At 47.9% G+C, this 71600-nt stretch overlaps 1 protein-coding gene across 1 annotated transcript; it reads right to left on the bottom strand.

Moving 5' to 3' along the window:
- Positions 1-11407: 11407 nt before the first annotated feature.
- Positions 11408-38198, bottom strand: ATP1A1 (ATPase Na+/K+ transporting subunit alpha 1; the record flags this gene model as incomplete). Its single annotated transcript, XM_084241819.1, has 23 exons — positions 11408-11690; positions 11959-12050; positions 13541-13642; positions 13858-13988; positions 14075-14220; positions 15185-15308; positions 15519-15673; positions 15781-15949; positions 16393-16543; positions 17381-17517; positions 18401-18576; positions 19859-20051; positions 20574-20708; positions 22562-22671; positions 22934-23132; positions 23544-23812; positions 24247-24364; positions 24448-24582; positions 24973-25086; positions 25643-25846; positions 27778-27837; positions 28553-28657; positions 38187-38198. 23 exons carry the CDS (start codon positions 38196-38198, stop codon positions 11662-11664), a joined length of 3066 nt encoding a protein of 1021 aa, XP_084097945.1. The 3' UTR covers positions 11408-11661.
- Positions 38199-71600: the final 33402 nt, after the last annotated feature.

Genomic DNA, 71600 nt, shown 5'->3' with positions numbered 1-71600 from the left:
CCTGCTGTAGGGTAAGGAAAAATGTCAGGCTGTTCTGCCCTCCCGCCATCAGGATAGATGATGGATCCTTGCGGTCCTGAATGCATGCCTGAGGGCGGGCATCTGGAGTAGGGTGTGGGCATAGGTAGATGGGATTCACCTGGGCTGAGACTGGGCTTTTTAAGGGCGGCGTCACTGGGACGCCAGCAGAAGCCAAGAGAGAAGCAAGAGCAGCAGAAGCCGAGAGAAGGCCGGAGAGCCCAGAGTGAAGACCTGCTGGGGGCTGGGAGGCCTGCCAGCCTACCGGCCCCCCAGCGCCCCTGCCTGCCGTGTACCTGGTAATCCCAATAAAAACCTGCAAAACCACTGAGGACTCTGACTCCTCCTTTACCCAGTCCGCTGGATCCTAGAAAACCTGCACCATGTCCATTCCTGCCTTTACACCTGCCTAAGCCAGTCCTCACCTTTTCTTCCATAAAGCAGACCGCACAGAATACTAGAGAAAAGGAAATGGACCTATGTCTTTACTCCAGCATCCAAATGATAGGAGTTTGATTTGCAGTTCAAGTGAATTGTAATCCCAGCTACATGCAAGAGCCCTTCCTTGGCACAGTCATTGTACTAAACAATCTAATCTCATTGACTCCTCCCAGCCCCCCCTCACAACGTCCTGTCCATTTTTGCTATTGGAAAAATCAGAGATTGAGAGACTTGTGGAGGGTCACAGCTCATAAACCACAAAGCCAGAATGTGAGTCTGGGGTGCTCTTGATGCTAAACAGTGTGCTCTTAACCACACTGTTCTGGAAAGATATAACCATATTTTCTGCTGGAAGCAGCATCCTCTACCTTAATGTTCAGGGCTTCTAATTAAACATTTCATAGACATGTTTTCTAGGTTCTCCATCACCCTACCCCCATCCAGGCCTCCTACCTAATATTTTATTCATTGCAAACACATAATCAATGCTGGCTGTTGTGAGCACAGCACCAGGCTTGATACGTTGGGGAATTCTGCCGAAAGCCACCTGCCTGCCAGCCAAAGTCAGGGTGCCAGGGCCCTCGGCTCTGCAGTTGTGGGGGTCCTATGGAGTGAGTGCCTTGGGGCCTGTCTTCCCACCCACTTGCTTTCATAACTGCTCTTTCCCCTTCTCCATGAGTTATTGGGACAAAATAGCTTAAGCTTTCACCTTTATGTGGCCAGATGTTGGATTTAATGGGAAAAAAACCCAACAGCTCTGCACTAGAAATGTGGTTATGAGTCAGTGACGTGTACGAGTGTGCTTGTCTGTGTGTGAAGCCAGTCTCTCGGCACCAGAGAGACTGTGAAGCAGCCAGGCAAAGCCAGGAATTGAGGGCACCATATGCTTGCATTTCTAGGTCTTCCTAAGAGTTATATAACTGCCCTCAAAGCCAGGGGGCAGGAGCAAGGCCAGCCGTGGGAGATGTTTCCAAAAAGGAATGCTGAGGAAGGACTGACCTTGAGGAGACAGGGAGTTTGCCAGCCCATGGAATGTTCCCAGCCTTGGGGCTTAAACAAAACCCGTATTCAGTGGGTGAGTACTCTGTTGAGAACAAACCCTGTCTGTCTTCCTGCTTTGTCTTGGGGGCTTATCAAGGTGAACCTTAACCTGTGGGGCGCTGGGTATTGAATTCAGAGCTGGGCGAAGCTGCCAGCCCAGAACCGGCCATCTCTAATTAGCAGGCTGTATGGCCCACAGCATCTTGAGGGCCAGGCGGATGTGAGATAACTCTAGCTTCATCTGTTCACGGAATAAGGCTGCAGAAAGGCATTGCTGGGGAGGGGAGCTTGGGAGAGGACATAGCCAACAGGCTCACTCTGTGGTCATCCTTGGGGCAGGATATATCTGATTGGCTCCTTCCCACTCCTTCCCACTGAGGGAAAACTTCTCCTCACCACCCTCTCTGTCCCCTGTCTTACTTGATTAAAGCTTATTTTTCTTTCAGACCTTGGATCAGAGGTTTGAGGCCTACTGCAGCCTTTTTCAAAATATGGGTCATGACCCCTTAGTAGCTTGTATAATCAGTTTTGTGGGTCACACCTAGCATTTTTTAAAAAAGAAAGAAATAGAATAGACTATCCAAGCACATCAGACATAATAGGGCACATGTTGCTTGTGTTATGTGTATGAAATTAATTCTCACTGGTGATTACAGTAAAAACAAACAAAAAACTGAAAGCCTCTGGCTTAGAAGATTTATCTGTTCATATCCAATATCAGAAACTCTGGCTCAACCTATTTTAGACAAGAAGAGCAGTTATTATTTCACTTAAAAAAAGTCAGAGTTGAGGTAGGCCGTGGGGTCCCCCAAAGATGCCAGGCCTTCATGGTGGGTTTTATTCCTCAGCTATTACCCAGCTGGCTGCAGAAGCTTTCTGTCTGTCATGTCCAGAGAACATCCACTGAAAGGAGATGCTGGCTCTTCTCGTGTCTGAACAGTTAGGCGATCTTTCCCAGAAGCCCTCTGGGTGACTCCTCTGTCTCATGGAGAACTGGCCAACTGCTGTGTCCCTAAGTCCATCCCTGGCAAGGGGTGAATGACTTGTGAGACAGGGCAGGACATCCCCCTGGAGCTGGAGAGGGGAAGTGGGGGTGAGCATCTGATCCAAAGTCAGATTCTGACCTCAGGCCAGTTGGGAGAAGAGGCTGTCAATGTCCAAAATCGATAAGGGGCTAATATCTGGAATTCATAAGGAATGCCTACAAATCAGGCAAAGGAGAGCTACCCCATTAGAAAAATGGGTGAAAGATACGAACATGCAGTTTGTTGACATTCATCCTAAAAACTAACAAGCATGACAGAACACTCAAAATCATTGTTAATCACCAAAGAAACGTGGATTTGAAGGAGACTTGACACCCATTAGACAGACAGCAGTTAGAGTGCTGGGCCACTCCAGTCGGCAGGCTGTGGGGACACACGACCCCACGCTCTCTGTGGGGAGCAAGAGCCAGCACTGCCATCCTGCAGGGCCACTTGATGGCAGCCAGATTGTGTAAATGCATGAGGCCAGCGCGTGACCGTGATTAACTTCCAGAACATCTTCCCTCAGTTTTCGTGGGGCTGAGCTGTAGGCTGAGGCTCAGCCCTCCCCACGGTATGTGTCTTCCCTTCTAGGGAGTTTTTGAACAGTGGGCCTCAGTTGGGTGGTTTTGCCCTTGAGGGAATATTTAGCAGGAGCTGGGGGCAGAGAGGGAGTCACTCATGGCATCACGGCTGCTAAACTTACCCCGTGCCCATGACAGCCCCAACAACGGAGCACAACGGGACCCCAAAGTCAGCGTGCACAGTCTGTTGAACACAGACTGTGCACAGTCTGAACACAGTCTCAGCAGGGCTGAGAAACCCTGCTCTCAGCCTTAGTCGTGCTATCAGAGCTGGTGCTAACCCCTACGGTCTTCCTCTCAGCTTCTAGAAGCTCTAGATACAAGGACTTGGCAAAAACAGGGTCTTGTTAAGAGGAACCTGATTGCTGCCTGGCCGTGGAGGCCCCCACCTGAATGAGATTTCCGTTGATGGCTCATCACCCTGGGCTTTTGCGTCGCTCTCTTCCCACGCTCATACTTGCTTCCAAAGGTGGACAACTGGTTCTCTGGGAAAGTCAGCCCTGGTTTGCAGTGTTTGCTAATTTCCATGGTGTAAATATTTCAGCCGCAGCCAATTTCAAGCTACCAGTGTGAAGTCAGCTGCTTGCAAAATTCCTGAAAATGTAACAAAGGAGCGGCTGCAAGGCAGCACTTATGCCCTACTGCTTCGCCCTCCACATGGATGGCCGGAGGACTCCAAATGGTGAGTTTATTTCCCTCTGGGACTCTAATGTGTATGCAGTGCGAGTCCGGCGTGTGTTAGTTCCCTTCCCTTAGAACGTTGTCTGGTAGGTGCCAGAGACAGTGGGTGCGATGGGGGACCCACAAGAGCTCTGGGCTTCTCTCCTGACCCACACATGCGGGTGAGGAGCTGCAGTTTTGGAGAGAATCCAGTGCCCTGGAGCAGCTCAGGCCCCAGGCTTCTTGTTTACCTGAAACTTCAGTAGGTGGGTTCAGCTGCAGCTGATTTCCCTGGGGTTCTGACTTAGCAGGTTTAGGATGGGGCGTGAGAATATTTGTTTTCTAACAAGTCCCTAGATGGTGCTGATGCTGGGGGCAGGGGTGGGGGGACACAGATTAAAAACCTCTGCTCTAGAGCAATGGTTCTTAACCTGGCTGCACAGTGGAATCTTCTGGTTAGCCCTGAAGGTGGGTTCCATTTCCCGAGTTTTAGCTGGTCGAGGAGGCCTCTCGGTGTGGAGAGCGCTGAAGCCGCCCAGGTGATTTCAATGAGCAGCAAGGCTGCGAACCACAGCTTTGGGGCCTTCCTGACTCTCATCCAGCGGATGGGTGTAGAAAGAGAATGAGGCCGTCACGTGGAAGGCTCACAGGCCAGGCCCGGAAGTGACCTGATCTTGGGTCTGCTCATGCTGTAGTGCCTGGAAAGGTCACGTGACACCCCATGGGGAGGCTGGGAATGGGGCCCACCGGGTGCTCAGCAGGAAGGGGTGCACGGTTTGCTGAACACCCGGTGAGTTGCGCAACACTTACCTGCCAACCCCTGCTTTGGAGCTCGCCCCCCTGTGTGGACCTACAGTGTCTGTGAGCTACATAAGTGTGGGGTGTTTCTGGTGCTGGGGTTCAAACTTGGAGAGAAACACTACCGTGGGCCACTGGGGTACTTTTGCGTTTATAGAGGGAGGCGGCTTGATGCGGTGGAAAGACTCAAGGCTGGCAGATTTGTGCTCAGACCCTTCCCCAACCACCTTTGTCCATGGCTAACTGCTCTCAGCCTCAGTTTCGCCTCTGTGAAGTGGGGGTGTTGTCTCCCTGTATCTCTATGACACAAGTACAAAGCCTCAGAGGCAGGGCTGGTGGTGCACTGTTGGGCGTGTTCATTCCTTTGCCCAAAATGGTGCCCAGTATAGGTGCCAGAGACAGGGACGGGGAATAGAGGACCCCCAAGAGCTCTGGGTGTCTCTCCCAGCCCACGCACGGCGGAGGAGCTGATTTGAGTGTTTTGCAGTCTGTTCTTTGGGGGAGAACCCCCACACTGACAATTACCATTGTAGTGAAGGGGGAAGCTATGTTTCTGGGACGGTATTTACTTGGCAATCATGTCTTCACATGTCTTTTAGGAAAAAGTTAAAATCTCACAGCCAGCTTTAAATGGAGCGATTGTGTAGACTACAAAAAGATTCTTCATGAAGTTGAACCACCTCTTTAAGTAGTTCTGCTTTTCTATGCACAGATCGCCCTAAGGCGCTCCTGAGTTTGGGAAGGTGTGGGAATCCTGGCTTCCTGTAGAGGCAGGGCAGAAAGGACTTGTGAGAGCCGCAGGCCACCAAAGAGCAGTTATTAACCCAGAGCCTGCAGGAGGGCAGGACCCTCCGCCCTCAGCTCTGCCAGGGCCTGGGAGGTGCTGCCCGCTAACAGGAGAGGCAGGGCAGGCTGGGGTGAGAGCCACCTGCCTTCCCCAATCCCAATTATGCAAATTATAGCTTGGTCACTCAGCAGCTCCTGGGGACAAATCCATTTGAGTAACAGTTCAACAGTTTGTGCTTAATTCCTAAGAAACTTTCCATGATCATCTGTGTGAACACCACCTCTAACCTTCCCTGTTCTTTGTGTTTTATGCAAACACTCTCCTCAATTCTTGGCCCCCCACATACTTTCTACCACGTCTTCCCTAGTTCTTGCTTATGTGCCAGAGTTTAGGAGCCTGGACTCAGAACTCAACTGTCTGTCTGGGTTTGAGGCCGACTCCCCCACCTCTGCCACTAACTAGCTGTGTGACTGCAGGCAAGTTGCTGTACTTCTCTGAGCCTTGGTTTTCTCATTTGTTAAATGGTTGTATTTTATTTAGGACATTGCCTGCCATAAGAGCTGTTTCTATTATGTGAGAACAAGTATGGTCTCCTGGATTTATCTTCAGGGGCACTTGGAGCACAGCTTGGTGGAAGGAGCAGTGCATGTCGTGGGGGAGTGACTTAGCCTTTAATAAACCTTTATGAAGAACCAGGTGCTGTGCCACACTTTTCCACGTTCTCATTTAATCTTCACTCTCAGAAGGTAGTTGGCCTCCATTTTGCAAACAGAAAGACATGTCTTACCCAGGTGGCCCACCTGATAAGCTCAGGAAGCAACCACCTCTCCTGCTCCCCCCAAACCATTGTTGAGGCTGCTCTCTGGGCACACAGGGCGGGGGTGGGGTGGTGAGGAGTGAAGAGGAACCCAAAGGCCATGCAGCCCCATGCGCAAGCCTGAGTCCAGTCAGGAGCTCTTCACCCCCAGAGCAGCTGAAGGCTTATGGGTCTGCCTCTGGGTGGGGGCAGACTGGGGCTGGGGGTTCCTGGAGGGGGTGGAGACCCGCTAACTAGAGCCTTGCCTTTTCAGACCCTCGAGATTGCGACAAGTCCCTTTCCTTTGGCCCAGTGTCTTGGCTATTGTAAATAAAGCTGCAGTGAACATGGAAGTGCAGATATCTTTTCAAGGAAGGTGTTCTCGTTTTGTTGAATAGCTCCCAGAAATGGAATTGCTGCATCATAGGGTAGCTCTATTTTTTTTTTTTTTTTGTGGGCCCCTCGCCAGTGGCCGGGGATCGAACTGGCGCTGCAGAGGCTGCAGGCAGCTTCGCAGCCCAGCGCTCAACCACTGTGCCACCAGGGAGGCCCTGGCTGTGTATAATTGATGCTTCAACCATGCAGGAGTTAGGCATACCAACCCCCACACAGAACATTTGTGTATAACTTAGTCTCCCACATAAGCAGATTCCACATCAGCAGATTAAACCATCTGACTTCTGCATTTGGTTGAATCCTTAATGTAAACCCCGTGGACAGGAAAAATCCAAGTCTAAGTGAGTCCAAACCTGTGTTATTCAATTGTCAACTGTGTTCTGAAATCAGGGAATGAGATGCCTCCAACTTTATCTTTCTCAAGATTGCTTTGACTTTTCAGAATCTTCAGTGATTCCATGCAAATTTTAGCATTGTTTGTTGCATTTATGTGGAAAATGTTATTGGAATTTTGATAGGGATTGAATTGACTTTGTAGATTGCTTAGGTTAGTATAGACATTTTTAACAATATCAATTCTTTCTATCTATGAGTATGAAATAGCTTTCCTTTTGTGTCATGTTCAGTTTCTTTCACTAAATCTTTAGTTTTCCATGTACAGGTCTGCTACCTCCTGGGTTAAAATTATCCCTAGGTATTTTATTCTTTTTGATGCAATTGTATATGAGGTTATTTTCTTTTCTTTGATATTTTTGAGTGGATAGAAGTAAAGCAGATTTTCGTATATTGGTTTTGTATCTTGCAATTTTACTTGTTTATATTTCTTTAGGATTTTCCATATATAATATGTCATTTGTAAATAGTGACAAATTTACTTCTCTCTTTAAAATTTAACTGCCTTTTATTTCTTTCTCTTGCCTAATTGCTCTGGCTAGAACTTTCAATACTATGTTGAATAAAAGTGGTGATCCTTTGCATTTCTGTGGTGTCAATTGTAGCTTTTTTTTTTTTTTCCATATCTGATTTTTTGTGTGTCTTCCGGCTTTCTAGCTAAAGGTTTGGCTCTTTTTAAAAAATTCTTTTGAAAGAACCAACTCTTAGTTTCACAATCTTTTCCACTGTCTCTTGCATTTATTCCTGTTCTACTTTTTATTTCCTTCCTTCTACTAAGTTTGGGCTTGATTTTCTATCCTTCTGGTTCCATGGGGTGTGAAATTGTGTTGTTTGAGATTCTGCTTATTTCTTGAGGTAGGAATTAATTACCACGAACTTCCCTCTTAGAATTGCTTTTGCTACATCCTATAACTTTGGTATTTTGGATTTTCATTTATCTCAAGGTATTTTTATTTCTTCTTTGACTCTTGCTATTTAGTAGCTTGTTCAATCTTCACATATCTATGAGTTTTCTGGTTTCTTTTTGTAATTGATTTTTATTTTCATTGTGGCCAGAAAAGATACTTGATATGATTTCTATCATCTTAAACATATTAAGACTTGTTTTGTGGCCTAACATATGACCTATCCTGAAAAAGAAGAGTTCTTTGTTCTTTTTGAGAAGGATGTGTATTCTGCTGCCTTTGGATGGAAGTCTTTATATATTTGTTAAGTCCATCTGGCCTAATGAGTTGTTTAAGGCCAGTATTTTCTTACTTTCCATCTGAATGATCTATTGTATTGCTGTCTATTTCTTCCTTCAGGTAGGGTGTGTGTGTGTGTGTATGTGTGTGTTATACACATGTTTTTTTCTCTGGTACAATCCTGTGGGACTCTCAAGTATAAACCCTACAAGCTACCAGAGCCAGGCAAGCTAGAGGTGCCCCTGGGCAGAAGCTGTGAAAACTGGGATGCCAGAGGAGCACAAGGTCCTTTCCAGATCACAGCAAGCTGGAAAGGAATAGGGAGCGTGCACAATCTGTTTCTACTGGCCTTCCTCCTGGAAAAGCTTCCCAGCAGGCCCCTCGATAGGTGTAACTTACATGGCTACCCCACAGGCCAGGCTTTAAGAGAAGCAAATACACTTCTTTCATATGACGTCAAGGTGCCTCCCAAGGTCTCTGCTCAGGGCCCAGAATGAGTGGGTCAGAGCCATGAGCCCTTTAAGAGCCATTTTTCAGCTAACTATATGGCCTGATGAGAGCTGTAGATGTGAACCCTCTTAGTTTCTAAAGCTAGGTGTTTTGGGGGGCTTGTCTCTCAGGTGCAGATCTTAAAAGTGGCATCCTGATGGGAGGGCGGGCGCAGACCTTCAAGGAGCTCTGGGTTTTGCATTACCTTCTGATTATGGGTTGACTTGCTGAAGTTCGGATTTGTGGCAAGATCGTGTCTCAGCCTCTCCTACCAACTCCAATGTGGGTTTTTTCTCATTTGCCTTAATTGTTGCCTTCACTCAGCTAGTTGTTCCCCGCTTCTCCCCAGGAAATTGTTTCATATGTAATTGTAGATTCAGTGTGTCCATGGGGAAAGTTGAGTTAAAATCTTCCTACATCACCATCCTGAATTGGAACCTGCCCTTTAAATAGGGAATAGTGGTCATTGCACAAAAGTGCCTCATTTGTTAAGGCACTGGGCTGAGCAGCAGGGATAAATGGAAAAGAACAGACTCCTGGACCTCAGTTTTCAGGTTAGCAGGGGAAAATGGGTATTAATAATTACATAATTGAGTAATAAAGAACTAGAATTATGAGTTCTGTAAAGGAGTCCTAATCAATGATCTAATAGGAGATGCCAATCTAGTTGGGGGCTGGAGAGGGTTTCTTGTGAGGTCGCTTGAGGCCTAGGGCAGGAATTCAATTCTAGAGTCAGCTGTGTTGACGCACCTGTGTCCTGTCCTCCATGTCTCTGTAGATCTTAACTCCTTTACTGCCAATTGCTTTGGTCTCCCACCCAACTCCTGATACCCTAATTCTGTGCATGACTCATTATACTCTGATGTCCAACTTCAATGTCTTAAGAGGAAGAGGCCTCTGTTGGCCAGTCTATGCATGGAGTTCCTTGAGATAAGCAACAAACTCAAGGTGAGAGCAAAATGTTAAAAATAAGACTGTTTGGGCAGAAGAAAAAAGGTCTGGTAATGACTGCTTATCACCAGAGCATGCATTCATTCAGCACACACAGATTGAAGCAGAAGTTGGAGAGGATACAGCCTGGCCCATGTGTTTAGGATTGTAATCTGCTGGGAAGCACACAGAGAACCAGGCATGAGTGTGATAGCAACATGAGCAAACACAAACCTTCCCCAAGGAGGAAGGGCCTGAATGGGACCCAGAAAGGTGAGAGCATTGCCTGGAGAATTCAGGTTGGGCCAGGGTGGGTGGGTTGGAAGAACACCAGGGGAACTTGTGGGGTGTAGGGGATGCAGTGTGTAGCACATTAACTGCTCAGGAAAGTCACTGGCTGTGCAGAGGTGGGCTTATGGGCCAGGGTCAGTGGTGGAAGGTCAGCCAAGTGTGGCTTGCAAACAGGGGAGTGCATGGTTCTCAGCTCTTGCCACCATCAGAATCATCTGGAATGTGTTATGGAGGGTGGTCAGAACTCTCTAGGAGTGGACCATCGCTGGGCTCCGTGCTCGGGAGCTGCTTGTTGTTCTAGAGTGGTTTTTAGCTACTATTGGCAGGGCTACAGTGAGAGATTGAGTGTGAGGAGGTAGAAACGAGAGCTTGGTGTGCTCCGGCTGACTTTAGAAGGCTTGGGACCACGTGGTCTGTTAAGAGGCCTGGTTTTGGCACCAGCTCTCCAGTCTCTGTGGTGGTTAAGTTTTTCATTCAGAGGGTTGTCATACGAGGAAAAAATGTTCTGATGGGAAGGGATGGGCTGTTCAGAGGCTTCCTGGGCCTGCCCCCCACCCCCCGGCTCCCGTGTCCCCAGAGGGCTGCTTGGAAGCCACCTGAGGTCACCTCCAGAGCCTGTGGTCTGTCAGGGATACCCGTGACCTTCACCACTGCAGTGTGCTTCGCAGGCCACCTCTCCAGGGGTGATAGAAAGCAGACATCCAGGGAGAAGGGGTGGGAACAGCGAGCCTAGGCAGCGAGGCCAGTCTGGATCCTCTGGCAGATTGCGATGACTGCTGGCTGTGTGGTAAGGGCTCGTATCTGCTCGAAGCAAGGACACCCTGGAGGAGTTAGCGCGCTCGGGATGGATTGCTGACGAGATTGTTGGAGAGGTGTGGAGAGCTTTGCACTGATTTGAAAGCAGGTGGTGTTCTCAGGCTTGACCCCAAAGTAAACAGAGCTCTCTCACCTCTTAAGAGCCTTCTGGCACATAACGGTGTTCTGAGATGGAGCCATTTGATGCTAAATTAGGAACAAGTTTTGTGGAGGGAAGCACTTGGTGCTGTGCACGCAGGCCCTGCAGACTGCACTGAGGCTTCCGCTTCCCAGAAAGCCTGGAGACACTTGAGGCTGAGATCCTGGGGTTGTGAGAGACAGCAGGAGGGGCAGGGGCAGCAGCAGCCCTCGGCTGACTAGACTGCAGCCTGTCACGTGACTGTTTCTGCTCAGCAGCAGGTGTGAAGGCAGGTGGGCTTGCGGTCACACTCACTGAGGTAGCGCCCAGCAAAATGGGCGGGGCCAGCCACCCGTCTGCTCAGCAGAGCGGGCAGAAGTCCCTCTCTATCGGCGGGAATCAGGCTTGACTGTGTTTCAGGACCTCCTGGGGGCCTATGACCAGGCAGCCGCTGGCTCTGGTTCGGTGGGCCCGGGTCTCCCAGGTGATGCTGAAGTTAAGCCCCGGCCCAGGAATTCTCACGCTAGAAACCAAAGCCAGAGCACCCACATGCACCCCTGAACCCCACAAGTGACAAGGGCACAAGACCAAGTCAGAGAGCCATCTTTATTGTAAAAATCCAGATATAAAATGTAGCCTGTCCTTTCTTCCTCTTCTTTTTTACAAAAACAAAAAGGCACGTAAAAACCATCCACTTCATTCCTAGAGACGATGTTTCAGGCAGCCCTTCCCCCCACCCCCCGTAGCCACATGCTTCATTCCAGGATGTCTCACTTCCCCACATGCTTGGCGCTTTCCTACCAGGGTAGAGTTCTGAGTTTCATGACTGACGTACACAAAGGGGGGCGGGGAACAGGTGCAGAGTGCGAGGGTCCTCCCGGCGTGCACGGAGGTCTAGTAGTAGGTTTCCTTCTCCACCCAGCCTGCGGGCAGCAAGGGACAAAGGCTTACTACGGGAGTCTGCACAGAGCAAGCTCTGTCAGATCTGAGGGCACAGAGCCATGGGGGGCGGGGAGGGAGGGATTCAGACCCCAATTCATTTACATGTCTTTAGGATGTGCTAGCTGGAGAGAGGGTTCATATTTAAGGCTGCGACTGTGTTGTGTTTGGGTTGCACGGCAGAACCAAAAATTCGATCAGTCCCAGCCCTAACTGAGGTCTGTATTCTAGGTGCCCAGGGCCTGTGCTTACCTCCAGGGCGCCGCCTAATGATGAGCTTTCTGACTTCATCATACACGAAGATGAGGAGAGAGTAGGGGAAGGCACAGAACCACCAGGTAGGCCTGGAAACAAAATTGGGTACCAATTGAGAACGTGAACACGCCTCACAGGAGGAAACCTCCCAGCACCCCGGGGATGGTGAAAGGACCCGGCTCTGCCCCGAGCCTAGAGGGGCAGGAGGAACCAGACTGCAGATTTGATAAAGGGATCCCCTAACCACCTGCAGTTTGGTTTTCCTGAGAGTTGGCTTATAGGGAAGTTTTCCTCAAGTGTCTAAGCTAGTGTGGGCCAAAACCTGTCACTCCATCCCCAAAACTGGATTCAGGCAATGGAATTTGGGAGTCTGTGGTGTGCTTGGAGTCCCCAACCTGGTAGTGAAGAAAACAGATCGGAGGCCTCTGGGCACCCAGGGGCAGTGCCCCGGTCCCCAGCCAGGAGACAGTGCCTGGAGACAGGCTGTGCCTTGACTACCGGCTTCCCAGGGAAGGACTCCAGCAATCTCCTCTTCCTGCCCTGTGTTCCTCCTCTGACTGCTGAGAGATTTCCTCCTTTGACTCAGTCACTAGCGAAACTAAGCCACCTTCCAAACTGGGTAGAACCTGCCAGCCAGGAGTTCTCTAGTCACGGCAAAAGGTGTCCGAGGCCCTACCCTGGTGTCACTTTCTATTTCTGCCTTTTGAAGGCTCTGAGACTCCTCCTGGCTCCTTCTGCTGAGCCATGGCTTGTCCCTTTTGTCTGCCAGCTCTGGGCAGGGAGCTGGGGGTATGAAGCCAACATAGCCCTGCGGCCCTACCTTAAAGGTTAGAATCTAGTGGGCAGCAGACATGGTAAGTCTTGCCAAAGATGGGGTGTGACCACATATGCCAGCAGGGCAAGATCACCCAGCTCTAAATACCAGGGAAATCAGGGTTGATGCTCAGGAGCGAAAGTGCTTTGGTTCAGCACATCTTACTCAAGTTGCAGGTATTTAACCTCAACCAGCTAGCAGGTCCCCAAATGCATGGCTTGAAAAAACAGCTGGAGTCTGTGGTACCCCTGGCGTGTGCTAGTTCACAGCCACCAGCACTGGGAGCCTCCTGCAGCCGTGCTCAAGGCCAGTCTGGCCTAAGACAGGCGGCACGCACTTTGATCCCCTTTCGCCTGCCAGCAACTGTGAAACGGGACAAGAAATCTGCCTGTTCCTCGAACCTTCTTCCTTGGACAGCAGAGGACGTGGATGCCCAGAAGCTAGGGGTCATGTCACTATACACAGCAAGTAGGCAAACAAGATCTGAACCTGGGTCCCCACACTCCAGCACACCCCAGTTGACCCAGGAAAACAACTGGACTGGGTTATAAGGACCAGAGTGCGCCACGCAGCAGCCCCATGGCACCCAGCGTGCCCACCTGTCCCGAGCCATGCCCTGGGTGCACTGGCCTGTCCTACATTGCAATCCAGAGGAATTCTTATACACATCACCCAGGAGTTCTGGCAATAACAGGTACCAAGCATGTCACGAGGAGAGCCATGCTTTCGTACTTTCCGGCACTGGCAGAGAAAGGGAGGACTTACTTGAGGGGGTACATCCTCAGGGCAACGCCCATACCAGGGCAGTAGGAGAGAAAAGCAGCCAGGGCCGTCTCCTCGAAGAGGCCGAAAATTAAGATCTTGTTCCTGAAATCAAGGAGGGAGGAAGCTTAAAGACCACAAACACAAGTTCATCCTCTGCCGCTATGGATAAAACAGATCACGTTCTCTATGTACTAACTGATCTTAGGAATTCAAGGTCAGGTGAGAAAAGCCTAAAAAATTACACTCTGCTTCCTGGGAAGCAGAAACTGCCGTGTGATGCGGGCCAAGGGTTTCTGCAGAGCGTAGGAACGACTCACTTCATCCCCTGCTGGAAGACGGAGTTCCTCCTGGTCTTACAGATGACCAAGTCGGCCCACTGCACCACCACGATGCTGACAAAGAAGGCTGTGTGGCAGGTAAACTCCACGATCTTCCTCTGCTCGTAGGTCTGAAAGGCAAAGGCAGACAGATGAGCCTGGCTCTTCGTTGACAGGTGGCCGTGTGGAGCTCTGGACCGGTCAGGCCCTCACTCACCCACTGCTGCCCGTAGCTGTCCTCCACGTCGTTGATCCAGCGGTCATCCCAGTCGACACGGATGCCCAGCAGGCCTGTCGGCAGGAAGCCGTTCTCGGCCAGAATCACAAAGTAAGTGAAGAAGCCCCCCAGGGCCTGGATCATACCTAAGGGGTGGGAAATACAAGTTTAACGCTGGAACATGGCACAAGGGTCTCGGTGCAAACTCCTGATTCCTGCCGGGCCCAGAGGCTCCATGAGAGGGTCCTTCAAACCCCCGGAAGGTAGAGACCCAGGGTTGCTTTGACTCATTTTTTTTGGAGTTCAAAAAAGAGAACACCCGTGGGGCCTTGCTCTAAGACACTTGACCTGCTTCAACCAGGGCACAACTTAGGGGGCAGATACATCTCCCTACTTTACCCACTGCTCTGCTGCCAGTCACGGTGGAATGATGAGAGCGGCACTTTCTAACCCAGTCCCCCCACTTTCAGGACTTCTGCCCAGTAACCACCCAGTCCCACTACCCCAGTTCCTCGGAGCAGGACGTCAGCCCACGCTGACTTAGGCTTCCTTCCTTTCAAAACCAGCACGACCTGACCCAGTCGGGAAGACCCAGCATTACTGTGCCGTCCGCGAAGTCTGAGGCCGTGTTCACACTCAACCCACTTCCCCTCACCCCGACGCCCAGTGTTGCAACAGATGGAGGAGGCAGGTGCCCCTGAAGGACAATAGCCGGGGCTTGCAGCCCGGGGCATCCTGACCGCTCACCACCTTGGAAGCCTGCTGGCTCGCCACACTCCACAGGTCGGCGGGGTCACCCCATGGGGACTGAACCCTCCAAGTCCAGTCTCCACCCAATGACTGAGCGACTGTGTGTCTTGGGGAGAGCTGCCTGTGAGCAGGGATGGCCCCAGTTCTGGGGCAGAGTGAGTGCAGACTAAGAACTATAGTTTCCACAAAAAAGTGGCAGCCAGCAAAAGATTTCTCTCAATTCTTGTACCAGAATCTAAGAACCTCTAGTCCTATGTCATGGCTCTTCCTAAAATAGATTTGAGTCTCAGGAATTGACCTCGACTTGAAGCAGCTACCACCACCGTCTAAATGTGCGTCTCCTGCGAGGCGCGTGCTCACCGATCTGCCCGTAGGCCATGCTGATCAGCCGCTCATTCACAAGCTTGTCTGTCTTGGGGTTCCTGGGCTGCCTCTTCATGATGTCGCTCTCGGCCTGCTCGTAAGCCAGGGAGATGGCAGGAACCTGGGAGGAGGTTGGGGGCGTCAGTTACCAAGAACCAGAGGGCTGATAGGCGTTGTCTTAGAAAATCCTCACCCTGCCTTACAATCAGCTTATCCTACCATCAGAGATCTCATTTAAAAACAAAATTGAAGCTCATTAACAATGATGCTTTACGCTGAGGCGTGTGGGCCTGCGGCAGCAGTGAGCACGGACTCAGGTGGGGGGACTTACCATGTCTGTGCCCAAGTCAATGCAGAGGATGGTGACGGTGCCCAGGGGGAGTGGAATGTTCGCAATAATAAATATCAGGAAGGGGGTGATCTCTGGGATGTTGCTGGTGAGGGTGTAGGCAATGGATTTCTTCAAGTTATCAAAGATCAGACGACCTAGAAAGCAGGAGTTTACTGAGTGACTTGAAGACTGAAAATTGCAGGAATCGTCACCCAATGGCAGCAGCTGGAGCTTTTGGTGACAGTTTCAATGCAGCCCTCACCTTCCTCTACTCCAGTCACAATTGAGGCAAAGTTATCATCCAGCAGAATCATGTCAGCAGCTTGCTTAGACACGTCAGAGCCAGCAATCCCCATGGCAACCCCGATGTCCGCCTTCTTCAGAGCTGGGGAGTCATTCACACCGTCACCAGTGACAGCCACAATGGCACCCTACCAGGAAGAGGGGGACAGGCCAATGAGAATCATGTTACCTAGAGATGGAAATCAGGCACACCCCACCTCCTTCCCCACGGAGACCATGCCGTCTCCAAAACTTCTCAGACAAGAACCCACAGCTGCTGGCAACAGAACTGAGTGACGACGAGACCCTCTGGGTACCCAGGGCTACAGGGTGGCAGCCCGGCCAGTGGTGCACTGGAAAGCCCATTCCTTTCTGCAGTCCCCCAGGCCTTTAAGGTATGAGCCTAGATGCAGGTGCTGAGGCCCCAATCCTAGACGACCATGTATTGTGTCTGCTAAACCCTTATCAAGGGCCCTTTCTCTCCCTGGGCATCTAACTGGCACAGAGTCTGGGAAAAGCGAGTAGGGTTTCCATCATGGTCGCATCCCCCCTGAGGTCTGCAGTGCGGAGGAGGCGCCTGCTGTGTGCTGACCTGCCTCTGGCAGCCCTCCACAATGATGAGCTTCTGCTGAGGAGAGGTCCGGGCAAACACGATCTCCGTGTGGTACTTCAGGATGTCATCCAGCTGCTCCGCCGTCATGTCCTTCAGGTCACTTCCATGGACCACACAGGCCTTGGCATCTCTAGAGTGAGCCAGAGGATGCTGGACTATGCACCGCTTCACACACAGCCCACAGCCAGGGGATTCTCCCTTTGTGCTATTACTGGGTGATATCTTATAGGTCACCAAGCACTTTCCTATTGTCTCATCCCAAACTCACAAGCACCAGTGGGCCTACTTCTTTAGAAGACATACACTGGGGTAACATGGCCAGGATTTTAGAAGCAGCAGAGCTAATAAAAAACAAACTCTTCACCCTGAGACACCCTAAACCTAGAAAGATATTAAAAAAGCGAAATGGTCCCATTATATAATTTGCTTCATTGCCAAAATTCTCCTCCTTGTGCCTGAGCTACTAGGAAATTGTCCTCCCATTTTCCTTGGTAGCGTGGACCTAGAAATGGACAAGGCGCTAAGCAAGAGGGCTCAGTAGTTAATAGCACGAAGCCGCCAAGTCTCCTCCAGACTCTTCCAAGAGGATATCCTCTTCTCAGCCCAAGGCAGGGTGGGGCGATCCTAAGTCTCACGCTTCCAGCAGCTCAGTGAAGCCCCAACTGAATGCCAGACATCGGCCATATTCCCAGAAGGGTTTTCAGTACCAATAAGACATACTGACCCACCCCAGGGTGGCGCTGGTTGCTCTAAGCGCCTGCTCTAGTAAGGGAGAAACCTATTAAGGGAGCCTCAGCTTCTCTGCTCTGCAAAGTGGGAGTAATACCCACCTTGCCAGGTCACTGTGCCAGTCTCAGGACAGTCAGCACCATTTAAGTGCAAGCTGAAAAGCAAACTATTATCCAACCAGCCTAGATTTCTAGTCCCCACCAGTATAGGGGACTGTGCTTAGGGTTTCCAGCCTCACCTGGGGTTCACCTGGCTCACTGGGATGTTGAGGCGGGCAGCGATGTCTTCGACAGTCTCATTGCCTTCCGAGATGATGCCCACACCTTTGGCAATGGCTTTGGCTGTGATGGGATGGTCTCCAGTGACCATGATGACCTGCAACATGGAGTGGGACAATGTAACCAATGCAGCCGCCAAGCGAATGACCTTACAAAGTCTTCCATGCTGAGTAGCCAAGAGTAAATATTAAGGATGATTCAGCTTGGAATATCAAAAAGGAAGGAACACAAATCTACAACCGGTAAACATTTACTAGCCAAAAATATAAACATGTGTGCTGAGAAAGAAAACACCAAGCCCATACCCAGACCGTATCTTGGTACACAACCACAGGGGCTAGACAACACCCGTGTTTCTTTTGACAGTGTCACATAAAGAGTGACTCAAACCAGCAGGAACTAGAAATTGGACGCTGGTGGGACACACCCGGCTGGAGAGCACCCTCAGGCCGGCCCCTTCTGCAGGGAAGTAGCTCTGAGCAAGAAACCAGTTGTGCTGCTCCTTTATATGTCTAGGACGGATTCAGAAGGCTACACTAGAAGGCTGGGTGGGGTGGGTAATTTTTACTGAGCTTTTCAGAGCAGTTGTGACTTATGGGAATGAAAAAGTAGAAACAAATCCAAGGGAGACGAGACTCAGCTTCAGCATAGCAGAGCAGCAGACACTCGGTAAAAACTAATGGAGAACAGGCGGGGCAGTCACTGCATTCATTTAGAGTAAGGCAAGTGTTTCTAAATTGAAGTTCTTTTGCTCTTTTTTAAACTTGCTTCTATTTCTCAAAAAGTGTGTTTTTTAATCCCTCACTTGCTGTTTTTATCAACATTTTAATGCTATTTGGTCTTCTCTAGTGGTGAACCAAAGCTTTAGAAATGCCCCAAGTGACAGAACCAGCTAACCACGTGAGCCCCAGGGGCCACATGACTAGCAGGGGCCCCCAAGACACTGAGAGGTGATGCCAGGGAGGTGGACTGGACATTACCTTAATCCCGGCACTTCGACATTTGCCCACGGCGTCGGGGACAGCAGCCCGAGGCGGGTCGATCATGGAGATGAGCCCCACGAAGCAGAGGTTATCAACGGGGAAATTGACATCGTCAGTGTCAAACTGGAATCCTTCGGGGAACTGTTCATCTGGCAGGAGAAGGTGGCAGAAGCCTGCAAGGAAGGGAGGAGGCCTGTGAGAACCCAGGAATGAGGTACAGAGACGACAGCTTATATTCATACAGTCTACCTGTCCCTGGCGTCCAGTTTGGAGTATTAAAGTCTAGCTTTATAACAAACAAGGCTCTACTTAACATTTATGAATGACATAGTCATGAGGGGCGGGGGGCGCGGGGGGGACACATACACCTACAAAAGGCAGAATTCATTACCAAACCTCAAAGAAAGAGGAACTATTTAATGTGGAGGAGCCTGGAGGATGACATGGATCTATGCACCAGGATTTCGGGTTCCAGACCAGCCCACTTTGTTACTGAGATTCGACAAATCATTTAATTATGGGTCTCGGCTTCTCTCTCTGGGAAATCAAGGCCACATCTCTGCTGGTTCACTGAACCAACATCTACTGTGTGGGCTATCGTGCCAGCTGCTTGGAGGAGAAATGCAGATCAGACACAGGTGCCCAAGGCTTCTCAGCTACGACTATCAGTGCAGGATCATGCTATCCAAGACGTTTTTGCCAATATTCTGCGGTTTACAAATGTACTTTAAAGTGGTATGCAGTGCCAGGGGTTTCAGAGACGAGACTGCTTCTATTCTGGGGTGGCGGAGGAACAAAAAAATACTTAAATGACCTTTCAGTTAGTTAAGACATAAGACACCTCGTGTTAAGAGAGCAGGTAGGAACCAGAGGTGGGGCCTGGTGATCAGTTCTAACTTTTGCATGGCAAAGGGGGAGAAGCCATAACTACTACTTTTTATCTGCCAGCCTACAAATTATTGAATGCCACTCTCCCAGCTAGAGAGTAAAGTATCCTTCCAACCCTCAGGGGCTGACAGAGCAGAAAGGACGAGCAGCATCCGAGACCCAACGTTTCCTTTGGTCTAAGTTCCCAGGTAAATTCACAGCCATTCCGTGGGGGTCAGGAAACGGCTTTGGTCTAGATGCTCTAGGAATTCAGTCCATCAAGTTTACTGATCATGGACATAGCAACAAAGGTTAGAGGATAATAAAGCTCTTTCCCCCCATTTTCTTTAAGCAAACAAAACTGACCAGCGTGAAGCCAAAGGTCTGAGTCCAAGTCAGAAGCAAACCAGCAGGAGGTTTGTTGCCAAAAGCATGACAAATTGAACTTTTCTCCAACACCCACTGTTTCCCAAACAACAGGAGGCAGAGAGAGAAGGAGGATGGGTCCAGAAAGGCGGCTGGGAGGTTAACAGGAGGCAGAGGGGAACTCGCAACTGGCTGCGGCCCTGCTCCCGGGGGACAGTGTACCTAGCACGCGCTCCCCGAGGCCGCCCAGCTCCAGGTAGGCGTTCTGGAAGGCGTCCTTCAGCTCGTCGTCCAGGGGCTGCTCCTTGCCGTGCAGCAGGATGGAGCTGCAGCGGTCCAGAATCCTTTCTGGGGCACCTTTCATCACCAGCAGGTGTCGGGGCTCGTTCGTGTTGGGGTTCTTATGAATGGACAACTGTAAAGGAAGGTTCACGGGTGAGGGCTGGGCGGCAGAATCCACGCAGACAAGGCTCCCTGACTAGCTGCCTCGTTAGGGAAGAAACCAGGATCTAGGGCCCTTGAGGCGTCTCCTACCTGGGAACATTCTGAAGCTACAGAGGAAAGCAGGACGGTGTACTCGTAATTCCCTGACACGAGTTCACCTACCACGTTTTCCTGAAGAAAACTGGGGGGCAGTGGGGTTGGCTCACACATGTGCTTCCCCCAACACCCACAGCCGCACCAAATCGCAAGTCAATGTTCAAGAGGGCCCGATATTTGAGAAGAGGCTTCTGTTACCCTCCTGAAATTCCAGTGCGTTGGGACTTCCTCTTTGTAGTCAAGGGTCATATATATGTAAAGTTAAAACTTTGGTAAACATTTTCAACTCATTTCTAGGCAGCATTTAAGTCTGTCCACTTCCCCAAGGGAGGACAGTTCTTCCGGCTTCTGTCCTGCCCCGTGCCCTGCCCGCCCCACAGTGCCGAGACCTCCAGACCTGGTACTTGTTGGTGGAGTTGAAGGGGATCTCCACGAGCTTGGTGTATCGCTCCCTCATCTCCTTCACGGAGCCACAGCACACCTCGATACACTTCAGGAGCGCTGACTCGGAGGCATCGCCCGCCACAGCCCGCTGTGAGCAGAGACAGTGTGTTAATTACCCGCAAATGCTCTACTGAGCATCGCTGAATGGGAAAGACAGCTCGGGAGGGATTCCCATCCCTCAGGAGAGGGGGCAGGTGCAGAAGTGGCCTTGTTGGGTGACAGGAGACACAGGGCTCCCTGTGGCCCAGACCCAAGGCCCCTCTTTCACAGCCCTCCAGACACCAACCCCCCACCCGCCCCCTGCCCCACCCCAGAATCTGGCTCTGGTATAACAAGGGTGTGTGAAGGTGCCACGACTCTAGGGGAGTTGCAAGAAAACCCTCCTTTCCAGCCTGCTTCTGGCCTGTTGAAAAGTCCCTAAGTCAACATGATTCCCAACCATGTATTTCTGGTTAGAGTCTGAAAATATCGAGTGCGAAAGTAAACATCTAGAGTACTCTCTTCACTGCCCTGTAACTTAAAAGAAAATGCCTACGGTTCTCAGGACTGGAGGCAAACTGTGTCAAGGGCCAATGAGACTTTATAGCCTAAACCATCCTTCAGCTGTGCAAGAAGAGCTGGGCCTGCAGGATGAGAGAGCTGAAGGCCCCAACAGCAGCAGAACCAGCTAATGCTGCAGGTCAAGGCCACACTTGCAGGACGCAGACGTGTGTCCTGTGATGGTGATGAGCTGTGTCACCTCTAGTTGAACAGACCAAAACATTTTCAGTGGCAGCCCACTTTCATGTAAATATTTTAGAACTTTGACATGCAAAGCTGCACGTGCAGAGGAGCAAATTAACGCCCACAAATACAGTGACCCTGTTTTGGGGGGAGTGGCCAGCTTTGCCAAGAAACGTGAAATAAGTGGATCACTTTTAATAAAGGCACGTTATCAGAGCAGCACAGGGATGGCTACCCCATCCCTCACCCCCACCTCAGCAATAATGTTTCAAGATGGTCCCAGGCCCTGAAATACTGAGAACCACATCTCGGGCTACTTTCCGGGGGCTTTTAAATCAGAAAGGTTGGATACTCAGGAGCCCCTGTGCTCAAAGCCCAGAAAATTTCCACTTTGATGGAGGGAAAAAAATACAAAACAGGCATCTCAAGTTTTATCCTAAGATAAACAACATCCTCCTTGAATCAACATCCACCCAGTGCCAAGAAAATCTCAAACAATCAAGGAACCCCATCTTCACAGCAGAAGCCACCCCAGTTCCACGGAAGTCACGTTCTGACAGCCCAGTCTCTACCCAGAACTGCCACAGGTGGTCTCGCCGAGAACAAGCTGCCCAGCAGCTCCCTCAGCTCGCCTTTCCCCAAGGTACGTGGGCAACTGACTCATGACCTCTTGAGACGGCATCTTCTGGGGCAGCACAGTAAAATCTCAGTCATTTCAAATTTCACGAGAATTCCATGAAGCTGAGCTTATTTTTGCATCATTAGTGAGCAAGCTAAGAACAAGTGAGTTAAGAGAAAATAGCTGTTCTATTTTAAGAAAACACATGGCTTAAGGGATTTACTGGAATGGACTGCATCTGAATATAAAAATGTGACCAAGTCACAAAAGTGGCCGGAACGGTCCTCCAGGTTGCGGGATACCACAGACACACGGCAGTAAGACTGGATCTTACGCATCCGGTTTTGTCAATAAAAGCGCCCATATCAATATGCTTTGGGTCAATTTTTGCTGTCTATTCCCTTTAATCCAACCTCTAGGGACCCGGGTTACTGGAGCACAATCTATAGGCTCACAAGTTTCCCGCTGCAAAGGATCCCACACTATCCCAGCAGCCCCACGCACAGTGGCACTACAGGACGCAGGTCACAGCAGAGCCTCAGCCTCGTCCTTTGTGTGGTGTCTACGTGCTCACAAATGGAGCAGCAACCCCGACATACCTTAAGAATAGGCAGGTTGTCCTGGTTGGCCTGAAACACTGCCCTGTTACAGAGCCCCGCGATTCTGGACAGAGCAATCCAGGTGGCCGAAGTCTTGTCAAATGACACACCTGGCGGAGGCGAGGAAAAAAGTCCCATAAAAACGTGAAACGATGCCTATCGCTTCCCAGTGAGTAAGACTATTCAGGGTTTAGGCCTGTCCCACTGCCTTTGGGGGCAAGTTCAGTTTTCTATTGACAAGCAAAAAAATATCTGAAATCCAACATTTATTCTTTACCCAAAAAACACAAATGAACCTGCCATGAGCTTAAATAAAAGGCAGCAACGTGGACAGGTGAGAATGCCGTGCAGGCCAGGCCCTGCCTGCCTTACCGCTCTGGTTCTCTGTGGTGTCGGCTTCGTGGATTTGATTGTCAAACCACATGTGGGCCACTGTCATCCGGTTCTGAGTCAGAGTTCCAGTTTTATCGGAGCAGATGGTGGACGTGGAGCCCAAGGTCTCCACCGCTTCCAGGTTCTTCACTAAGCAGTTTTTCCTCGCCATGCGCTTGGCGGTGAGGGTCAGGCACACCTACAAAACGAGATTAGCTCAAACGCAACCAGCCTGCGATTCTATTAAGCTCTGCCTCTGCCCTTAACATCTATCTAAATATAAATGCTCTCCAACCATCCCCAGAAGTCTGAAGAAACAGTAAATGGCCATCAGGATTTCCCACATTTTTCCCTCCTCCGCTCACCCCCAATTTTCTCTTTTCCATGACATTGTTCTGGATCACGATATCGTTTAAGAACAAAGTTAACGCTCTGGAGTCACTATCTTCCATAGAAGAGCACGCCTCTTTGTCCTCACCGTCTAACCCTGCCACGGGGCTCTGACATGTGCACTAAAACCCATGCTGGTGACCCCAGGGAGGGGGGCGGATGTGCCCACACTCCTGCAAGCTGATGCCAGGAGGGCAAGCGGTGTCCCCCAGGCCCTCACCGTGACAGTGGCCAGCAGCCCTTCTGGCACGTTGGCTACAATGATACCGATGAGGAAGATGACAGCCTCCAGCCAGGTGTACTCCAGGATCAGAGAAAGGATGAAGAAGGACACACCCAGGAACACGGCCACTCCCGTGATGAGGTGGATGAAATGTTCAATTTCTGCAGCAATAGGCGTCTGGCCCCCTTCCAGCCCAGAAGCCAGCGTGGCGATTCTCCCCATCACGGTGCGGTCGCCGGTGTACACCACGATACCACGTGCAGTGCCTGAAAGAGAAGAGGGAATTGCGCCCAAGCTCATCAAGAAGCCACCGGCTGCACAATTACCTGGCATGATTGGAAAATAGACCAAATATGCGTCAAAGGGCCACTCTTTGAGGGTGGAAGCTACTTGTTCTGAATCAGACTCTGGCAAGGGCTTCTAGCCGTTAGCGGACAGCTCTCCAAACTCTGCCCCGTGAGCACTGCCAAGTCAAGAAGCAGGCTGCAAAGGGAGGGCAGAGGAAAAGCAGCCGCAAGGTTTCCTGGGCATTCCTGCCAGCCAGCGAGCCCCTTCTGCTCTGCCTGAATGAAGCTGTCGGAAATAGTGCCAATAAAACACGACGAGAGACTGTCTATGGTCTTGTTGCTGTCGTTAACGCCCAAGGAAACTGCCAGGCTGGGCCCCCGGGAAGGAGAGCCTTAACATCAGAGTGGCTTACCTTCAACACAGTTGGTGGAAAAAAAGGCAATGTTCCTCGTCTCCAGGGGGTTTTCATGGGTGAAGTCTGGAGACCTGGTCTGGGGTTCTGATTCACCAGTGAGTGAGGAGTTATCCACCTGTAGTGAGAAGAGGTGGTGCTCCGTGAGCACACTGGCCCTGAGCTCGGCTCAGCCCATAGCAAAGGTCTGGCCATGCCTACCTTACAGCCGTTTGCAGAAATGATTCGGAGATCAGCGGGGATCCGATCTCCACCTTTCACTTCCACCAGGTCCCCGACAACAACATCCTCTGCGTTTATGCTCAGCTTTTCACCATTTCGAATCACCAGGGCTTGCTGTGGGAGGGGAACACATTGACACCATCACATCAGAGGTTAACACACCTCAAGCAGAGGAAAGTGTAGCGGGAAAATCCCAGCACAAAGTGATCTATAATCCTCATTAACTGAACACATAACAAAGATGTTATCTTGTGTGTACAAGTTACAAAAGCTTGCTCAACGGCGAGCCAAGAGGGCAATCCCCCCGTGCCCGTGTCTGCCTTTTCAGGGTCTATTCAGGGAAGGATCGGCACTTTCTAGAATGTAAGAGAAGCCAATCTGGTTTTGGACGGGGGGAGAAGGTATCCATTTCTTCAGGGGGTCTCTGGATAATGTGGAAAATCCTAACACTAATTCGCATTCTTGGAGCTGCCGAGTCACACAACAGGGAAGGACAAAAGGTACCTGAGGAACCATGTTTTTGAAGGATTCCATGATCTTGGAACTTTTAGCTTCTTGATAGTAAGAGAAACAGCCGGTTATGATGACGACAGCTGAGAGCACCACACCGAGGTACAGCTGGAAGGGAACACGCAAGTCAGGACACCCAATTCATTTGTGACTGGCTAGAAAGCAGGCTTGTCACAAGATCAGGGCTTCAGATATCAAGAACCCGTGTCTCTGCGTTCACTTTCCAGACACCATGTCCAGGAGGGCCAGAAATGGAGTCACACGGACAGCTGGCCCCTCACTGGACGGACATCTGGGAATGTTCCAAATGACTTGGTTTCCCTTGCTTTGTTAAAACAAAGATGTTTTCGAAACAACTTGTGACTTTGGAAGAGAGGCTGCCAAACACATCTGGACATGTGCCAACAGTGAAGGCTGAGCTCTGCCATCTAACGAGTGGGCTCAGCCAGGAGCCAAGCTCGGCTCAGCCACAGCCACCTGCAAGGTGGGAGATGCAGAGAGACACTCAAAGAGAGAAGGAGGGAAAAAAGAAAGGATGGTCTGGGAGGCAACCGTGGCAGCCCGTCTCTCCTCCAGTATTTAAAGCCACCAAGTTAAGCTGTGGCCATGGAAAGGTGACAGAGGGGCTACCTTCCGCACACTAGTAAACCAAATTAGGGCTCACATTATCATTCTGAGGATCCTCTTCTGTGGCAGCTTGGATGCTATAAGCCAAGAAACAAAGAATCGCTCCAATCCACAGCAGCATGGAGAAGCCCCCAAACAGCTGCCGGCAGAACTTGATCCACTCAGGGGTGGTGGGAGGAGGAGTAAGGGCATTGGGACCGTCTCGGGCCAGGATCTCAGCAGCTCGAGCAGTTGATAAGCCCTGGAAGGAGGGATGCAAGTAAGATGAGCTGCCCAGGGCTTCCAGCTCTTCCACCTGCCTGACAGCTAGAAAGCGGCAATAAACGATCCAGGGAGCAACAAACAAAAAGACCCAAGTCAGGGTAAAACCCGGCAAGTTCTGGGGGTGATCATACACAGGCAAACAACAGCCCAAGTTTCTTGGGGAAGCCACTACTCCCAGATTGAATTTCTTGAAAAATTGATCCAAGGACAAATTTTAATCCATTCTGGTCTCCTTTAAGTTTAAAATAAGCGGTTCATGGGCCTCCCCTGGTGGCGCAGCGGCTGAGCGCTGGGTTGCGAGGCTGCCCGCAGCCTCTGCAGTGCCAGTTTGAACCCCGGCCACTGGCGAGGGTCCCACCAAAAAAAAAAAAAAAAAAAAAAAAGGGGGTTCATGTCAAACTGCATTTTTAACCAAAACACTTATTTTAACTAACTGATTTGGTTCTGCAAATTAAGAACTTTGAGTTTCCTATGATCCAGTGTCAGGGGGCGGGGAAAACTCTTTATAGAGTATGTATGTTTGTACATCAAAGGAGGAAAAAACTCTGTAGGAATGAACCAGTTATTGGGTCAACAGCCAAGTTTTAAGCGTAGAACTTTTATTTTTTGGATGGCAAATGTCTGGCGGGGAAGGACTCACATGTGCATATTTTAGCAACCCTCCAGTAAACCTGTCAACCGAGAAGTGTTGGGTGGAAAAGTCTACTGTATGCTGTTTTGAGCAGGCCTTAAAAAGATTTGCTGACAGCAGACAGTACCAATAAGGCTTCCATTTATGGGGCAAAATGTGGTGACTTTTCAAGCTATCAAAACACCAAGCCAAAAAAAAAAGAGAAACACGTTTGCCCAAAGTGTCTGTTAATACTTTTTGTTCATGGGATTTTTAATTTTGGAGTCAGAGTGTGGGGGGGGGGGGGAGAAAAACTTTTTAAGGGGAGACGGGCCAGGACCACCTGGAGGTCACATGCTCCCTGGGCAGGACAAAACTCCCCTCCAACAGCTGCTGAGCATGAGCTACGTGCTAGACACTGGACTCAGTGCTTCGCTTGACTTCACAACAAGCCTTCTAGGTACGGTTAACCCCATTTCACAAGGAAACGGGTCCATAGCGCTACCCATGGTGACAGTGAACACACTTCAAAGGAATCTGATAAAAACGTGAGATAACGTGACTGAGGTTCGACTGCCCACAGCGACAGCACACACAGGTGTCGGCATGGTCAAGGTCAAGGTTTCCTCTGGGAGACAAGGCCCCTCTTGGGCTTTTTACAGCTTCTTCATTATTTATAAAAACGACTACAGTTATTCTTGCAGGCTTTCTAGAGGTGTCTAGCAACAACAAACTTCATGCCCCCGGATTCTTTGCATTTCTATTGTTTGGGATAAATTTAATATCAAATTCCCTAGATAAAAAGGATGTGCAACACAGGCTTTATGGAAAGGTTTCTTCATATTGTGTAACAAACAAATTTCAGATAAATGAGAGCAATGAGCTAACTCTTGAGTTGTTTGTGCTAACATGTGAATTGCTGGAGATTCAGCTGGCCGGAATATTCAACTTAATTGAACAAATGTAGACCAAAAAAAGGGAAGATCAGAGAATCAAAAAGCCAGAGACCAAGCATGGCTTTGGAGCTATTCAGTTTCAAGTCCTGGGCACCCACCACCTGGCTCTCACCTGCCATGAAATGGGGAAAATAGTATCTGCTTGCAAAAAGTTTCAGGGGAAACTTAATATTTAAAAATCACATAAGAGGCCCAGCACTGTGTCTGTCTTCCTGAAGATATAGAGAAAGTGACTGTCCTGTTCTCCTCCTAGAGTCTCCAAGGATGAGTCTAACACGGGGGGGGGGGGGGTGTGACACAGGGAAAAATAAGGTCATGTATGAGGGTCAAGTGAGAACATACACGGGCCAAGTCTGTTCCGTATTTGCGATGAAGTTCATCAAGGCTGAGTTTATGGTCATCCTGCGGGAAAGAGAAACAAAGAATTAAACCCTGGATCAGGGGCCTCCCTGGTGGTGCAAGGGGTTAAGACGCAACCGCTGAGGCAATCTGCAGCCCCTGCTGCACAAGTTCGATCCCCGGCCAGTGAGCAACCCACATGGCGCAGCAGACCTCTCCTGCCTCGCCTGCTGCTCCCTTCAGCAGTGTGTTTTAGTCTGCCTGTTCTGTTCCCTACTCTGTCTCCAGTGAATCTTCTCACCCCCAACACCTCTGGCCTGTACCTCAATTCTTGTATGCATAAATAAATATTAAAAAAAAAATAAACCCTGGATCATAAAGCAGTTTCCCTCCAGCGCAGAAGTGGGCGTACTTCTGACAGACACGCGGCTCTCAGCTGAGGGGGAATCAGGTGTCCCTTCCACACACACAGCAGAGGACCCCACCTCGGGGAGATCCAGTTAAACCCCATGACCGGGAACTTCTAGGTCCCTCTGGGAAGCCTCCAAGGTCTGGAGGGGCTGGAGTTCCCCAAGATGTAGACACAGAGGGAAGCAAAGGCCCCCGGTTTCCCCCGCGAGTTGCTCCTGTGGACCTGGGGTGCTGCCAACCCTTCCAGCTTTTAAAATGAAAATTTCCATCGAAATGGACTGCAGAAGGGTGGAAGGCGGCACCTACACTCGAACATAGAAGCCGCGCACACGTGCACAACTATTTTTGAAGAAGAGAAAGCGCTCACCATCGACACTTCCTTCTTCAGTTCATCCATGTCTCTCTCCTTCTTCATCTTCTTCTTGTTGCCGTGCTCGGAGACGGCCGCAGGCTCATATTTATCACGTCCAACCTGCAGGGGAGTGTGAGGTGGTGAGTGAGCAGCATCCCCCAAACTGCAGCTTCTGGAGCTGTTTCCAGGATGGCCCCACGCTGACAGGTCCCCGAGGAGCGTCTGTTTCCCTGACGTGTGTGCACTGAGCGCTCACGGGGCCATCTAGTATCAAGGCCACTGTCTTCGCACCAGCCTGCCGCTGGCGTGTGAGGGCAGGGAAGCCAGCGGGTAAGCCAGACTCCGCCTGCGGAAGGCCCCGCCAGTCACTTCCACTTGGGGTGAACTGGAAGAGGGCTGTGTGGTCCAAGTCTCTACACGGTGGCCTTGCATCTTCCCCACTGAGAGGCCAAAACTATTTTTACCTTTGTCGAGTACAGCACAGTACGGGTACATTCATATCTTCAATCAGATGGTTTTGAGTTAAAATCCCGGGCTCCCCTACCTGCTAGCTATGCAACCTGGACGAGTCACTATCAGTTTCAACTTTCTCTGCTTAGCATGGAGATAAGAATGCCTACTTTCATGTTTTTGAGAGGATCCAATGATAATACTCTAACCTTACTTTAAAATAAGTCAGTCCCAGAGTCCTTGGAGCCTTTAAATGAAAGACAAATAAAGGCGTCCCCACCCCAATAATCTGCAGCCTGAAAATAACCCCCCAAAGAAAAGTCAATGGAAATGTTTTGACATAAGCAGGATGCAGGAAAACCATGTACATTATCACACAATTCACAGGATCCACCTACGCCTCTTGAAAACTGGAACAATTTTTAGAGAAAATGTTGATTCTATAGTTTAAATTTAGATTGTTCCACTCTCCCACTCCCTGTTTAGAATATTTGAGCTTATCTACAAAGCCTGAACTTGGTGCTTCAGAGCTTTGTGGAGCAGAAGTCCACCATTCCCGACCCGACACCCACCCCCCACCATGCCTCCCACAACAACTACAAACTAAGGGCAAAGGATATCAGCAATTTTTTAAAAGTGGATGCTGTGGGGTGTGATCACTATCATTGTAACGTTTTCCCATACCCATTTCTAACTTTCCGAAGTCCACGACCAGCAACTAGAACAATAACGAGGAACGTGTCCAGAATCAAGTTTTACTGTACTGAAATAAAAATAGTGAAAATCAGAGGAAAGGTGTGTTGCAACCATGGCGGATACAGTTGCAAATAAACACAGCATTCACCTGATTTTGAAAAATATCCTCAAGACCAAAGAGAAATCCCTCCCTAAATTAGCTGGTGCTAACCACATGAAGACATTTGTCCGAGTCACACTGTGCAACTTCTGTGGTCAAGTCTGCAGTGTTCTTGACTCCCAACAGAGTGCTGGAGAAGTTATTAGTTTCTATCTTATCTGTTAAGAATGAAGCAGGACTAGAGATATCAACATTCTTGACATTCTCTTCACTATGGAGTGACCACGCTTATAAGTGCCTGTATGCATACAGCTCTCGAAGCCAGTTAAAAGGGAAAATAATCTCACGTACTGAAAACAGACAAATCAGAAGATGGGGGCGTCTGTCAGAGAACAATTGCACAGTCTGACGTGGTGTGTCCTTTATTTCATGGGACAACACAAGGGTGACAAGTCATTTAAGACACGGACGAGAAATCTTGAAAAGACTTACGTGGCCAGTCTGTATTGATTTTTAAAATACAGTTCATAAATTCTCTTTAAGCAAGTGGAGTATCATTAAAATATATTTAATTTAAATATATGAAAATCAGAGCTGAATCCCTCTGCCTTGCCATCTGTATGCTTTATTCTCAGACGTTCAATATTTTCCACTCCAAAAGAGATGGGGGAAGAATTAGTGGAGCAGCCAGGCCTTGGGCACATTCCCAAGTTTTATCCCCATTTACAAAGTAAGTATCTTGCCTGCAGCTTCGCAGTTATCAATGGTTACGTTAGGGAATCTGGACTCCCCAACCACCCTTCCCTTTCATCGTCAATTCATGCTATAATAGGCCTAATTTTAAATGAGAACATTTGTGAAAGGGACGTGGGAAGTATGAACATGTGAGGTTTCTTTTCCTTCAAGATTTCAATTCTTTCCCTGGAGAATGTTTGTCCAGAGAATTGAGCAACTTAATACAATTCAATCTTTCCCCACAAGCAAAATAATGATTTTCTATAATAATATTAACTAATAACTGCTGGCTTGTTCATTATTATAGATCATAATATACATTTTATATAGGATTATGTATAATGTTAGTATATGTAAAAGTAGCTTATCTTGTTAGATTACTTAGGTGTCTTTGAGTAGTCAATTACTACTTTCAAAACAGAAAAAAAGCTTGTGTGTATGTGTGTGTACTTGGTGGGGGAATGGTGCAGGGCAGTACAGAGGAACAGGTGGGATGGGTCAATACTAAAAATAGGTACTTCCTCTTTTAAAAGCATTTGGATAAGGTAAAGGTTAAGATAAAAGGGAAAGATAAAAAGGTTTCTCTTGGACCTTCCTGGTGGCACAAGGGATTAAGTCTCAGCACTATGAAGCATGAGTTCGATCCCTGGCCAGGGAGCTGACCCACAGGATGCAGTAGACCTCTCCTGTCTTCCCGCTGCGCCCCTCAGCAGTGTATTTCAGGAGATCCACCTGTTCTGCTCCCCACTCTGTCTCTGGTGAATCGTCTCACCTCCCTGCACCTCTGGCCTGCACCCCAGCTCTTGTGTGCATAAATAAAAGGTTCCTCCAACGACAGGACCCTCCACTGCTCTGGGAAATGCAATCCTTTCTCAATTAGAAAATTCCGAGCACGTCTCCCACCCCTACAGGCAGGGGCACCAATCCCATGGCCGTGCTCTGTGCCAGGCCGCCCTCTGAAGTCTGGGGAAAGGCACGGGGGAAGTTCAAGGTTACCATTGTACTGTCGCCAAAAGGCCACTTTTGAAAATGAAATAGGCAAGGTTCTGAGTTTTTTTCCACTCTAATTTAGGAAGCGAGAGGTCATGGTCCGGGCAGGGGCTCGCCCAGTGTGACACAGCTTAAAGTGTGTCATTACTTCATGCTGTGCTTCCAGGGACTCTGCCCGCTCTAAGATTTACTATGGGTTTGGCGACCACTGGATCCCAGGAGAGGAAAAAGGTGCCAGGAGATGGGAAGAGAAGCTCTCAACAGCCAGAACTGAGGTCCAGCACGGAACCAGGCTCACTCATCTAAAGACATCCCTGAATCCCTGCAAGAGACGGAGGCATCCCCGACACCTGCTAGGTCTCCAAGTAACAACCCCAGCAGGCGGCGTGAGGGGCAGCTAGGATGAGTAAGGAAGATCATGCCCAAATTTTCAAAAGGGCAGCCACGCGTAGGAGAGAACCACTCCGACTGCCAGAGGTAATCGCTTGAGGTCAGCATGAGCTGAAGCTGCCAAACTGGCCTTCACACCTACCCCACCCACAAGCCTTCTCTGTGGCAGGCCTGGAGGCTGTGTACACTAAGGATGTCCCCCCCCCCACCCCCTCACGTGGCCAGCAGGGCACCCAGTGCCCAGGGTTCTGTAGGACAGATAGGTGATTTAGCAGCTGAGATGTCCACGCCCCCTAGACAGAACTGCGGCTGGTACTCTAAGTCAGCCTGATCACACTAGCCCTGCCTGGTGCAGCTACTGTGACCCTGATCAGCTGGCCCAGCCCCTCCTTCCGAGCATGGGAATGATGCTTGGCATGACTATGAAGGAATCCAGAGAAGGCATCTGAGCATCTGATGAACCAAGGCACAAGCACCAAATGCAAAATCCAAACACCTCGTAATGGTCTGTTTCCAAAACCCACCAACAAAAGCTGTGGGCCTGCAACAGGAGCCAGGATAGGGGTAAAAAAAAAGGAGTGCCCCCCCCCCCAAAGTAGCCCATTTCACAGCTGATCAAGAGGGCTGCAGAAACCCGGTGTGGCAAACCCCTCCTCAGGAGGGAGGTCAGGTTGATGGTGTCTGGTCCTGCTGGCTTCCTGGGGGCACTGTCTCACCTGGGCTATGCCTTTCCTTTATGTAAAAGGGGCTGGGGAGTTTTCCTGTCTCCCTGGGATCACTTATTATTAAATCGTTATCAAATACAATCATGTACATAAAGATCCTCTGCAAACCACTGTAAGTGTTATTATTATAAGTTGGTTTTAAGTAACATAAATTACTTCCATTCCTCTTTTACTATGGAAACTTTTCTTTGCCTCAAAATATCTGTATTTTTAATTTCTTCTTGTTAACTAAAACTTCAAGAAAATATAAGTGCTCAAATTCGAGAGGGGCACCTGGGAGGCCCAAGCAGCAGGTCTCTGCATCACCTGTAGACCTGGCCGCAGCCCATCTGCCAGCAGGGGCAAAGCAAACAGCTCCCGCTCCAGCAGGTTCCTCAGCCCCAAATGAATGAGGCTTAACTGTCCCCCCCCAATCTGCCCACATGGAAATTCTGAATGAGGCTGCCAACTGTAAACAGCCCTGGACATCCCCTCACCCTGTCCAAATTCTTAAATGTCTAAAGAGTCAATACACTTGAGATTTACTACCTCTTACTGGTTCCTATTTATTAAAAGATAAACCTGCTTTTCAACAGGACGCTCTACCTCTACAACAGGCACCTGGATCAGGAGACGAAGCCATGGCTTCCATTTCCAGCTCCCGGCCTCGTCACCCCTTTTCCATTGTCAGTCCCCCCTCTTTGGGCCACTCAGAAGTTGTCGATTGAGAGAGCAGTGGATTAATAACTTGCACAACATGAAGAGGCCCCGAATCAATTCCTGGTTCATTCTCATCAGTGAAGCTGGGGTAGGAGCAAAATGGCTGCCAGGCTGAAGAAGCAGAGAAGCCACAAGCCCAGAAATATTCTGTGAGTTGAAACAATGAAAACGATGTGGTCCCTACTACGTCTTGTGGAAAATAAAAGAAAAACAAGAAGATAGCACCCCCACAGTGTATGGGGGCCCTGCCTTCAACCTGATCACAGACTGGAAAGATTAAGTCAAAACCAGGACCCAGTGATCACCCTGATTATCAGGCCTCAAAACAAGCTCCAAAGACAGAGAACACAAAGCAGAGAGACCAACTTTCAGTCCCCAATGGAAAATAATTGTCACTACATAGGGTTTGAATAAAACCAGATCACAGAGATAACTGGTGTTCAGAGAGAATTCACTGTAAAGTCACAAAGGCACTAAGGAATGAGGTCCATAGGCCAAGTCCCCTTGGCTCAGGATCCAAATGAAACCAGAGAGAAAAATTGCTGGGTGTGTGTATGTGTGTCCTTCTCTGTGTGTCTGTGTGTGTGTGCGCGCGGAGGGGGGGCTTCCAGTCTCCCTGAGAGCATCTGCTCTCCCCAACGTCAGTCAAATAAATGTGAAGAACGTCTTGTGGATTCCTGACAACAGATTTCAGCACGACTAATGAGGTGAGTCATATGCAAAGAACAGTCGCTCCCTGACTGCAGCCAAAGAACACACTTCCTCTCTTACACTCGATTCACAGCGACGTGAGAAAGTTCAAACCTGACCTGGTTGTGCCTCCATTTCCAAAAATATGGAGAGGGAGGAAAGTTCAAAAAAAAAATCAGTGGGTTTTAAAATGCTCCCGACTGCACATTGTCACCGACGGGACATACGTTCTCGGTGTGACACAGAACTGGACAGCACTGGCAGGGCCGGGGACATTCTGCCGGGGCTTTGCCGTCCAAACCCAGCCACTCTGATTCCTGCGAGCCCATCTGAGCAGACGCTCGAGCTGCTTCTGCCAGCCCAGTGGCTGGCGGAGTGCCCCGGGCAGCAGCGAGCAGGCACCCGGCACATGGTTACACAGGCTCCAAAGTAACGTTTTCTTCTGAAAGATGTTTACAGAGGCTTAAAAAATGGAAAAAGCCTTTACTTGAAAAGTGAAAGTAGAGCAAAAGTAAGATGTTCTTAAGAGGGCAGCAAAGTTAGCTGACACTTCCACTTGATTTTCTCATGCAGAGTAATTAATAATATTTGCCATTAGTTACCATTCCTCAGTGTTTTCCATAGGAAGAGAAACTGTGCTTGGTTTTGAAAGGGCTTAAGATGAACTGGCGAACAGCTCACCCACAAAGCTTACGAAGCTCTGATCTCTCCCGGCCAAACACAATGCAAGCCGGACACCCACTGCAGCAGCAGCAGCCACTCACTGACTCACAGTCCTCAAAGCCCAGTCGCCCCAGGCCAGAAGAGAAAGTGAAGGGGGGGGGGGCTTCTTAAAAAATCCTTGTTTTTACACGAAGAAATGAATGCTGCTTACTTTTGCATGCAAAGGCCTTCTAAAGTTAAAACCTCTTTGTCACTCTTAAGTTTGGATATATTTGGAACACAGCCTGATTTGAACAGAAAGTTGTCTTTTCATTTGTGGCCAAAATTATGAGAAAAAAGATGGTGGAAGAAGGTGGCTGGGCTGGAACACAGATGAAGGCCGAGTCCACTGTGCTCTGCAACGCTGAACTGACATTTTATCTCTAAACGCAATTTAGGAGGAACCCTCCAGAGGCCCCTCTATCTTAAGGGATGGCCCCCGCTAGGACAAATAATTTACTGGATTGAAAAAACGTGGGGCTGTCAGCCTCCGCCCATTCCCTTCTCTGATGCAGAACCCCCCCTTTCCTGCCCTCCTACCCCAAGGTGAGTCAGAGAGTGTTACAAACTTATGGCAGAGAACACTGCAAATAAAACAGTTACCCAAAGAGGATACACCCTCAGAAGAGGGTACACAAAGAACACAGGGCTGGGGAACTGTCACACTTAACAGGCACAGGGCGTGATGCAACCCGCTGGCTTCTCTGCCCCCGGGGCCAGTCACCAGTTCCTCTGGTAACTGCTTGTCTTGCTCTGGGCCCAGCCTGGGCAACTTTCCACGGGGAGGGCTCTGCCTGACCAACTTTTCGGTCTAAAGTACCAGCTTTATAGCAGCCAGGGGAGATTTAGTCACACTTTCAAGTGGAGCTCCAAAAGGACAGCTGATAATGCCACCGAATAACCAGGATTTCTGCTGACATGCAGCTCCCTGAGCAACCTTCACCTGAACACCCCCTCCCTTTGCTCTTGAAGTCACTACCTACAGGTTATGATTTATTTTCGAGGCAGCAGAGTTAATATTCAAACAACAGAGAGCTGCGGTGAGACAGCTTCTCCTCTATCTTTTGGAAGAGGAGCGAGTTTCTTGTGCACCTCTGGAGCGGTGGGTGGTAGGCTGAGCTGCGGATGGAAGCCAAGTCACTGGCAAAAAACACCCATTATGGAAAAAAAAAGGACTCAAATCCTATTTCATCCAGGCATGATTCAGCAGGAGTTGTTCTTTCATTTTCTCACCAAAAGCCAAAGAACTGGGTTTTTAAGGAAATAAATAAAAATCACCTGCAAAATCACCAAGGCACAGGCCGCCTTCAGTAACGGGAAGAGGACGGGAAGAAATTAACAATGACCTTAAAAATTAGCTGCCAGCACAGGCTTCCTGGTTAACCAATTATCAGCAGGGTTTTAGTCACCACGCCACACCCACATTTTAATCCCCATGTGGAAAAATCCCAACATTTCAGTGTAAAATATCCTTCTGAACATTTGGGATCGCACAGGGAGTCTCTGGGGACAAAAAGGGTAACTCCATCCCAGGAGAATCACCAATAACTTGCACACTCGCACACACACACTTACACACTGCCTAGTTTAACGTCCAATGTGTCAGAGTGGCCAAAATACTAAGTACAGCCAGCAAATAAGCAGCCGGTGACCCCATGCTAAGCAGGGTTAGTTGAATTTGGTTCCCTTGGCTGCTAGACACTTTATTAGGGTCCACCTTGGTGCAATCCGCACGAAGTGCTGAGTGTGGCTACCTTTTCCTCCACTGTGTGTGTGTGAGTGGTTAGGGAAGACACACTCATAACCAACTTAAACATACCTGGGTCCATTAACTCAGTAGCCCAGAAAACCCAGTTTTATCAGAAGAATAACTAAATTTGGACCTCTGCACAGAGGGCGACCATAGGGAGTGTCAGGGAGCTCCGCGGAGACCCGCAGGCTCTTCAGGAAATCAGGGACGTACGGCGTGTCACTAGCCAACCATTTGACCTTGACAAGTCACTTCACCTTCGCAGGCCTCAGGTTGCTATCTCTGATCTCTAGTCTCCCTTCTCCAACCTTCCCCGCCCTGCCCCCCCAAATCAGAAATGTTCGGTTCAGGAAACAAACTTTTTTTTGAGGGGGGAATAAAGAAAGAGCTTTAAAGAACTTGTTTACAGGAGGGACCCAGGGTTTTGCCGGTGTGGGGCAGGCGCAGCCAACACCCCAGTGTCCATGGCGAGGCATAAGGAGGCTGGCACTGGGATGCCCGCCCTCGCTCGCCCTGACCTGGGTCAGCCTCCGCATTTTGTGCTTTCAAAAGATACAAGGTGTGCAGAGCGCAGGGCTATGTTTTTCCATACTCCCCACCAGTTCAAGCCTTCCCAATATCCCCTCCAGATTCCATTTAGAATCCCCAAAGAATGCACACCCCTCCCCCATCACGCACTCCACACGGGGGAACCCTAAAACCTTCACAGACCTACTAAGTGCCGGCCCTGTGCCAGCCCTGGAGAGAATGGGGCAGAGAGATGCTCAAGACCCCGTCGCTTCTCTCCCCCTCGAGCTGATACTCCGGAGACCTGTTTTCTATTAACCTTTTTCCCAACTAGACTTGAGCCGCGTTGGGGTGCGGGCCCCGGTTTCTTCGGCTCTGGCTACGGGTCACCACAGCTCCGGGTTACAGAAACAGAGGTTGTCCAGGCATCCCCGCAGGCCTCCCCGGCTGGGCCTCCCGCGCGGGAGACCCCTGGCTCCCACGGCGGCGGTTCTGGGGGGGGCGGGGAGGGGCCCCTACATTGCGCACCGCCGGCAGCCTCCAGCCCTTTCCGGGCTGATGGCACCCCGCGGCTCGCCAAGCCCCCTTGCAGGCGCACCCTCCAACAGCACCGCCACCCCTCGGGCCGCCAGGACGAGCTCCCCAGCGGCCGGGCGCGCTCGTGTTTACGGAAAACGTCCCGCTGGAGCGCTCAGAAGTGCACCTTAAAGGCCATCTTAGGGCGGCGAGGACACACCCTTTCTGGCACCAGCCCGCTCGACCGGCTCCGCGGCAAGGGGAAGCCAGTGTTTTCCTTTGGGGGAGGGCGGCCGCGGCGGGCGCGGGCCGGGCCCCAGCGCCACCCGCCCGGGGCGCGTCGGACCCCGGAGCCCCGGGCGCGGGCGCAGCCGGGAGCCAGGCCGGGGCGCGCGGGGCGGGGCGGGCGCGGCGGGCGGAGCGCGGGAGCCGGCGCGGGGATGCTCGTCCCGGGCGCCCGGGGCCCGCCCTCCGCGCCCGCGCCGCGGCTCCCGAGCGCCGCCTCCAGGCGCGGGGCCTCTCCGGGCGCGGGGCCTCTCCGGGCGCCGGGGCTCCCCGCGCGCGCGCGCCCGCCCCCTCCACGCCCGGGGCGCCTCCGCGCGCCGCTTCCTCCCGCGCGGCCGGCCGCCCCGACTTCCTCCCGGCCCCGCGCGCCCCCCGCGCGCCCCGCGCCCCCCGCGCGCCCCGCGCAGCACTCACCCCCTTCCCCATGGTGCCGGCCGTCTGCGCGGCGCCGGGCCCGGCCGCCGGAGGTCGCGGAGCAGGAGCGGGAGCGCAGCGGGGCGCCCCGCCGGGCGAGCGCGGCCGGGGCCGAGGGGGGCGCGAGGGAGCGAGGGGCGCCCGCGCCGGGCCGGTGCCGCCGAGAGCCGCCGCCGCGCCGCTGCCGCCGCTGCTGCCACGTGTCCGCCCGCCCGCCCGCGCGCCCAGCTCGCCGCTCTCGCCGCGCCGCCTCCTCACTTCCTAAATATGCAACCTGCGCCGGCCCCGCCCCCGCCGCGACGTCACCGTTACCGGAGCAACCTGACACCGGCCCGCGCCGGCTCCGCCCCCGCCAGGCCCCGCCCCCGCGGTTGGGTCGAGCCGGCGGCCGCCAGGCCCGGCCCGGCGGGAGGCGCCCGGCGCCGCGCGCGCGCGCCCCGGTCCCCGGAGGCGCCCGGCCCGGCCCGCCCTGGGGCGCCGAAGGCCCGCGGCGTGTGCGGGTCGGTGCTGCAGCTGGAGCCCGGCAGCAGCGCGCGGGGAGGGGCCGCTGCGCGCATCTGGGGCGCCCCCGGCGCTGGGGCGCGCAGGGCCCGGAGGGGCGGTCGCGTGTGGGTGCGCGCAGCGCCCCCCTAAGGGACTCGCCTTTGTGGCGGCCAGGCCCGGGATCCACCTGCTGATCGCGGCCTCGGCCTCTTGGGGCCCCCGCGGTTGCCTGCTCTGGTCTGGGATCCGCGTTATTCGTTTCCTGCAGGGGCCCAGGAGGCCTGGGTCTGGGTTGACCACCTGACCTGAGAGGCCCCAAGCGCCCTCTCCCCTTGCCTTCAGGATTCCCAAATGACAATCCAAAGAACATCCCATAAATTCAGGCTCCAGTGCTGAGGAACCTGCTGGATTGGGGTCACCTGGGAGGAACACCTGAGCCCTATAGAGATTGCAGACCTTTAGCAGCAGGGCCGGGCTCAAGGGGGAGATGTTTGTGGACCTGTTCCTGGCCCGTGGCCCTCCATGCCCCCGCCTGGCACAGCAGCAGCTCTTCCAGGGCAGGCTGGGGACTTTGGGCCTGGGGTCCTTTGGGCCTGGAATGTCACGAGGACCCCAGACCCCCAAGATAGCTCTTGCTTCTTAGCAAAGGCCACAGAGGTTGAGGAACTAGGCATTTTGAAGGTGATGTGGACAGGGCTCGCAGGAAGTCCAGCATGGTCTGGGAATTCCTACAAGAAACAAGAAAAATATTAACTTCCTAAGCAAGTTAAAATCAACCCTATCAACTTCAAGTATCAATTTAACATGAATAATTAAAGACGTGAAACTTGAAAGAAGTAGTGGGGAGGGAAGAGGGAGAGGCAGGGAGGAGGGAGGACGGGAAAAAAGGATAAAAAGCCAGTAATTTAGCAGTTAGCGCATAAGGATAATTTTTTTTTTTTTTTAGAAGAAGCTGTTTCTTACCAAGAATAATGCATGTGAAGGGCTGGCGCCCCCTCTAGCAATCTTTGGGTTTGGTTAAATTAGTCCAGGCCAGAAGAGCTGGAAAACTAAACTGAATTCTAATTCACGACTGCTGATCACAGAGTCCCCAAATCCAAAGCAGTGATCCCAACGCTGCTAATTTAATAGAAGTGTTAGGGGGAAAAGGCTGTCCTAAAGCTGATTCCATACAGGCTTTGTGGACTCCACCCCCACCCCAGGCCAAAGCCAAAGACACTGGGAACTCCAAATCCCATCCCCACCCAAGGGAAGGTGGCTGGGACCTGAGGGTGGGGTTAAGCAGCCAGGTTGGTATAAAGCCAGACATGTGGGCTTTGGGGGGGGGTCCCCCATTTTGGCTCTCCGCCAGCTCGCAGTGTCCGGCCAGCTCAGAGAGTGCCTTTGGGTTTCCAGGTCGGCGGATCGGGTAGGACGCATTAAAGACTTTATTTCCCTATTTTCTCCCTGAGTTGTACATGTTCCTTATTTCCTTTTTCCCTTGTAAATAAACCTTTTATGAACCTTTTGTGTGTGTCTGCAGTGGAGTATTCATTAAGTCCCTTGTAAGCGCGCGGGTGAGGACCCACAGCCAGGCAACCCGTTCAATATCGGGGCTGCCCTATAACAGCAGGATTTACAGATAATTACCAGGGCTCTGTCTCCAAGGGTCTTGAAAATGCTTTATTTTCATGCCCTATACTTCCTCCCCCTCCCCACCCCCAACCTGTAGGAGGCTTCTGCTTGCTACAGATCTCTTAGCTTGCTTAATAAGATGAATGATCTCTCGGGCCCTGGTCTGAATGGAAAAAGTTCAGCAACAGCAGAAGTCTGAACAATACAGATTTCTTCTGTCAGATGATCCCCCTTTTTCCCCCTTCATTGGCAAATCACCATTCTTTCATTCTGCAATATAATAACCTGCTGGAGCAAGACAAGTCCCTTTGTCCGTTTAGCCCTGAAGATTGCTGAAGGTCCCTCCAGCAGGACCTCACAGTTCTAGCTGTATTCCAGTGTGGGGAAAAGCATGAACCTAGAAGAAATGTTAACTAAATCTGTATTTTGCCTTTGTTTTCACATAACACTTTTGCACGTAAAATCTCCTTGGACTCTCACACGTCTAGAAGGATGAGCTTCAGCTGCATTTTGCAGAGTGGGAAACTGGCAGCTTGGGGACCTTATTTGGACAGGGCCAATTAGCGAGTGATTGGAGGAGGCTGGCCTCAAAGTTGCGAAACACAAGCCATCTTCCTACTTCTGAGCATAGCACCAAGGAAGTTTTGATAGGAGAAGAGCAATTGCTTTCAACATTACTGTCCTTTTCAAGAGGGGGTTTCCACATTCGTCTCCTCTTTAATAACTAAGACGACCTTGGGGAGAGCCTTTTCTCCCTGGTTCCACTTCCACCAGCTTACTGTGCACATCCCCATCAGGCAGAGAACCACTTATTTTCTAGAAACGCCCTTTATAGATCAACAAGCCATCCCACCACAGGAGCAGGAGTTGCAAACTTTTGATGGGAAAGAGTGATGGCAAGAATCCCTGTTAATGATTGTTGAAACCCTCAAGTTATGCCTCTGACCCACCTGATCCTGCCTCCAGAGGCAAGTCACGTTCTACTCCCAAGGTGTTCCATGATACCCTTTTCATTTCAGTCCTATTGAAAGAAACATAACAAAAACATTTCAGATCTTCAGAAAGGGTCTTAGCACTGCTCCTTTAAAGTTGGGTCTTTCTCTAAACCACACCAAAATGCTATGCCTAGGTACTTCTGGCAGCCTTCAGGGGTGCTTTTAAGGGTAAAAGTTATTGACAGCAGTTGAGCACTATTTTAAGAAGTTAAGGGGGGCAATATGGCACAGGAGCAGGAGTTGCAAACTTTTGATGGGAAAGAGTGATGGCAAGAATCCCTGGCGGGTTGTATTACAGATTCTTGGACTTGCTTATGGAATTAAGAAAAAGGATAACATGGCTGGGGCTGGGGTGCAGAAGTCCTGGATGTGAGAGAGATCCCTTCAAGTACTGGTGACTGAAAAAGGAGGCCTTTTCCCTGCAAAAGTTGGTTTCCCCTCCTCTTGAGAGAAGGTTCTGGATGGAACCTTAGAGATCAGATATTCCTTTCATTTCATAGCGAAGAAAGTGAGCCCAGGATCACGGCAGAACAGTTGTGCACCTTTTCTAAATCCCAGAGCAGAGCAGGGGAGAAGCAGTTCTTCTGCAAGGCAGGGAGGGACAGATTCAGTCTCTCTAGTCTATCTGCCCCTTCCCCTATCAGTTCTTCTTAAGCTCCTACCTGGCCAGGTTGGCCAGAGAGCCAGCATTTACACAGAGAGTCAGCATTTACAGACCCCAGCCCTGCCAAGTATGGATGGCTTCGAGGAGGATTTGACACACCATGGAGGTTTGGCCCAGCCATTGTGAATAGTCAGCAGATGTGTGCAAAATACGATGCGAGACAGGGTTTTGAGCCAAGAATGCTAGCACTTTGAGTAAGTACTTGCTGAATTGAATAAACACACCACTGCAATTAAGGATTTAGAATATGAGTTGGAGCTGACCCCAAGTTAGTATTTTCCATAGGAAGCAAAAATTGAGATCAATGAGCTAGGGATCTGGAAGGACAGAAGTCTCTGGCCCAGCTGGTACTGATGCTAGCTCACATGGCAACCATCTTAAACATGTATCTTTACCCTTTACGATTTCCTAGGAGCGCCCCAAAATCACTTAGTTACCACTTACTTCACGAAAACCAACTCTTCACATCATTCCAGAGCTTTTCCCAATCAAACGTCTATTTTATCCTTCTCCACCACACACATGATCTCCTCCTGCTTCAAAAGCACAGTTTTAGGCACTGCATCGATGGTCAGACATAAATAATTCTGACCCCCATTGCCTTCCATCCCAGACTTTACTTTCTATTCGTCTCTGAATTCCTCTTTCAAGCTCTTTGTTACTTTTCTAAATATATTTTCTTCTGTTAATGATTGTTGAAACCCTCAAGTTATGCCTCTGAAAATTTAGAAGAGTCAGCATTTACTAGGTACTGTCCTGGGGCGAATATCAACCACACAATCAACAGTCTTTACTTCAGTATCCCTTTAACACACTGCTGCTTAAATAATCTGCTTTTATTAATAGCTGTCTTGGAGACAGTCTTTCAAGGGTTGACCTTCATAGATATAACACCTCTTACCACGTCACTGATATGTCTTTGCACACCTTTCTATTCCACCAGACTTTTGTAAATGAACAAAACCACTTTCTGATGGTTTTGTAGCTTTCACTCTATTGAAAGGGGCATCTGCACAGGCCCTGAACCCAGTTTTAGTGCAAAGGCATCTACGAGAAAGCATTGTTCTCAGTGCTAAAGGATTCTTTAGTTGTTTACTTTGTGTTTCACATGGGACTCTGCAATTAAGAGTCAGGTTTCTGCCTTTTTTTTTTTTTAAGATTTATTTATTTATATATACAAGCACTGGGTACAGTCAGAAGCGCAGGAGGGTGAAAGAATTCACCAGAGCCAGAGCAGGGAGCAGAGCAGGCAGAAGGACCGAAGTACACTGCTGAGGGGAGCAGCGGGCGGCAGGAGAGGTCTGCGCGCCATGTGGGACCCTCACTCAGTGGCCGGGGATCAAACCAGTGTTGCCAGAGGCTGTGGGCAGCTTCGCAACCCAGCGCTCAACTGCTGCGCCACTGGGGAGGCCCAGGTTTCTGCCTTCTTTTCTAGCATTTCTCCCCACACACTTCTATTCCCCCTCATCCCAATTCAGAACACGATTAAATGTGACAATATCCTGCCATGTCAAATTTCACCATTTGTTTTCTACACATCAACAGTCACTGGAGCATTGCAAGCAAAATCAAAGGGCAATGAAGAAAGGCTCGGGGCAGAAAAATATTCACAGCAAAGCCCCATCTGCACCGGGCAGTAGAGACGTGGCTCAGGCAGACTCACAGCCCAGGAGGACCGGCCTGGAGTAGGGAAGAGATGGCAGCAGGTAGCTGTCCTATGGCCCTTCTTGTTCTCAGGACATACAGCTAGGCCCGCTAAGTCAGGCGTGCTATCCCTGGAGTTGACACGTGTGCTATTCTTGGCCTTTCAAACTTCCGTGGAAAAACAATTGAGAGAGTTCTGTGGCCATCAGTTGTACTGAGAACAATGCTTTCTCGTAGATGCCTTTGCACTAAAACTGGGTTCAGGGCCTGTGCAGATGCCCCTTTCAATAGAGTGAAAGCTACAAAACCATCAGAAAGTGGTTTTGTTCATTTACAAAAGTCTGGCGGAATAGAAAGGTGTGCAAAGACATATCAGTGACGCGGTGAGAGGTGCTATATCTATGAAGGTCAACTCTTGAAAGATTTCCCTGGCTGGATTCTGAAAGATGGACAGGAGGTCATTAAGTGGAGCCAGTGTGTGTGTGTGCCTGTGTGTGTGTGTGGTGCGCGGGGGTAGCGGTTGTGAGCAAAAGCAGCAACATGGCCAAGCCTTCATGTCATGGACATTTCAGCTCTTTGGAGGACTGACCAGCAGCTAAAAATGACCAGAATATGGGCTGTTCGAGTGAGTGGCAGAGAGAAGCAGGGTCCAGATTGTGGAGGACTTGGATGCTGTTTGAAGGGTTTGGACTTTATCCTGTGGGCCATAGGGAGACACCACAGGGTTTTAAGCAGGGACGTGGCACGGTCAGCTCTGTGCTTTGGAAAGATTCTGCTGGCAGTCCCAGAACTGTGGGATAAGGCTTCACAATCAGTGCATTTATTAAAACTCTTTGGATTGTGTGATTGAATTCAGAAACTCAGCACAACTACATCTTCCTATAAATCTTTAAGGTGGTGTACTTATCTTATTTTCTTCCTTTTTTGTGCATATACATGCATATCTTAATCCCTATTGTAAGTCCAATTATCCACTATTTCCCCCAGAGGCTTACAAATTACTAGATATGATGAAAAATTGGGGTTTGCCAGTTTGTTTGTTTGTTTGTTTGTTTTACCATAATTTTAACAATCTCTTTGCATACAACTCTCTGACCCCAGAACCTAATTTGATTTGCTGGGAAGGTGCAGACATTTTACCCAGTTACCCAGTTTTCCTAATATTTTCTGCTAAACTAAATTCCAAATGGACCCAGTATTTTGCTGTTTTCATTTCTCCCAGAGACCAGTTCTTGATGCGATTCTACAACGAGAGAAAAGGAGATACCTGCCCCCCAATCTTACATCTATCGTCTGGGACTCTAGAGAATAAAAAGAATGGATGAAGAGTCCAAATTAATGAACCATTTGGCTTTAGCTGTCTAGATAGCTCAAGTAAAAGATGTCTCTGTGTCAATAAATCTCAGTTCTTTTTTTTGAACAGTCTCTCAATTTGATATTAACATCTGGTAGTGGACATGGCAGTAGAGGTACTATGGTGATGGGAGTGGTGGTAAGGGGAGTGGTGGTGGCAATGGAGGCACCGGTAGGGGGAGGGGTGATGTTGGCACTGGAGGTGCTGGTAGGAGGTGATCATGGGGATGGTAGTGTTGGAAACAGAGGCATTGGTAGGAGGATATGGTCAGCAGGGAGGAGGTGGTAGTGACGGTAATGGAGGTATTGGTAGAGGTGATGGTGGTGGGAAGAGGAGATGCTAGCGGTGGTGTTGGTGATAGAGATATTGGTAGAAGGTAATGATGGTGGTGGAGAGGTAGAGGTGGTGTTAGTAATGGAGGTGTTGGTAGGAGGTGATGGTGGTGGGAGGAGGAATTGGTCGTGGTTGTAATAGAGGTATTGGCTGAAGGTAATGATGATGGGAAGATGGTAGTGATGGTGTTGGTACTGGAGGTGGTGGTAGGAAGAGGTGGGAAGGACCTCGCAGTTGTGAGGTGCTGGGGGGGGGGGTTGGTGCACCCAAATAGATGATCAGGGAACCTGTTCCCAATCAAACATGCCCTTCAAGCAACAGCATTTCCTTATCACAGGAAGCTCTTGATGCTCTTTCATCAGTCACTGCATCACTGGGCTGCTGAGAGAGCTAAGATATTGCTTGCCACGTAGAAACTGTTCAAAGGGTATAAAGAATTATTTTATCTTGATTTCAAATTTCTACTCAGCTAGGAGAAATGAAGGCCAGGGAAGAGGGCATCCCTGAAAATCTGCCAGAGGGGAAGGGCATGGGAGCAGAATCTGCCTCATGAGGGCTTTCCTATCATTCCACCAACCTCCTTTGTCCAACAAAAGGCTTGTCTCCACATGCAGAGGCAGTGTGTGTGGGGACCGGGGCACAGGAGGGTCTGGGCGGAGACCTGTCAACTCTGCACCTGTCTGAACTGGGCTGGTTGTCATGAGCCAGAGGAACACAGCGTTGCAGGCCACGAGTTCCCCTCAGAATAAGAAGCTGGGGTCTCCATGTACTGGGCTGCAGGCTCAAGCAGCACAAGCTCCTTGGGAAAAAGAAAGCATTGTCTCCAAATGCAATTTAAAACCTTTTCTTTTTTTTTCCCATTTTATTTCTAAAAAAAAAAAAAAGGAAGAGAAGAAGAAGAAAGATACCATCTGCTAATGCAATCGCTAATTAGGGAGGGAGAGTTCTTATGGCTTCCTAAGAACAGACCCAGAAGATGGCTGGATTTCAGGACGCCAGCCCTGTTCCAGGAAGAAGCGGCCTGTCCGCCAGGCTTGGGCTGCAGGCCTGAGACGCAGGGAGGGAGCGGGCGAGGCCAGGGACCTGCTTCCCTCTCCTGCCTCTAATCTCATAAACCAGAAATTCAATGTATTCTCTCCCCCTCTCATTGTTCATAAAGGAGAAAACAAAGCCGATGTTAAAGTTTTGAATTAAGGGACAGTTGCCATCCGGGTAATTGAATTCTGCTTAAGCAGGACACCTGGTTCACATCACCGGCCTCTGGCAGGTACGGAAGTGTCAGCCGAGGCCCTGCACCGACTTCTAAACACAGGCTCCCCATGCATGCACAGTGCAGAAACCTTAATTTCCAAACAGAAAGCGCTGTTTTATATCAGGTTACCTCCAGGAGCACTGGCTTGAGGCTGCAGACCTGTGGAATGATAGCCGTGATGCCGGCCGCCTTCACTCCTAGCCACTGGCTGCCTGAATAAAACAGAATGTAAAGTCAGTTCCCTTTGGCTTCCTGTTTGGACATGTGTCATGGACGTCTGCATGACTTAGAACACCTTGCCCGCCCAACAGATTTGGGAGGCTGAGCATCTCCAGCTCCTCAAACATGGGCGAGAGAGGAGGGATGTCAAGGATGAGATGGATGCCAGGCCCTGCCACTGCCTGCAGCTTTCCAGATGCCAGGCCCTGCCACCCACCCCCGGAAAGGAGGCACCATCAGGCATGAATGGAGCAGCAATTGTTCCCGGCCTCAGGAGCCCCGCACCAAGGAAAGGAAGCAGGGCCTCTGCATGCGGGCCCAGCAGGGCTGGGCAGGTAAAGCCCATTCCCTGCACAGGCGGAGCAGGTAGCAAGCAGATGGTTGGTGAGAACAAGACGCGGGAAGAAACAGAACTGCTGGGAACTTGGGTGGTCCTAAGCGAATCCTGGTGCTTCCTGTTTCTCGTGTATCTGAAATGTCTCGGAAGAGCTGGGCACAGCTAGGTCTGCTCAGGCAGCGTGTGGTTCTGCAGAGGGGCGCCACACCTTGGGAACAAATCTCACTTAGGGGCAGTTTGGGTTTTACAAAGGATCCTGAGCTAGTGGGATGAGAATCTACACCAGAGGTGACCCGCCTGACCTCTTTCACAGCATGGGGTTGGGCCCCAGAGGGCGCCTGCTGTATGTCAAAGGGAGATCCTGGCTCCCCCCACGCCACGCTGCCTCCCAGCCTTAGGACCGCTGAAGAATCAGCTCTGAGAACAGAAATGTTTTGCTTCTAAACAGAAAAAAAATGAGGGTTATCCAAAGCATGTAATTTAATGGACCAGCTCTTTTAAAATAGAATTTTCCATGATGCCTTGGGTACTCATATAGGTTCATCCTAAAAATCTCACTCAACCTCTTTTCTCTAGGGAGCTGCATCTGGTATCTCTCTCTCTCTCTCTCTCCCTTTCTTGTTACATTTGAGAGCCTTGAAGGAAACTTTTTCACAATGGTGTTATGGTAAAATTTAATTAAACTCTCTCGCAGGGTCCCTGGGCTCAGAAAGATCCCCTCCATTTCTGGCCTCTTCTCTTTGCAGTGACAGCCCCTGGTCCTATCTCACCCCGCCTGGGGGCTACACAGGTGCTGGCTGACCTGGCTCAGCCCCACTTTGCCATCCAGTATCCTGAGCTTCTCCTGCCTCTGCCAGTTGGTGAGAAGAATCCTGGAGAGAATGTGAGGGGTGTTGCTTGGGGGCCAGGACTGGGGGGTGCCACTGGGGGAGGTTCGAGCAGATAATGGAGATAGGAGTGGGAGTTGGGGGCGGCCACAGCAGTGTCCAGCAGCCAGGCCCAACTCCCCACAGGCTCACGTCTGCTCCCCTGGCCTCAGATCTCTTTTCTTAATGCAATAAAGGGGCATTTGCCTACATTTGAAAAGGTGCCATACAATTCTTTGACTCACAATATCCTGTCCTGAAGTGGTTCAGTTCACCAATTTCCTCTTCAAAACTAGTTTCTGTCTGATAGGGCCATTTTGATATCGATCTAGAATCACTGATATTTTAGAGCCTCTGAGGCATTACCGTCTCTTTCCTCTTTCCTGCCAAATGGACAGTGTCTCAAATCTCCTGTTCCTTCGCCCACTCCTGTTTCTCTCTCTGCGCCTCCACCCCCTCCATCCACAGCTCTGCTTTTACACAGAGCACTTCTCTGGCGTCTCTGAGAACCCCAGTTAGAGCAGGCTCCATCTTCCCCCACCTGGATCCCACAATTGGATCCATGCGCAATGTGTGGAAAATCTGACCCCATGCTTTGGAACAGAGGGGTGCTGGGGACGCAGTGGTCTGGAGGGGCTCGGGGCCAATGCTGCAGGTTTAGCAGCAAGACCACCCTCTCCCAGCACGGGTATTGGAGATGTCTTTGGCCACCAAATGCTTTTTCAAGTCTGCCACAGCCCACTGATAATGAAAAGGGTGGATTTTTGCAGGAGAATTGTAATTTTTCCTTGGGTGCTGCCCACAACCTCTAACATCAAGAAAACAAGTTTGGTGAAATAATGACATTTTCTCTTTGGGCTGGGAATGAGAGGCGGGTACCCATCATCTGTGAACCAAAACAGGAGTCCAGTCTTCCAGCCTCTGGCAATTTCCTCCTGTATCCGGTGGAAGGCTGCCCCCCCACCTCTCCCCACTCCCCAAAACAAAAGTTTCCAGTATCTTCACCTGTTCATTGTCCCTCTGCCCTAAGGTCCTAGCTGCTTTCTATACTTGCGCCTTCGAGTCATCTCCTACTTTTTAAAATAGTTTCCCACTTTTTCCTTAGCTTTTTCTAGTTAACACATTTAAATAGTTATTTTCCCTGTTAAATCACTGCTTTGGTCTCCCTCTTCTTGCTGAGCCCTGATGATAAAAGGAACTAAATAAATGTAGGAATGAATACTATTCAAGGATTGGAAGACTCAGTATTGCAAAAAAAGTCATTTCCCCTAAACTGAACTATAGATTTAAGAAAACAGAGATCTTCTAAGTGCTTCTTTGGAGGCTATTGGACAAATATAAAATATTCAACAATAGTTGATTGTTGCTTCAGTCCATTTCTGGAAACCACATGGAAAAGCCTAAATCTGAGCTTACCCATGGGATCTGTGTTATAATTGGATGTTGCATTCTTATCCAAAGACTTGGCATCAAATAAATCATAGATACTAAATATGTCATCAAGGCACAGATTCGAAGTTCAAATTAGTGATTGTCAATCCTGGGTAGCACCAAAATTATCAAAGGAGGTAAAATAAAAATGTCCATGCCTGGGTCCTCCGCTGGAGACCCATTGAAGTGAAATCTATATAGCTGAACCCTGATTTTTTTTTTTTTTAAATCAAGAGCCATAGCCAAAAGAAAGAAATAGCTGCCATTTGGCTTTTCCAAAAATCAAAAGAAAGATTTGAAGCTAAATCGCAAGGTTCACTTTCTCCAAATGGAAATGTAGAGGTTCCACTTTGTAAATGAGTCACCCCACGTGGCAATTCTTATTGCAAACACCATCCACCTAGCCTGAATCTGAACTAGTGCCCTCCAGGTTCAATGTTCTAAGGCTGAGGTTAGTGAGTTAATGAGTATTGAGAAAGATTCCAGAACATGTGTGATAGCTCCCCGTTGGGAATTTGACTAGGAGTCTTTAGCAAAGAGTCGACATAGTCCCTGTACATAAAGAGTGTTCACGGAAAGAACAGCCCCATGATTCTGACATCAGGCTTCCGGCAATTTAAAACATGGAAATGTTGCCCTTTGCTGACAATGGCATTTGTATCTGAAAGGATCTCAACCAGACAGATCCAATTATTTGGAAATTGTGATAATCCAGGGATATATTTCAGGATACTTCCCTTGGCAAAGAGCTGACCGAGGCACCTGGAGCCTCAGGCACTCGCTGGGACTGTCTTGACTGTATTGTCTGTGTGGCTAGGCTGGTGCCAGGCAGAAGAGACACTGGAAATGTTCTTTGAATGAATGAGGTGCTGTGGGTACAGAAGACAGTGCCCCACAGTCCTCACCAGGCCTATGCAGTCAGGGGAATAAACCTGTCAATCCAAGAGGCTGGTTTCTCTTTCAGATTCTAGCTCTTTGTCGTGAGTTGTGTGATTAGAGCAGGGCATTTTGTGATACCTAGGTATATCCACTTAAAACATAAAATTAGTATGTATTCCCTACCTAGTGCTAAGGATATCTTAGAGACAAATTAGTTTCTATTGAAAGTACATCATTTTCATAATTTTTTTCTGATTATAAGAGTGACATTTATTGATGAGAATTTGGAAATAACAGAGAAATAGTTACATCAAAGAGTAAAACTCATCCATAATCACACTCATAATCTCACAATCATTTTTTAAAACAGAACAAAACACAAATATAAAGTATTCTTAATATGTGGTTTGGTGCCCTGATGTTTTTTATATAAGATTACATAATGGCCACATCGATGTATTGTAAAATATCTTTAAAATCACTATTTAACAACTGCATAATATTCTATTTTACTTCTATTTTAATATCATGATTTATTTATTCTTGGTGCAATATATGATATGATTTTTTTAAATATAAGGGAAAGTTAATAATCTAAGAAATTTTTGATATTATTTATAGCCAACCATTTGAAAGACTTTAAAAATAACCAGATAGCATTTGGAAGCAATCTCAGAAGCACAGAGAACGAGATTTTATAAACCAATCAGGAACAATTTTACTTTTAAAGGTCAATTCACTTACAAGGGACACAGGGAACATGCAACAATTGCCTATAACTACATTTCTATTGACTTCTGTGTGGTAATTTTATCTTTAACAACCGTTACTGGTTTGCCTCATGGTTTTAGAATTATTATTTTCTTAAAAAAAAAAATACTTGTGATTTCATTAGAAATATGCCACCTTCCTAGTTCCAGCCTCTTCATTCTCAAAAAAATTAAAAAATAAAGTGAGAAAGAACAGGAAAAAAGGGAAAACAGAGCTGATTATTCTTTTATAGGACCTACCCCCACAACCCCTCCCATAGCTCCCTGTACCCCACCACACCAGTGGAGGAAGAGAGGCTGGAGAAGGAGGAAGCTCCTCCAACTTTAAGAACTTTGTGACTTGAGGCATTACTCATTCATTCAAGACCATTGCCATGGGCTCTACAGCTCAGATTATCAGTTTACCTGAAAGATAAACTCAGGAATGTGTGGATTCAATGGAACCAAAGGGCCACATAAGGTCAGGGCCAATGTGTGCTCACACTTCTTATTGCCAGTGTTTCATGTAGACCAATTCAAAGTGCTCCTGGACAGGACACTTCAATGATCAGTGGTTTGCACCATCAGCGCACTTTATCGGAGGTTCCATCTAGTAATTACACTTCCCACCACAAAGGTCAACAGAGATCCAAATGTGATGGGAGGAAAGAAGAAGGGATGTTATTCTATTTCTGAGAGATGTGGGATCCCTTCATTCCTTCATTCATTCAAAGAGTATTTATTGAGTGTCCACTCTGTACGGGCACCAGTGTTGGCATGTGGATAAGGCAGGCCAGGTCTCTGCTCCATTGGCCTTTCTAATCTAGTGATTGATGAACAGAATAAAATGGAAGAGAGGGTCCCTACTGGCCTTGTGTATGTTAACCATGTGCAATGTTTGCATTTGAATACAGATGACTCTAGATTCTGCCCCCATGATGTCTTAAAAGATGAGTCTCGGACCTCCCCGGTGGCGCAGCGGTTGAGCGCTGGGTTGCGAAGTTGCCCGCAGCCTCTGCAGCACTGGTTCGATCCCAGGCCGCTGGCGAGGGTCCCACATGGTGCACAGACCTCCTGCCGCACTCACTGCTCCCCTCAGCAGTGTGCTTCATCCATCTGCCTGTTCTGTTCCCTGCTCTGGCTCTGGTGAATCCTCTCACCCTCCCATGTTTCTGACTGTACCCAGTGCTTGTATAAATAAATAGATAAATCTTTAAAAAAAAAAAAAAAAGAGTCTCTTGGCGCCCTCACTAGCTTCCTCCTCCACTCAAAAGACCAGGCTCCCAGTGCAACTGCTTAGTGGGCTGCTGTAGGTGGTCCAGGGCCAGTGTTGGTCTTCACAGGGTGGGACCCTCCTTTCCCACCTCTTCTTTCCCATTTGAAAGGCCCCCTTATGAAGCATTTGACACCTAGGGGCACAGTTATAAATTGTCTTAGATGTCCTTGGCTGGAATATAATTTTTAATCATTGGGAACAGTTTGGGGAGTTCATTATTCTTTCTTGCTATTGTTTGTTTTGCTTTTTGCTGACTGGAGTATTTCTTGCCTAGAGATTCAAATAGCAGATATTGTTTCCATATGCCCAATTCTATGCAAGATCATTTAGGTGTCTGCTAAAAAAGGGAGCCTAACATTTTACCTGCATTGGTCACTATGCAGAGTACAAGTCACAGACATCCACACTTACTGTTCTTTATGCTGGTCAGATATTATCTGGATGAGGATGTCCAATGCTAGATGTTAAAATAAAAAAATAGTATTATTGGTTGTAAAAATCACACATGCTTAAAATTGTAAACAGCCAGGAAGCACGTGAGAAGATGCTCCTATTAATTACTCACTAAGAAATGCAAATCAAAATCACAATGAAATATCACTTCACACCCACACCCAATAGCAACAACGAAAATAATAGCTGACAAGAATCGGGCAGAAAGTGGCGAAATTGAAACATTCACAAATTGCTGGTGAAAATGTAAACTGGTGTAATTACTTTGCAAAACATTTTGGCATTTTCTTAAAATGTTGAACATAGACTGATCATAATACCCAGCAATTCCACTCCTAGGTACAGATCGAAGAGAAGTAAAAATACATGTGCACACAAAACTTGTTTATAGATACACATAGCAACATTATTTACACACTTGAAAAATGGAAACAATCAAATGTTCATCAACTGATGACTAGATCAAGGTAACTACATGAGGTGAGGTTTGGTTTTGCATTAATTAACCTGCTTAAGGTAATCATTTCACAAAATGTGTCAAATCATCACATTGTACATTTTAAATATGTATTGATTTGTCAACTGTACCTCAACAAAGCTGAAATTTTATTTATTTTTAAAGATTTATTTATTTATGCATACAAGAGCTGGGGTACAAGCCAGAGTTATGGAGGGTGAGAGGATTCACCAGAGACAGAGTGGGGAACAGAACAGGCAGAATGACTGAAATACACTGCTGAGGGGAGTAGCCGGTGAGTCAGTAGAGGTCTGCTGCGCCATGTGGGTTGCTCCCTGCCAGCTGGGAGTCAAACCTGTGCTGCAGAGTGTGGACAGCTTCAAAGTGCTGTGCTTAACTCCTTGCACCACCAGGGAGGCCCTAAAAATTCATTTAAAAAAACAGACAAAAAGAAAAATCATGTGGCGTATGTCTACACAATGGGAAAGACCTAAGTAGCAGCATGTGTCACAGCATGGACGGACCTTGGCAACACATGCAGTGAAAAAGTCAGCAACAAAATGCCACTCATTGTATGATTTTATTTATACAAAATATCCAAAATTTTTAAAAAATAGAAACAGAAAATAGATTAGTGTTCACTGAAGTCTAACAGATTAGACTGGAAGTGGAAATTGGAGTGACTGTAAAAGAGCTCAAGCTTTCTTTTTAGGGTGATGGAAATGTTCTAAAATTAGCTTCTTGTGTTGGTTATATAGTTCTGTCAATCTACTAAGACACATTGAAGTATCCACTTGAAGTGAGTGAGCTTTATAGCATATAAATAGCAGCCATAACTAAATCGGAGTGGTGTGGTAGAATGAGTAACATCACCTTCCTCCCACAGGATGGCCAAATTCCAGTTCCCAGAACCTGTGGAAATGCTACCTGACATGATTAATTTGGTTTTGTAGATGCCATTACATTAAAGATCTTGAGATGAGGAGATTATCTTGGATTATCTAGCTTGACCAAATTTAATCATCAGGGTCTTTCTATGTGGGTCAGAGACAGGTGGGTGCCGAGGAGGTAGGGGAGAGGCAGACCCAGAGGGGCAGAGAAACAGACTGGAAATGCTGCATTGCTGAGCAAGAAGTGGAGGAAAAGGCACACAGCAAAGAATGCAGGTGACTTCTAGACGTTGGAAAAGAGTAGGAAATGGATTCTCCTCTAGAGTCTCAAAAAAGAATGTAGCCTGTCCCAGCCCCTATGGAGGTTCCTCAAAAGAATAAACTGGATCTGCCATATGACCCATCAATTGCACTCCTAGGAATCTACCCACAGAACATAAAAGACACTCATTCAAAAGGATATCTGCACTCCTATGTTTATAGCAGCACTATTTATAACAGCCAAGATATGGAAACAAACTAAATGCCCCCAAATAGATGAATGGATCAAGAAGTTGTGGTCTATATACACAATGGGATACTCCTCAGAGATCAAAAAAGATAAACTCATGCCATTTGCTCAATGTGTATGGAGCTAGAAGGGATTATGCTAAAAGAAATAAGCCAGAAGGAGAAAGATACATAATAAATGGTGTCACTTATATGTAGAATATAGAGAAACCAAACCAAAGGATCAGACAAAGACAAACATTAAAACCAACCCTTGAAAACTTGAAAACTGAAGCATGGAGGAGGGAGGAGAGCATGATGGACTGGGTAGGGACTGTTGGTGCTTTGGTGATGGGTGAACTGTAGTGACCGCACCTGAGGGGAGAAATTCTGAACTCAAAATATTAACAAGGATGTAAAAAATAGTAATTCATTAAAAAATTATTTTAAATAAAAACCAACAGAGGAATCCAACAACTTCTTCCAGAGAACTCCAGTCTAAATGACTTCATTGGTGAATTAAGAAGGTTAAAAAATTTAAAGACAGTTTAACATAATACTTCATATACTCTTCTAAAAACTAGAAGCGGAGGGAATATTTACTAACACATTCTATGAGGTCCGTATTACAATGACACTGAGACTAAGAAGAAACACATTTTTTTTTTTCCACCAAAAAAAAAAAAGGATAAGAAAAGGAACCTGTAAATCAATACATCATATAAATATGGGAACAAAAATCATCAATAGAATATTAGCAAGCCAAATCCAGCAACTTAAAAAGAATTCTACATAATTACCAAGTGAGACTTATCCCAGGAATGTAAACTTCATTTGACACATGAAGACCAATTATATACATTGTATTAATAGGATAAAAGACAGACTCTGCATACATGATCATTTCAATAGATACTGAAAAAGCATTTGACAAAATCCAACGCATTTCATGATAGTTACACACAACATGCTTGGAATACAAGGTAACACCCATAACTAACATACTTAATGGCAAAAGATTGGATGCTTGTCTCTAAAACCAGGAATAATCCTGACAAGGATATTTGTTCTCACCACTTCCATTCAATACTGTAATGGAGATTTAGGCAAAGGCAAGTAAGAAAAGGAAATAAAAGCTATCTAGATTTGGAAGGAAGAAGTAAACCTAGCTCTATTTGCTGGTTTTGTTATATTCCTGTATATGGAAAACCCAAGGAACCCACAAAAATGCTATTAGAACTAATACCTAATGTTGCAGGTCTAACATCAATATAAAAAAAAATTGTATTTCTACACAGTAATATTGAACAACACACAACATAAAATTAAGGGAAAATTATTTTTGTAATAGTATAAAAAGCAATAAAATATTTAGCAATATACTTAACAAAAGGAATATAAGACGTAAATAAACAGAAAGGCATCCCAGGTTAATGGGTTAGAAGATTATTACTGTTAAGATGGCAGTACTCCCAGAATTGATCTACAGATTCAGCACAATTCCACTCACGATCCCAAATGCCTTTGTGGTTTTTTGGTTTGGTTTTGATTTTGTTTTTGCAGCTCTGGAGAAACTGATCCTAAATTTTATATGGAGCAGAGGCAAGTGACTGTGAATAGCCAAAGTGATCTTGAAAAAGAACGACGTTGTAGCATGCATCCTTCTCTGTTTCAAAGCTGATGGAATGAAATTGAAAGTCCAGAAATAAGCCCCATATTTACAGTCAGTTGATAGTCACTATGGTGCCAGGACAACTCAGGGGGAAACAAGAGTCTTTTTCAAGAAATAGTACTGGGACAAATGGATAGTCACAGGCGAGAGAATGAAGGTGGATCCTTACCTCACACCATGTACAAAAACTAACTCAAAATGTGTCAGTGTAAACGTAAGAACTAAGACCTAAAACAAAATACGAAGATGACACAACTCTTCAAGCAAGCATGATGGCCTTGAGTCAGCCAATGATTTCCTGACCACACTGGTCTTGTCCCTTTTCTCTTCTGCTTGGAAGAAAAGCACTCAGAACTACATATTCTCCCATGTCTTACTGTTGGAGGGCAGACTGAGGGGCAACCCAGGACCCCAAACCTGCCTGCTCTAAATGGGTTTCTGCCATCCACCACATAAAGGCAAGACTATTACAGGCCTCGTGTGAAGCCCCTGAGACAAAAAACAATCCCAAGTCCCTGTGGACTGCTTGAACTCAAGATAAGTTTAAATTTAAGAGGCTCTGGGCCTCCCCAGGTGGTGCAGTTGTTGAGCGCTGGGCTGCGAAGCTGCCTGCAGCCTCTGCAGTGCTGGTTCGATACCCAGCCACTGGCGAGGGTCCCACATGGCGCGCAGACCTCTCCTGCCGCTGCTGCCCTCAGCAGTGTATTTCGTCAGTCTGCCTGTTCTGTTCCCCACTCTGCCTCTGGTGAATTCTCTCACCCTCCCTCACTTCTGACTGTACCCAGTGCTTGTATAAATAAATAAACAAATCTTTAAAATAAATGAATAAATAAATTTAAGAGGCTCTAACTTCAACTATGGGAGATAAGATGAAAAAAGAAATCCAAAGAGTCTACTTTAGTTCTATCCCAATCAAACTTTTATTTCAGAAAACTATTTAAAGGACCTGACATATGTGGAACACAGAACGCTTTTTATAAGCCTTCAGGGATATGACAAAGCCCGAAATGGGACCGTGTCCTTCCCACAGCATTAGTTGCCCTGCGAGTGCCAAGCAGGGGCTCCCAGGGAGGACAGCTCCGTGTCGCCTGCCCTGGAGCCATCTGTGACACAAACTGTGTGTTTCCTGGACTCCCTGCAAGTTGCAAGCTGTAAGCATTTGCCCAGTAAATCAGGTTAAAATGAACAAAGGCGGCCTTGAAGGGGGATGTCTCAGAGGTCATTGCAGGCCACGGGGTGTGTGCACAGCAGTGGGTAAGGATGGGGTGGAACAGGTTGGGGAGGCAGAAAGTGGTTGCTAGGCAACCAGCCCTGGTGCTTTTGTAAATGTGGATATATTTCATTTGACGCAGCAGCTGGCAGCCACCAGCCTCTTGTATCTCCCTCCTCCTCCTTTTCCTGTCTATGGCCAGAACACAGACCTGAGCCGGTACTCTCCGAGAGGCTATGGGAGGATGGAGTAGGGGCTTGGCAGGGATGGTAGGGAAAAAAGTAACTTGACAGGTCAGCATGGACCTAGTGGAATCTGGTCATTTACATTCATTAACCAAGATCTGAGGCATGTTTATCTCATCTCTGACATTCAGTTTCCTTGTAGGAATATTGTGGCGATTGCAGAAAATGTACATGGAGGACCCAGTTCAGGCTTGATGGTCAAGAATCAGCAGCAGGGGATGCGAGTATTGGTCAGGTCAAGCACTGGAACACTGGGGCCTCTTCTCGGCTCTGCCAGTTTTTAAAAATTTTATAACTTCAGGGCCTCCCTGGTGGTGCAAGGGGTTAAGATGCAACCTATGACACTGTCTGCAGCCTCTGCAGCATTAAGTTCGATCCCCAGCCAGGGAGCTACACACATGGAGCAGCGGACCTCTACTGACTCACCCGCTGCTCCCCTCAGCAGTGTATTTCAGTCAGTCTGCCTGTTCTGTTCCCCACTCTGTCTCTGATGAATCCTCTCACCCCCCCACACCTCTGACCTGTACCCCAGTTCTTGTATGCATAAATAAATAAATCTTAAAAAAAAAAGTTGTATAACTTCATTTGAAAATCAGTGGTTAGTTCTTATCCACGTTGATGATAGATTTTTCAAAGTGGTGACAGGTACATAAGCAACCAACATACACAGTTTGGGGACTCTTCACCCTCATGTTTTCTGACGACTGCAGATAGATGCAGCATGGGGCATGGTGGCTACTTCGGCCAGGACAGCTCTGAGAAGCCTGATGTCAGCACATCTGGCTGCCCATCTCCTTCACAGCACATCTCCAGGTCTCTGAGTGCTCGAGGGACATGCTCCTTGAAGCCCGCTTCATGACGTGCCCATGGGTGTGACTGGCTCGTGGATGGCAGACAGGTTTCCTCGCCCTCCTGCCGGGTGCAGCTGCTCTGTCTGGCCCAGGTGGGAAGGGAGGCACTCAGGTGTGGTGAGAGAGGGGAAGTGGGCCCTCTCCACGTGTGAGTTTAGGACCTCAGATGCTTAACCTTTTAGAATCTCTCCCCCATCTGTGAAGGTTAATAATAGTGCCGACCTAACAGGGCTGCTTTGAGGATTAAATGTGTGACTAATGCAAAGTGTTCAGAGCAGCTCCTGGCTCCCGGCACATGTTAACGATTATTTGTAATAACACACAAAGGGGGGGGGGGGCTAAGCGGACAGGTGCTGGGGAGCGGATTTGCATGAGCTCGTTTTTTTAAAGGGCTTTTGCTTTTGGTGGGAGTAGACGGAGGAAGAGGTGGTTATGTTGGTGCCTTGAGAGCACTTCATATGTTGATTAAGGACTTTGATAGAATCCAGATTTTTCAATGAACTATGTGGCCTTTGCCAAGTTACCTAAACTCTTCTAGCTCTAAGAGACCATCTTGCATAAAAAGGTGTAGAAGGACACCGATCTGGTGGTGGTGAGGACTGAATGTGGTAGCTCAGCAGGTGCTAGCATAATACCTGGCCGAGAGAAGAAGCAGTCAAAAGCTAATGGCTGAGGGCCTCCCCTGGTGGCGCAGCGGTTGAGCGCTGGGCTGTGAGGCTGCCTGCAGCCTCTGCAGCGCCTGTTTGTTCCCCAGCCGCCAGCGAGGGTCCCACAAAAAAAAAAAAAGAAAGAAAGAAAAGCTAATGGCTGAGATTTTTTCTGGAAACAGAGACACAGAAGACAGTCGCATGGGGTTTGTGTCTATGCTAACCCAACTGTTTTAGGGGAAGGTCTGTAGATGGAGGTTGAAGAAGGTTGTCTTTTGTTTTGTTTTGTTGCAGAGATCTGTCTTTTGCAGTGTGGGATGGATGAGCTGAAGCAAAAGCTGCTTTGGCCTCCAGGTGATCAAGGGTGACCTAGAAGGGCACCCTTTGTGTTTTGGTGTGGACCACAACTGCCATGTGGGGACTGTGGGGGCTGAGACACAGGGCACCACACTTGGCACCCACACTGATGTTCTCATATGCGAGGGGGTTCAGCGATCACGATCTCCCTGGTTCTGAGTACTTTGCAGACTAAATTTTTGCATAGGCTTTTTGGCAGAGCTGGCTGCCAAATTAAATCTGTAGATGACTTAAAGCTTTCCTGCATTGGCTGGCATGGTGCAAGGTCTCTCCCGTTTTGTATCTTGTATTTGAGCAGGTCATTTGCTTCTTACTCATTCTCATACTATGGGTCCATCATTTCATTCTGTTGAAGACTTTTGGGAATTTGATTATATTAGCTGACTTCTTGGCTCTCCTGTTTAGCTCTATGATACTTGAAGACACAATACGTTCATTTCTATGTCTTTGTCTAAGTAGTTTATAAAAAATGTTTCATAAGGTAAGGCCAAATTCATCACCCCGAGGCATGCTAGTTCCTTGTAGCTGATAACAATGATTAATCAACACTCTTTGCATAAGAATTGCTCAACCTATGATGAATCAACGCTTACTTTCATTTCCCCATCACATATACATGCCTGTTGTGAAAGGCTATGTTTGCTGACCTAAGCTACCTGGTATAATACCTTTCAATTTACTCCTAGCACTATAATACACATCTTTTGCAATCAAGTACATCTACACGTCAGGAAATTCTCTTCCAAATTCTCAGTTAGGCTGTGCCTAGGGATACTTAATATTGTTCTTACACAGATAAAAGTATGCAGATTTTATTGATGGCCTTCTAATGTTTTGCCAGGAGCAGATGTTTCTGTAGACTTTGTTGATCTATAAGCTGGCAAGCATTTCTACTTTTTTGTTTCCTTGGCTGATGGGAACTTTCACTTGGGAGACAAGAGGACTGTCCTGACTTGTGAGGATTAAAGGTTGGGCTGCAAGCTGGGAGCAGATGATGTGACTCGTGTTGAATGGATTCAGATGGAGGCACCTGGTTATTCTCCACCTTGTTGCCTTGATCAGTTATTTACACTTGCAGCTTACCCAGCTCCTCAATCATCACACTCAGGAAAATCAAAATTCCCTTGTCTTCACGCAAAGATTGGGTTCCATGAACTGGAGTCTCCTATTAGTCCATAGGGTTTTCTGATTAAGGTTTGGTTGCTTCAGGAACTCTAAATGCACCCATGATGCCACAGGACTAACATTGCATTTTACAAGTTTTTAGAAGGTCTATCTATGAATTCCGTGAAAATTTAATACTGTATTACCATAACAGAAGTGAATGACAGTACTGCATGTTTATCATGAGGCTTTACATGTCATTGCAGCCGCCATCTTGGCTTCATCTCTCTCTTTGACCAATCCCTCTAGGAGAAGGCATCCGCCATGATGTGAGCAGACTCCAAGAGGTCTGTAATGAAGACCTGTGCCCTCCAACCACGAGCCTGTGAGGAACTGAGTTCTCTGGCCGACATCTACATGGGGGACTCCTCTAGTCTTATTCATGCCTCCAGGTGATCCAGTCCTGGCCAACATCTTGACTGTGACCTTGTGAGAGACACACCAGGAGCGTCTGGCCAAGATGCACTGTGGTTCCTGATCCTCAGAAACAATGTGAGGTAATACCTTTTTATTCTTTTGAGCAATGCTGAGGTAATTTGGAAACATATACTAGAAGATACTAAATGAAATGACTGAGGGAAGTGCTTAAAATGTGAAATTCCCAGAATACAGTGAAAGACTAGTGTGTGCACTTCTAAGATCAGAATCCTAGAGGTATTATCATCAAACTTGTACAACTAACCTTTCGCCATTTAAAAAAAAAGTCAAAAACAATGCCTGTTTTTCTGTTAACACATACAAACATATACACAGATGTACAGTGAAAAATGCAAGTACTTTCTCAATCCTCTGTTAGCTTGTTCCTTAGAAGCAACTGTTGGTATTGGTTTGGCTTTTATTCTTTCAGATATTTTTCCAGTCATTTATAATCACCTCCACCCCCACCATGCATACACAATTATAAAATGTTATGGGTATGGGCGTGTGCACTATTTAAGCAAATGTCTTTTCATTTAACATCCTAGCTTCTTCCCATGCCAGTGGACTTGGCTTTATTGCAGTTGTTCTAAAAGGTACAACATAGCCTATAATCTGATGTTCTATATTTTATGTAAATTATTTCATCTACAATACTTTATAGTGTCTTATTAATTAGTCTTTATTTGCCATTGTGCATAAAGCCACAATCACCATCATTGAGCAATCTTCAAATATTTCTATAGATTTCTAGAAGTGGAATCAAGAGTTATGAGGTATACAGATTTAAATTTTGACAGATGATGCCTAATTGCCTTTCTCTCCCATTAACATATCTTTGCAGCCTAATACCAGAGAGTAATCATTTTTTAAATTCCTGCTAATTTGATGGGTAAACATTTGCAACTTTGTTACATTTGCATATTCCTGATTTCTGATGGGAAATCCACTCAAATTATTTTCTGATATATAATATGTCAGCTTTCTGGCTGCTTTCAAGATTTTTCTTTATTTTGGTTTTTAGCAGTTTATGATGTATCTGGGCATGGAATTTTGGTGGCTTATCCCTTTTGCAGTTCTGCGAGTTTCTTGCTTTGTTGGTTGATGTCTTCTGCCAAATTTGGAAAGTTTTTAGCTCACGATTTTTTCCAGTATTTTTTTCTGTCCTGCATTCTTTTCTCCTCAGGAAGTCCAATGACAAGGACACAGATGTTAGATCTCTACTATTGTTATCACTTGTCCCTCTGTTCATTTTCTTTCCAATCTTTCCCTGCCTCTGCTGTTCAGGTTGAATAACTTCTGTTGCTTTATCTAGTGGATTTTCAATTTCAGCTATAATTTTTAGTTCTAAAATTCACGCTTAGATCTTCCTTATACTTTGTTTCCTGCTGAGACTGTCTATGTTTCCATTCATTTCAAGAGTGTCCTCTTTTACTTGGACTATTTTATAATAACTACTTTAAAGTCTTTGCAGGAAAATCCCACTATCTCAGGAATGGCGTCTGTTAGCTTGTCCGTTTGACTGTTGAATTGAGGGATCTTTGTATGCTGAGGGCGGTAGGCAGAAGAAAGTCTTCCTTCAAAATGCCCATGTACGAATTCCTGGAACTTGTCAATATGTTACATGACCTGGCAGAAAGAATTAGAGTTGCAGATGTCATTAAGATTGCTTGTCTGTCCACTTAGACAGGGATATTATACAGGGCCAAGCATCCTTAAAGGCAGAGAACATTCCTGGTTAAGGTTATAAAAGGAGGTGACCATGGAAGGAGGGTCAGAGAGATGCTAGATTACTTGCTTTGAAGATGGGGGAAGGAAGCCACAAGCCAAGGAACGTGGTCAGCCTCTCCAAACTGAAAAAGGCAAGGAGATGACTCCCCCAGAGTGCCTCCAGCAGGATCCAGCCCTGCCCACACCTGGACTTCAGCCCAGTTAGACTGACTTTGGACTTCTGACCTATAGAAGTTTGAAAAAGTTTCTAAGGCACTAAGTATGTGGCCATTTGCTTCAGCAGCAGTAGAAAACCAATAAGCTGAGTAATGTTGGATTGTATCCGAGGTGTGTTGAATAGTATGTTGTGAGACAAGCAATCCAAATGGATTCAGCTGAAAACCCTGCCGATCTTCTGTGGGTTATGGTTTCAATGTCAGCTTTGTTTCCAGACCTTTTACAGCTCCTCAGGTCCTGCCCGTGTGTATCCCCTTGGGAGTCGGTCTGGGACTGGGTGGCGGCCTTTCGCCTTCCTCAGTTCTCCGCATCTGGGGGTGCTGTTTGGGAGCAGACCCACACGAACGCAGCAGGGACCAATTCCTGAAGTCTATAAACAACTTTGTGGGGCAACTTTGGGATTCTCTTTCCAGTACCGTGTGGCTCCCCTTTGCATTCTATGGACATAAAGCTAGTGCTCTGTCCCCTCCGAGGTACTGTCCACCTCCTGTGATGGCCCACGCCCAACCAGGTGCTGGAACAGACAGAGAGAAAAGAAGGGAGCTTCCCCCTCTTGGAAAACAGCAACTTTCAACAGAGGAGTTGTTGCCTGGGGGCTCCCACTGCTGCCACCCCCACTGCTACTGCTGATTGCGGGGTGCTGGCCAGGAGAGAATGGAAAATAGGGGTATCCCCCCTCTTTCTTGAGCCAGATGAGAGGGGGCTCTTGCTTCCTACCTGGCGCTCACTCTCAGGATTGGACTACTCCAGATGCGGACCAGGGACTGGAGGGGGATGGTACAAGTGGGAAGCTTGTGGCTGGTTCAACAGCACGAATTCTGGCCTTTATCGCGATCCACCTGCCGCTTAGCAGAGCCCTCTGGCAGCTGCTCTTTGTGTCCTGGTGGCCCTCACACTGCCCTTGGTGGGAGAGGCTGGGAGCGTGTTCTCTCTTCTGCATCCAGAACCCTTGCATGACCCCTTGATATCTGGGGACACTTCGCTCCCCCCAAGGTTCTGCTCCACTGCACCCACTGTGCAGGGTCCACTCCCCAGCTCCCTTCTCTGTGCTGCTCTTAAGCAAGGTCAGCCAAATGTTCCCGAAGCACTGAGAAGCAACACTCCTTCGGGACACTGCCCACCTGTTCCTGCCTACCCTGTGTTCTAGGACTTCTAATGGGGGAGACACGTGGAGGCCAGACTCAGTCTAGACACCCGTCAATCCAGAAATCCAGAAACTTAGTTCAAGGCAGCATTTTAAGAGCAACTGAAGGATCTGTTGAGGATGATTAATTCCTCCCCACAAAATGAGAACCACGAAAGCATTTTAAATGTGTTTCATTCCAGCCAACGAAAGTCAAACTAATACAGGCTAGTTCCATCTCACTTGTCAACTGGGGAAAATCTCAGGCGAAGAGGCCAGGTGAGAATTTGTCCTGTGGCCTCTGTGTGTGCCTGCCCTTGGAGCCACTTTCTTCTACTAGGTTCCTTATGGGCCTTTGGGCAACTTCCAAGTCACTGCCTGTGTTCGAAGTTCATCTCTTGAATTCACGGGAAGTGTTTCATCTTTCTCTACACCCAGAAATGCTGGCACTCACTTAAATGCTTACTGAACAGACTCACCTCTCCCGTTTGCTGGATCTTGCCGCTCAGTTTCCTAACGTGGGCAATTTGTGGTCTGCCTGCTTCTGTTTTCTGCCCTCTTGTACGTGATTGCACTGTGGGGAAAACAAAAAAAGGACTTTTAAACTCCTTTAGTAGAAAAATAATATTCTAAGCTGAAAACAGATGCTTTCCATTGGGCGGAGACAAAAAAGCTCCAGGATACACTTCTGTGCTAGCAGTAAGTTTTCCTGCGTAATCATTTCTAACCCAGTTCTCTTACAGGCTGGTGCTGACAAATGTGAATATACAAGGGAATGTCTGAAGTACAGATTCTGACTCACTCATCTAGAATGGGCACCGAGCACCTGCAGTGCTGATAACCCTCCTGTGATTTTGATGCTGCTGGATCTGCTGCCAGCACAGCCCGGGCTGCTCGAGTCCATGGCAGGGACCACACCTGAGTAGTGGCACCTGTTGTAGAACTGTCACAGTCTCAGAGTGGGTTCCCTGGGAAGTGGAATCTGAGATGGAGACAGCTGCAGGTGTGTGTTAGGAAGCTCCTGTGCTTTGTACCCAGAGGCAGAGGAGGGAACTGGGCCCTGAGGCTGTGAGCTGTGAGCTGGGCCGCTTCGTGGGAGTGTTCTGGGTTGGGGTGGAGGGGCCAGGTTTTATAGCTCACCCCTGACCAGGCTGGATGCTGGCTGCCCCAGGAACAGGTGCCACCTGACCCTGTAACCAGGCACTTGCCGCACAGGACAGACAGCTGAGGTTGTTTCACGCAGCTGCTGCAGCAGCTGAAGGGCCACCGGCATGGATCACATTGCTCATGGGCCTCCCCCGGTCTCCAGTTGCGCTCTGGCTGGTGCACAGGCATGGACCCCCCCCTTCATTTCTGTGCCGAAAAATATAGCGTTGAACATAACTCCTCTTAGCACCTTGACCCAAAGGCCAACGACCATACAGTTGTCAACAAGTCTCAGTGCCAGCTCCTGGGTGGATAGCTTACATTTTAAAGAATTTCTAGGCCAAATTTTTCATCCCTGGAAGGGTTCCATTTCACATTTCCTGGTGGATTCCTGCTAAATCAGAGGTTCTGATGGTTATAAGAAAATCTCTGAGGAGGAAGGAGGGACTTGAGGCCTAAAAAGAAGAGGATCCCCTTTCTTGAGGAAGATGAAAGCCTGGAGGTATCTGTAGGCTGAACTGAAGGGGGAAGAGGTTAGGGCTGAAAAAGCCGTTAGTCAAGGAGTGAAACAGGAAGACCCTAGAACATGTTGTTAATGATTTAATCCTGTGCCCTGCTGATTGTGTAACGTGAACTTTAACCTCTGCTAAATATAGTTTGTACCCTGAAACCCTTCACACTCTAGTAAAAGTAATTGCACACTTGAGTGGCTGGCTGATGTTCCTGATGACTGCAAGGAGAAAGGCTGGGTGGGAGGACGGGAGAAGGTCATGAATCCCTGGGGCAGGGTCTGTGGAGCCAGTTGCCCATGGAAATGTTCTGGACAGCCATGGCAGAGGGTTGCCCAACAAAAGCTGCCACAGGAGGCAGCGGGCAGATGGGCTTTTGGGTCCAGGAGCCAGTGACTGCAGCAAAGCCTGCCATCACCTGTTGCTGCATCCCTCTCCTGCCTGAGCTGGCCAGCAGCATTTGGGGGCCAAACTTCCTGCATGGGGTAGATTCCTGCAGCATTGGGACTTACAGCCACTGGTGGGGAAAATGTGGATACCAACAGAGGTGGGGAATGGAAAAGAAGCGCAGACCAGAGAGCTGGCCAGGGACTCTACATGAAGGCAGACAAGACAAAAAGGCCACACACCCCACGATGGGGCAGAGGCAGCCCCCTTGGTTTGAGATGGGGGAGCTGCTGTATCACCGCTGGACGAGGCTGATGCCAAACAGTGCCAGAGCCGGGCTGCAGGCAGAAGGTCAGGTGTGCAGGAGGTGGGAGCTCTGACTTTTTTGTTGTACTTCCTGTAGCTTATGAAGTGCAAGAGGAATAAAGCCAAACCAACCCTCAGTGCAATTTTTGCTTCTGTCACTGCAGCGGCTCCCAGAACCACAGCCATCAGTTGTTGCTGTTTACTCATTCCAGCTCCATGCCTCACAGCAGCATTTTTCACATGTTGTACGTTCAGACCTGAGAATGGGAATGGTCTCTGATGCCCCTAGGCAGAGCCATATCGAATTACTTGCACACCCATCTGTGGCATCTTACAAGGGCTGGGTTGTCAGAGGATCTCTTATGCAGGTAGAAGATGCACGAAGTGTGTCTGTCTGAGAGAACATAGTGTCCTCCCCTAGTCAATCACCCCATGTTTTCGTTTACTTCCAGGCAAAGATTTACCTGCTCACCTATACTAATGGAAAGTACATGGAAATTGCCCTACCTGAACAAACTAATTCAAATCATTGAGTGGACAGAACTACCTCCGGGGGAATTAAGTGTGCCCAGCCAATGATTTACATGGTATTTATTTCAACAAAAAAAGGAGAGCAGAGGTAGGGAAGAATCTAGATAGACTGATCCTGTAACAAACACCTTTCCCAAGCCAGACCCCTCTAAGCATCCTCACTTCTTTTTAATTTCACTGAATGACTTCAGGCCTCTTCTCTGTTATTGCTATTTAAATGTAGAAAGCAAAGAAGAGTCAAACTTATTGAGAAATTATTATATGCTTAGATGCTAATCTTTTTTAGCTTTTAGCAACCCAATGAGATAGGATCTTTTTCTTTTTTGATACATGAGAGGAACTCAGGGAAAATAGGCATATGGCTATTAGGACTAACGATTGTAACCCAGCTCTGTGTGACACCCAAACCTTGTTCTCCAGTAGTTGTTAACCCTATCTCAACACACATCACCAAGGGAACCCTGGAAAAATGCCAGTGCCAGAATCCACTTCAGGTCAAATGAGTCAAAATCTCTGAAGGCGCAAGCTCAACTTTGTTGCTTTAAAAAAATTCTCTGTCCAGAAAACAAGTCTTAAGTGAAATCATATCAAGCATCATTTCCAGTCATAATGGTGTGAAACTAGAAATCAATTACATAAAGGAAATCGGCAAATTCACAAATGTATGGAAGAAGTAAAACTATCACTGTTTGTAGAAGACATGATAGTCTTTGTAAAAAACCCTAAAGATGCCACTCAAATAAGCTGTTAGAACTAATACATTTGGTAATATTGCAGGATAAAGGAAATTAATATGCAAAAATCAGTTGCATTTTGCTATACCAATAATGAACTATCAGAGAAATCAAGAAAAAAAAATCCCATTGACAATTGCATCAAAAGAATAAAAATAGCTAGGAATAATTTAACCAGGAGGTGAAAGATATGTATGCTGAAAATTATAAGACATTGCCAAAAGAAAGCGAAGATGCAAATAAATGAAATGATATTGCCTACTCATGGATTGGAAGAATAAATATTGTTAAGATGTCCACGACACTCAAAGCACTCTATAGATTCAATGCAATTCCTATCAAAATTCCGAAGATATTTTTCACAGAAATAGAACAATACTAAAATTTGTAATGAACCACAAAATCCCCTGAATAGCCAAAATAATATTGAGAGAGAAGAATAAAGTTGGAGACACATACACCCTAATCTCAAACTATGTTACAAAGCTATAGTAGTTAAAATTATATGGCACTGGCATAAAAACAGACATATATATCAATGGAACAGAACCACAAGTTCAGAGATAAGCCCATATGTGTATTAACCTACAACAAAGGAGTTAATAATATACAATGGGGAAAGGTGTAGAAATGGAGAATCTCTTCAATAAATAGTGCTGGGAAAACTGGGCAGCCATAGGCAAAAGAATGAAAGTGAATAGTTATCTCACATCATGCACAAAAACTTATTGAAAATGGATTAAAGACTTGAACATAAGATCTAAACATAAACCCCCTAATTGAAAATATATGCAGTAATCCTTTACAGAAATTTTGGTGATGACTTTTTTGGATGTGACAAAGGCAGCAAAAGCAAAAATCAGCAAGTGGGTCTACCTCCAATTTCTTCACAGTGGAAGCTTCCTCACAGCAAAGGAAACCATCAAAAAATGAAAAGGCAGCCTAACTAATGGAAGAATTTCCAAATCATATATCTAATAAAGGGTTAATACCTAAGAGCTACAAGGAACGTGTAAACTCAATGTAAAAAAGCAAACAATATGATTCAAACATGGGCAGAGGATCTGAACAGACATTTCTCCAAAGAAGAAATACAGTTGGCCAACAAAAGCATGAAAAAATGCTTGACATCATTAATAATTGAGGCAATGCAAACCAGAATCACAGTGATTTCTCCTCATAGCTGTTAGAATTGTTACTATCAAAAGCAACAAGTGTTGGTGAAGGTCTGGAGAAAGGGAACCCTAATGTCATGGAACCTGATGCAATCAATTTGGAAAACAGTTGGAATTTTCATTAAAAAAATAAAAATAGAACTACTATAGGATCCTGCATTTCTACCTGAGGGTTTTTATTCAGAGAAAATAAAAACACTAATTCTAAAAGATATGTGCACACCCCCTGATCTTCCCTGCAGCATGATTTAAAATAGCCAGGACATGAAACAACCTAAATGTCTATTGATAACATAAATGTGATTGTTACTCAATTATCAAAGAAATGTTGCCATTTTTGACAACACAGATGGGCTTTGTGGACAAAATGTTAAGTGAAATAAGTCAAAGAAAGAAAGACAAATACCTTATGCTCTTCATATATGTGGACTAAAAAAAAGGGAGAGAATAATCTGAATGATTTCTGATGGATCCAAGGTTGAGAACCACTGGGCTACATCACAGTACAACTGTACCAGTCTTCCTGCCCCTCTCTTTGGCTTTTCAGAAACACCCCAACATGCCAGCTTATCCGTGAAGGCCCAGAATATAAGGAGCCCAAAGACCCTTCCTTAGGTAGCAAGTGTGTGCTGGACAAAACCGTGTATATGAATGTGTCTGATGAACACTATTTGAATTGAACTTTAAGCAGAAGAGCAGATATGAGAGATGTTTACTAACTGTTCTGTTGTTGTTATATAGATAATATAGATAAGATGCAGGAGTTCTTGTTCCTGTCTGCCCACCGGCTTGCCTTGGGATGTGAAGACAGTTCCTTTACCCATCTGGACCTCAAACTCCTTCCTTCTAGAAAGAATGTGGGTGTGGGATTTGATACTATCAAAAGGTCCTTCATTAAGTGCTATGTGGATCTCAGTGTCTCTACTTTCTCGAAACCTGGCTCTGTCCCTCTAGGAGATGGCTCTATTTGTCTTAAATGTGTTTGTGTCTTTATTTAAAAAAAAAAAAGTCACGAAAAGACAAAAGACAGTTTTTCCTAAATAAAAAGTAGGCCAAGCTCTCTCCCTCTTCCCGCCCTTTTAAGAACAATCTGAGTCAATTTAGAGAATCTAATGCTTATGCTTAGATGTTAATTATAGGTTATTTCAGTGACATGTGTGACCTTGACTTTTAATTATTCAGGAGTAGCAAGAACAGAATCTAAAGTGGGTTGTTGACACAAGATGCTTGGAAATAAGGTAACCCTTCCCCCTTCCTGCCAAATGCATGCAGACTGCATTAATTAGTTTTTGTAGAAGTATTGAGGACACATTCATTATAGAGATTAATTTAGTCCAATGGTATAATTCTGTAATTTGAGCATTATTCAGACTTGCTGACAATGAATATTAGAGGGAGCCCAGGGAGACAGCCCAAGGAGGCGCTTGCTGGTTGGGAGTTTGTGTGGTGTATTTCCACGTGGATGGAGCTACTGGTCTACTAAAAGGACCACGGTCAGCCTCATACTGGAGGCCCCCATAGACCCGCAAAGCAGTAGGTGCAGAGAGCTGGGCTCTGCTGAACTGACCCACTCTGCTCACTGAGCCTCTTCATGCAAGGTCCAAGGGGGTGCAAGCTGGGAGTGACACCTGGCCATGGTGACAACCCCATGTTTCCCCACTGAGCTGGGAAGAGCTTGTGGGCCCCCGCAAATGTCCTAAGGAGGCCTCAGAAGGGGCAGAAGGAGCCCCGGAGCAAAGGGAGCCAGAACTACCCACTCCTGAGGCAACTTGCGTGGCTGGACTTTCATACAGTGCAACAGCACAGGCTTCCTGTGTGAAAAAGTCCTGTGTCAGACAAACAATTGTTGCAACCACACCAAAGCGAAGACTCACTTAATTTAGCCAGTAAGGGCTGGATCTCCTCTTGAAGACAGTGGCTTTTCTACCTTAGAGCAGGTGGGTGGTAGAGGGCTTACAAAAGCAATCCTTCTGTTTAGTAAAATAACTCAGGGTGAAGAACCTTCCTTACTCTTTGGCCTAGACCTTGAATGTCAGCCTTGTGTTGGCTGAGGGAACTTCAGAGGCCAGGAATAAAACATAGAGGGGAGTCTGCAATGCTCCCCTTGGGTCCCCTCGCATCCACCTGGCAGCCAGGCTGGTTGAGATTTCCCTCTCCCTTCTACTTCCTGGGCTGTAGAGCTACAGCCTTCACATTCCAAGGAGCCATCCCAGATTGGAATGGATTGCTCTAGAAGGTTCACAGGTGCAGCCTGTGAGAATAGTATGTTCCAGCCTGGGGCACTTAAGAGTCTGGAGCCACAGTTCCTGGCAGGGCATGGTGCTTACTGAGCGCCTGACAACCCGTTTCTGTCTGATGGGGCTTTTTGCCCCATTTCAGTGTTGTTTCAATAGGCTGGTTGTTTCTGGTTCCCCCCACCGCACCACCTTGCAGTTATAATAAAGACAGGTTCTCAGAGATCAGATTTCCAGCTTTCCACTGTGTTTTGGACTTTCTGACGAAACATTCCCCATGTTTTCCTGGCCCATGACAAGCCTACAAGGCCCCAGCCCCCATCTTCATCATCAGTTGGGGCTCCCCTATTCTCCAGAGCTAGACCATAGGTTTT

This window comes from Talpa europaea, assembly GCF_964194135.1.
Source record: "Talpa europaea genome assembly, chromosome: 9".
Lineage (NCBI taxonomy): Eukaryota > Metazoa > Chordata > Mammalia > Eulipotyphla > Talpidae > Talpa > Talpa europaea.
This window is presented reverse-complemented; position numbering and strand designations above follow the sequence as displayed.